The sequence below is a fragment of the Bos indicus genome, chromosome 17 (assembly GCF_029378745.1).
Source record: "Bos indicus isolate NIAB-ARS_2022 breed Sahiwal x Tharparkar chromosome 17, NIAB-ARS_B.indTharparkar_mat_pri_1.0, whole genome shotgun sequence".
In the NCBI taxonomy this organism is placed as follows: domain Eukaryota; kingdom Metazoa; phylum Chordata; class Mammalia; order Artiodactyla; family Bovidae; genus Bos; species Bos indicus.
In genome coordinates, this window is record NC_091776.1 from 52065017 (window position 1) to 52124851 (window position 59835).

General features: G+C 43.5%; 4 protein-coding genes across 13 annotated transcripts in view; 1 reads left to right on the forward strand and 3 right to left on the reverse strand.

Moving 5' to 3' along the window:
• The window catches only part of TCTN2 (tectonic family member 2), a 29267-nt gene extending 21051 nt beyond the window's left edge, over positions 1-8216 (reverse strand). Inside the window, exons 1-6 of one of the 6 annotated variants that reach the window (XM_070769400.1) lie at positions 7667-8216; positions 7383-7490; positions 6850-6938; positions 5382-5577; positions 4861-4929; positions 3319-3419 (exon numbers count right to left, since the gene is read on the reverse strand). In XM_070769400.1, the coding sequence (XP_070625501.1) occupies positions 3319-3419; positions 4861-4929; positions 5382-5577; positions 6850-6938; positions 7383-7490; positions 7667-7748 (645 nt within the window). In that variant the 5' untranslated portion in view covers positions 7749-8216. The remainder of the gene's footprint in view (positions 1-3318; positions 3420-4860; positions 4930-5381; positions 5578-6849; positions 6939-7382; positions 7491-7666) is intronic. The other 5 variants (XM_070769399.1, XM_070769395.1, XM_070769396.1 and 2 more) reach the window with 5 other exon arrangements.
• A 1105-nt stretch (positions 8217-9321) lies between these two features.
• Positions 9322-30620, reverse strand: GTF2H3 (general transcription factor IIH subunit 3). 5 transcript variants are annotated; one of them, XM_019977913.2, is made up of 13 exons: positions 30536-30620; positions 26918-26997; positions 22659-22765; positions 22061-22227; positions 18869-18931; positions 17597-17626; positions 17422-17450; positions 14975-15049; positions 13768-13821; positions 11789-11857; positions 11265-11400; positions 10948-10984; positions 9322-10854 (listed from the first exon to the last, which is right to left on the reverse strand). In XM_019977913.2, exons 1-13 carry the CDS (start codon positions 30546-30548, stop codon positions 10785-10787), a joined length of 930 nt encoding a protein of 309 aa, XP_019833472.1. In that variant the 5' UTR covers positions 30549-30620; the 3' UTR covers positions 9322-10784. The 5 variants fall into 5 exon arrangements, with proteins under 5 accessions (XP_019833472.1, XP_070625512.1, XP_070625508.1 ...); XM_070769411.1 differs by having other exon boundaries at positions 30599-30617; XM_070769407.1 differs by lacking the exon at positions 30536-30620 and adding an exon at positions 27872-27969.
• Positions 30621-30691: 71 nt separating this feature from the next.
• Positions 30692-41637, forward strand: EIF2B1 (eukaryotic translation initiation factor 2B subunit alpha). Its single transcript, XM_070769415.1, has 9 exons — positions 30692-30838; positions 31715-31816; positions 33449-33585; positions 33718-33834; positions 35853-35969; positions 36598-36662; positions 37935-38010; positions 39915-40040; positions 40722-41637. The coding sequence occupies exons 1-9, from the start codon at positions 30826-30828 to the stop codon at positions 40884-40886; spliced, it is 918 nt and encodes a 305-aa protein (XP_070625516.1). The 5' UTR covers positions 30692-30825; the 3' UTR covers positions 40887-41637.
• Positions 41638-41744: 107 nt separating this feature from the next.
• Positions 41745-59305, reverse strand: DDX55 (DEAD-box helicase 55). Its single transcript, XM_019977751.2, has 14 exons — positions 59146-59305; positions 55785-55835; positions 55606-55692; positions 54147-54238; positions 54004-54066; positions 51362-51511; positions 50617-50806; positions 47785-47867; positions 46448-46579; positions 45556-45648; positions 44749-44863; positions 44124-44292; positions 42882-43177; positions 41745-42486 (listed from the first exon to the last, which is right to left on the reverse strand). Exons 1-14 carry the CDS (start codon positions 59251-59253, stop codon positions 42310-42312), a joined length of 1806 nt encoding a protein of 601 aa, XP_019833310.2. The 5' UTR covers positions 59254-59305; the 3' UTR covers positions 41745-42309.
• Between the last annotated feature and the right edge of the window lie 530 nt (positions 59306-59835).

Here is a 59835-nt window from a genome sequence, read left to right on the forward strand (position 1 = left end):
AGGTGGACAGCCAAGGGGCTCAGCCATACATAAATATGTATCTGTTCTCCCCCAAATCCCCCTCCCATCCAGGCTGTCATATCACATTGAGCAGAGTTCCCTGTGCTGTGCAGTAGGTCTTTGTTGGTTATCCTTTTTAGATATAGCAGTGTGTATAGGCCACATTCCTCAAAATGGTAAATGAACTGGAAAACCATAGAGTTCAAGTAGTTCAAGGTTAAGAGAGAAAAAAATATGTTTTGTTTTCAGAAAACTAAATCCTCTCCAAATTGATTTAAAAATATTTTTAAGTTCTAGAAATCTATTTTAAACCATGCGTTCTGTAAACTGTAACACGAATGAAAGTTCCTCACCTACAACATAGGCATATATACACATATCTAAATGGGTCCGTACTGGATTCTAGAATGCATGTGAATGTGTACAGTCACTCAGTCATGCCTGACTCTTTGCGACCCCATGGACTGTAGGCTGCCAAGCTCCTCTGTCCATAGGATTTTCCCGGCAAGAATACTGGAGCCGGTTGCCACTTCCTCCTCCATCTATTTCTTTAATTTTGTGTCTATACGAGATGATGAATGTTCACCAAACTTATTGCGATACCACTTCATAATGTATGGAAGTCAAATAACCATACTTTAAACCTTAAACTCGTACAGTGACTGTGTCAATTATATCACAATAAAACTGCCAACAAAGGTCCATCTAGTCAAAGCTATGGTTTTTCCAATAGTCATGTATGGATGTGAGAGTTGGACTATAAAGAAAGCTGAGCACCGAAGAATTGATGCTTTTGAACTGTGGTGTTGGAGAACATTTGAGAGTCCCTTGGACTGCAAGGAGATCCAACAAGTCCATCCTAAAGGAAATCAGTCCTTAATAGTCATTGGAAGGACTGATGATGAAGCTGAAACTCTAATATTTTGGCCACCTGATGCGAAGAACTGACTTATTTGAAAAGACCCTGATGCTGGGAAAGACTGAAGGCAGGAGAAGGGAACAACAGAGGATGAGATCGTTGGATGGCATCACCGACTCAATGGACATGAGTTTGAATAAACTCCAGAAGTTGGCGATGGACAGGGAAGCCTGGCATGCTGCAGTCCATGGGGTCGCAAAGAGCCAGACACAACTGAGCAACTGAACTGAATTAAAAACTGGAAGAAAAAAATTGATAAACTGGACTTTATTGAATTAAAACTTTTGGGCTTCAAAGAACACCAACAGGAAAACGGACTTCCTAGACAAGTAGGAGAAGTTTTTGGCATATCATATATCTGATAAGTGACTAGAATCCAGAGTGCATAGTGAACTTTAAAAACAAAAAGACAATTTAATTTAACAACAAAATTAAACAACAAAAAGACAACCTAATTAAAAACTGGCCAAAGGGTCTCAACAGACATTTCTTCAAAGAAGACATATAAACATTCAATAAGCCTTTGAAAAGATGTTCAACATCATTTGCCACTAGAGAAATATGGATCAAAATCACAATGAAATGCCACTTCACACCCTCAAGGAAGGCTGTAATCAAGATTATTATAGCCATTGTTGGTGACATCATGGAAAATTACAACCCTTATACAGTGCTGATGGGAATGTGAAATGATGTAGCTACTTTGAAAAAACAGTTCCTCAAGGGAATTCCCTGGCAGTCCAGGGGTTAGGACTCATTTCCATTGCCAAGGACACAGGTTCAATCCCCAATCAGGGAACTAAGATCCTACAAGCTATGTGGCTCAGCCAAAAAGAAGAGAAACAGTTCCCTAAAAGGTTAAACATGCAGTTACCATGTGGCAAAGCAATTCCACTCCTAGGTAACATAACCAAAAGAAATGGAAACACACGTCCAAACAAAAACTTGTATACAGGTTTATATTCTTGTATCATAGAAGCATTCTTCATAGTAGCCAAAAAGTGAACACAATCTAAATGTCCGCACTTGATAAATGGTTAAGCGCTCTGTGATATATCCACACAACAGAAGATGATTCGGCCATAAAAAGGAATGGAACACTAACCCACGCCACAGCGCAGGTGACCCTTGAAAGCATGATGCTAGGCAAAAGACGCCAGACACAGGGCTTCCTTGGTGGTCCAGGGGCTAAGACGCCAGGCTCCCAGTGCAGAGGGCCCGGGCCAATCCCTGGTCAGGGAACTAGACCCCACGTGAGGCAACCAAGACCTGGCACAGGGGAATAAATATTAAAAAAAAAAAAAAAGAAGAAGCGAGACACAAATCCTACAGACTGACGGATTCCATTTACATGCAATGTCCAAAAGACGCAAATCCACAGACACAGAGAGTAGATTAATAGTGACCTGGGAAAACAAACTAGTGAAAATAACAGAAAAGAAGCAGACTCACAGATACAGAGAACAAACCAGTGGTCACCAGTGGGGAGGGGGATGGGGCAGGGGGCAACACAGGTGGAGGGGATGAAGAGGTACCAACTACTACGTATAAAATAAATAAGCTACAAGGGTGTATTATTGTACAGCACAAGGAATACAGCCAATATTTTATAATAATAACTATAAACGGAGTATAACGTTTAAAAAGTGTAACTATGTTATACACCTGAAATTTACATAATTTGCAAATCAACTACACCCAGATAAATAAATATACTTAATTTCTAGTGAAAACAAACAAACATAAAACAGTCTGGGGATGATGGGCATGAGTGAGAGTGACTGCAAATGGACACACGGCTTCTTTTCGGGGGTGTTGGAAACATCCTCAAATTAGATTACTGCGATAGTTGAATTTACTAAAAAAAAAAAAACACTTATAAATCACTTATTTTTCTCTCCTTTTTATATTTTCTTAAAGGCTTCCAAGTAAGACATTAAAATCATCCTCTCAGTATCATCACAATCAGGACTTTATCCAAACAGACATTTTTTTTGGCTATAATTGCTGCTTAGTCACTCGGTCATGTCCAACTCTGCAGCTCCATGAACTGTAGCCTACCAAGCTCCTCTGTCCATGGAACTTTCCAGGCAAGAATACTGGAGTGGGTTGCCATTTCCTATGCCAGAGGATCTTCCCGATCCAGGGACTGAACCAGTGTCCTTGTATCTCCTGCACTGGCAGGTGGATTCTCTACCACTACCATCACCTGGAAAGTCCTTTGTCCACAAACTAGGCTGAAAAGGCTAGATAAGAAAATACTCAACTGGAAAACAGGACATACAATCTCAGCTTTTGAAAGACCACGCACTACAAAGCTGTTGATGGGGAACTGCTGGTGCCCTCCGCATGCTATCAGGTACCACAGTTTTTGCACCCAATAATCAGAAAGACCATACCTGGTCACAGCAGCAGCGAATGTCACAGGCCCCCGCTGTCAAATTGCAAGGGCAAGGACCAAGGGGCTGATACACCTGGTTAGGAACGACAGTCACATTTTCTGAAAAGTACAAACAACAGAGAAGTTCAGCTGTGAAACACTGATGAGACATGGCCACATTTTCACTCAGAGAAAGCTGAGTTGTATTACAAATCACCGTTACCAGTATTCCACATGAAGGTATCCCTGAGATGGGCTATATCTACTGAGGCCTGTATCTACTCCTCCAACAAAAAGCCAAATAGAAGAGAATGTCCTAGTTATACAAACTGAAGAAGTCACAGTTGATCTTGAAGATGATCAAGTCACTAAGATTTGCAAGTTAAGCCAAATGCAATGCACTGATTTTTCAATACACTGCACAACTCCTTTCATAACACAGACTGATTGTAAGCATTTACTCCTCCAAATTCATTACCTCTTTCAACGGATAAACCTGAAGCCATGACCTAAATGTCCATTGACAGATGATGTGGTACGTATAGACAATGAAATATTACTCAAGACATAAAAAGAACAAAATGGGGTCATTTGCAGTAACGCGGGTAGACCAAGAGTCTGTCATACAGAGTGAAGTAAGTCATAAAGAGAGAAACAAATATTGTATATGAACGCATGTATGTAGAATCTAGAAAAATGATACAGATGAACCTATTTTCAGGGCAGAAACAGAGACGAAGACGAAGGGAACAAATGTGTGGACATGGAGGGTGGGGAAACCGGGAGACTGGGAGTGGGTATGCGCACTGCCACGTGTAAAACTGATAGCTAGTGGGAACCTGCTACAAAGCACAGGGAGCTCAGCTCGGCGCTCTGTGGCGACTAGATGAGTGGGAAGGGAGACCCAAGAGAAGGGGGTTGTATCTCTACACATAGCTAATGCACTTTGTTGTACAACCTTGTAAAGGAACTATACCACAACTAAAAAAAAAAAATCTGAAGCCACGGTGACACTGCAGTTTATCTGGAAGCCATCTGACCACAAGATCTCATTTAACTGAGCTACACACTCAACCTCAAGTCCCATCACACTGTGAATGCAAATTTTCACATCCTGATTCTGGTTCAAGTGTGGGGGAAATTAGTAATTTTCACACTGATTGGAAAAGGAATATGTTATATTACATTTTAGCCTCCTAATTCAGAATCCAGAGACTAATAGTTGGAAAGCTATGTACGTGACTATTTGTGTAAACTCTATTTATCAGTCAACTTCAATGAGAGGATAACTGAAGCTTCTAGAGAACAACTATTATATATTCTACGCTATAATATAGTAGAACCCTAGCATGTCAGTGGTATCAAGAACAAGAAAGTCCGAATAAGAGACCATGTCACAAGCGTAAGGGTTTGATCCTCAGTATAATCAAATCCATGAGACATAAGCAAGGCACTTTAGAATAGGGTTTTACTATGTGATATATAGATAGATATTTGTGAATCTATCTATATGCCTCCCACATTGTTGGCTAGCTTCCTTGTTACCAAGCATACCGCTTACCTCCTGGCTGTCCTTCCATCCTTTTTCTTGTTCTGATCTCTGTCTGACTGGGTGCAAAATTTTTCATACCTTCATGGGGTCAGAGTGGACATCTCATAATTACCAATATATACAGACTCTAATTTTCCTAAGTTTGGCTATTTGTACAAGGACATTCTGAAATATACCTAACTATATTTAAGCATATTTTTTAAAAGAAAAAAAAGTTGCTGCTCTGAGTGGTATAGCTACTATTAAGCCCTCCTCTCAGGTTTCTTTTTTGGCCATGCTGTGTGGCTGATGGGATCTTAATTCCCCAACCAGGGATCGAACCCATGCCCCTTGAGTTCAAAGTGAGGAGCCCTAAATCATTGGACCACCAGGGAATTCCCTGGAAACTTTTAAAATAAGAAAATTAAACAAAAGAAAAATAAGTTTAGGAAAGCAAGACAGACTCACAAGCGAAGCACACAAACTGCATGGCACACACTTACATTCAAACGTCTGCAGTAAACATTTTGATAGTCAGAGATTTCACTTGCCTGATGCATTTTGGCCCAGAGAGGAGTTGGCATAAATTTCCACATGAATGAGCAGATGTGCTGAACAGGATGTATTATGAAAGGCTGAAACAAGAAGAGCCTGGACAATACACGGGGCCTCCAGGAAGGGATCTGTCCCATTAGAGGAACATGACTGCAGATCCCTCTTCAACCTCACGGTCACTTCCAATGAATTCTGAAAGGAAAATATCACTGTACTTTATATGGTGACTCAAAACGGCATCTATAAGAACATATAAGATTAAGTAAGCTCAATCTGCCTCCATTCATCTTACAAAAGGCAAACTGGACCCAAGGATGACATCATTCTGCTCAATTTTACCCTGTAAACCTACTGCAGTACACAAGCCCTGATTCCTAATCCTCAGCTGAACATACAAGCAAGCAACTTGTGCCTGCTTGTTGTTTGGTCACCAAGTCGTGTCCAACTTGTGACTCCATGGACTGTAGCCTGGCAGGATTCTCTGTCCATGGGATTCTCCAGGCAAGAATACTGGAGTGGGTTGCCATTTCCTTCTCTAGGGGATCTTCCCGACCCCAGGACTGAGCCCAGGTCTCCTGCATTGGCAGGTGGATTCTTTACCACTGAGCCACCTGGAAAGCCCTTTTTCTGTTTAGAGAAAGCTGAACACAGGTCTGATAAAGGTATTTGTCTGGCACTTTTATTATCCTACCGGCAGATTAAATACACATAAATAAAAGTCCACGGAAACAGGCTCTGGTTCCTGGGGTGCAAGCAAAGTCTGTTTCGTCTTTTATGTTCGGAGTTGATGTTTTGCAGATACTAGACACTCAATGAAATATCTATTAAGTGGAAAACATTTCATCTCTCCAGGCTTGAGTGTCCTTACACATAAGCCCAGAGTTGGGTGAGACCAGCAATTCATGAAGCTCTTTTGAGTCACAGATTCATTTGATAATCTGACAGAAGCTGGCAAGCCTCTCATCAGAAAAAAATGCACACATACAAAACTTTATACACAATTTTAGAGAGTTCACAGCTTTTTTTTTTTTGGCTGTGCCATGCAGCTTGTGAGATCTTAGTTCCCCAACCTGGGAATGAACCTGGGCCCTTGGCAGTGACAGCATGTTGTTCTAACCATGGGACCACCAGGGAATTCCCTCACAAGCTTCTTGAAACTCGTCCAAGAACCTCTGGGCTGGATGAGTGCCTACAGGATCAGATAGCCCACAGTTTCATGGTGGTTCCAAGCACTAAGTTCTATCTTGTCTGATTAAAAGAACATCGCAGGGGAAGTTCCTTGGCGGTTCAGTGGTTAGGACTCAGCGCTTTCACTGCCTTGGTCCAAGTTCAATCAATCCCTGATCAGGGAACTAAGACCCGATAAGCTGCTGGGCACAGTCAAAAAGAGAGAGAGAGAGAGAAAACAACACTGCAGGAGCACCAGATGCAGGACTCCGCAGATGCTACTGAGAAGGTTCCCACCTCTGGCCTTACCACAGTGGGGGTGACAGTCAAACTCCAGTCTCCTGTCTCATTGTTCAGCTCGCCACAGGTGGGAACTGGCAATAAACCTACAGAAGAGATTGGAACACAAGAGAGTATTGCCCACCTACCAAGGTACTGCACTCTTGAGTCAGGTTTCCTAGGATGGAACACCTTTCCAAGCCTAGGATTGGACTCTTTACAAGCTGTGTGACTTTCGACCAGTGACAACCTCTGTGAACTTCAGTGTCTTCATTTGTTAAACAGAATTAAAAGACATTACTGTTCTTATCAGGAAAATGAGGTGATGTATTTAAGTACATGGGATAGCTCAGTGAATGCTAACTTGTAATTTCAAGCTTTCTTTTACTCACCCTGTCTGTTAGTTCTCTGGTCCACAGCAGCAGCCCCCATCCCGACTTTGCAGGGGACAGCGCCAAGGGACTCAGAGGATGCCACCTGGCCAGGCTTCTTGGGCGGCCTGAAGCTGGCCCAACCTCTTCCCTCCCCAAAGGAAAGGTCAGACTCTTTACCCATCTCGTCCCGCAGCTGTGTCAGGTACACGGTCACATCCTCGGTGCCTCCGACCAGGGACGCGCTGACCACAGGGCCGGACATGCGGATGACAGAAGGAATGAAAACTAGGCGGGAAGAAAGGGACAGAGAGGAGTTAATAGTTGCAGAACCCCTGCCTACACTGGGTGGTGGCTTTCTTTGGCGGTGTCTTCCGCAGCTCTGGCGGCAGTCCCAGATTTGGCCTCAAGACTCGTCCTCTCCCTCATCCCCGTCCTGCAGGCCCCTGCCCCGCCTTACATACCCAGATCTCCCCTCAGCGGCCTCAAGACGCCCTGCAGAAGGAGGAGTCCCAAAAGCAAAGGGACCGGCGGCGACAAATGCATGCCTGGGGGCTCGCCGGGCCTGCACAACAGGGCTGCACCCGCCTTAGAAGACTGGAAGCGCGGGGACTCGGAAGCTATGCCCGGGCGGCCTTGCCGCCACCATCTTGTCAAGCCAACGCCTGGAGCTATGGCAACCACCAATCGGCCGCCGGCCTGACGAAAGACGAGCCGTGATTGGACCAACAGCAGGGAGAGCCCGCCCTCAAACCCATCCGCAGCAGCCTAGCCCTGCCACAGGCCTTAGGTCCTTCTAGTTGCATCACTCCATGTAATGCTAAGTCACTTCAGTCGTTTCCGACTCTGTGCGACCCCATAGATGGCAGCCCACCAGGCTCCCCCATCCCTGGGATTCTCCAGGCAAGAACACTGGAGTGGGCTGCCATTTCCTTCTCCAATGCATGTAAGTGAAAAGTGAAAGTGAAGTCGCTCAGTCATGTCTGACTCTTCGCGACCCCGTGGACTGCAGCCTACCAGGCTCCTCCGTCCATGGGATTTTCCAGGCAAGAGTACTGGAGTGGGGTGCCATTGCCTTCTCCTTTACTCCATGTCAAGGATCACGAAAAAGTAGGAGTCCGCGTCTAGTTTAAAACCCCGAGTTTCTCCAACATGGAGTTAATTCAATCATTCTGGAGTTAATGCAAATGCGATGCCGCAGGCACTGGGTTCTAAACAAGCAACTTAATAAACTTGATTTTTATGAGAATTTGGGGGGAGGGACAAAAAGGGGGTGATGTTGCAGTGCTGTAAGTGTTTTGTTGGATTATTTTTATTATTCTCCTTTTTTCAGAGGTTTTGTTTGTTTCTAGACAGTGAAGGATAGGGAAGTCTGGCGTGCTGCAGTCCGCGGGGTTGCAGAGTGGGACCGGAGTTCGCGACTGAACCACCACCGCATAGAGCTCTCAGATCTCTGAAAGGAGGTCTTCTCAAACTACACACACGAAGTTTTAGCACCATTAGAACAGATGCAAAATTACCAAAATGCTGCCTGGGAAAAAAAAATTCATTTTTCTTATCTCAGTAGCCTCAAAGGATCGCAAGGGTTATCATAGCTCAGTGACTTACAGGTGCAGGGCCTGAGGTTGGACTTCGTGGTTTGAATTTCACCTTCCTTCTATGTCAAGTGATCTCGGGAAAATCACTTAACCTCTCTAAACTTAGGCTTCCTCAGCTTTATTTCCCCCACCTCATCTTTAAAGGAGGAAACAGTCTCTCCCAAACAGGGTTGTGTGAGAAGGAGGCAACACACCTAATGAGCTTAGCCTAATGCCTGATGTACAGTAAGTAAGTACTCAGTAACTGTTCACTCATTTTGTTAGCTATCAGATGAGCAGTAAACCAATTCACGGGCAGAATCCATGTACGGTGTGTAAAAAATCTTCTATTAAAAACTTCATACCAATCTCTAATTGTATTTGTAACAATATTTTTGTGTATAGTTTCAGCAAGATTGAAATTAAAGTTCTTCAGGGTTGAATAAAAAATTGACATGTGAACAAATCCAGTTAAAAAGTACACAGTTGAAGATGCATGAGCATGAAATAAACAACCAGTAAGAAGAAATAACTCAGGGAAATATGAAAATTTAAATTATTTTATTATAAAAATTTATACAAAATAAACCATAAACACAACAGTTAAAATTTAAACAGAATTAAGCCAGTTCATAACACATTTCAAATGAAAAAGTAATAACAAAAACCTTATAAGCTTGTTTGAATTTAGTCATCTTTAGATATATGATGCTTTATTTCCTAGACTTAAAAATAGTGATCTCCATTATACTTAGGCTGTAAAATATTAAATATTATTTTTAAAAGACATTCTTAAACTCAGAGATTAACAAATACTTGGAAAGTGACCACCAAAATCTTTGTATATTTGTTAACAAAATTGTAAATCCAGAATATAAAACCTACCTGAAATAATCTAACCAAATACCAAATTATTTAAATATTTGAGACAGTTTTTGAGATGGTATCAAAAGAAAATTAAAATCTTATTTATATATAATGTTGTATACACATATAGGTTTCTGTCAGTATACTTTCTAAAAACAAATCAAACTGGCCACCATTCTTGAAAACCCTTCCTATGCTATGCTGGAATTTAAAAGGACTTTTAGTAACTTCCAGGTTACACAGAAAAATAAGTTGTTTATTGTTGAAATTACAAATAATTTTTCTTTTGAATTGATACAAGTTTTCAGTATTAAGCCCAAAGTTTCCAGAGAACCATTCTCCAGTATTAATGCTTTCCCCCTCCTCTAAAAAAGGAATGAATTCTATGTGGGGCAACACTTAGCTGGAAAGAATCCATTCTCCCAGAGAAACTCCCCTCGTGAACCCAGACTTTGGCTTTCACAAATAAGCTCTTCACACAACTGTTTTTGAAGAAAAAGTTCCTTCCTGACTACTGCACTTGCTTTCCATACTCGTTTAAAATCAGATTTTAGAGATACTCAGTGATAAGCTCTCATTTGGGTAACTGTCCAGCATGTATTGTCAGACAAAAGAATAAATATCTGGTCATATATGGAGTTAAACCTCAACTGAGAAAATAAGGAGTTTATTTACATGAATACTGTCAAAGCTAAGTGTTGACTCAAGTAAGATGTTCTATCTTGATTAATGCCATTACTCCATAGTCACTTTTTTCCAGAACCGGGTCCAAATTTCATGTTGTACATTTCACAGTAAGGACCTAGACTTGGGTAGGTTCTGACACCTTCCATCAGTCAGGACAGACTTTGACAAATGATCATCTCATTAAAAAAAAAGTCTCAAATTTGTGCTTTCTTCCCCCATTTCTGGACAAAAACCAGCCAGAAAAGACTTTAGGGTATATTGCATAGAACGACTCCCTCAAATACATCAGGCCCTCAGAAGCACAGTATAAGGATGATGTTTCACAATATTTCCTGTAAGAAAGCTCATTATCTTACACACATCTCTTATTATTTTCAGAGCTTCCCTAACAAAGATTCTGCCATATAATTTATATAACCAGCTCTAAGTGATAGGGAAATTATTTTTATTATCATGAGGACATTTTTAGTTTCTTTTTCTTGGCCTTCAGTACAGGAGGCAGAGAAATCTTAAAGGCTGTCCTGAAATAATACACAGAAAAAAATAAAACACTTTTTAGTGCTCTAAATCTCTGTAAAGTGAGAGCTAGCCACACAACCCCAAAAGATACTTACTCGCATGTGGTACAGATTGGGCTGAAATTGCAGAATACTGTAAATTGAAACAAACAAAAAAAACACCAGGATGATTTAGAAGCAACACAGTTGAAGGTATCTTCTGCACACTCCCCTCCAACATAGAAAAACTGAGTATGGACTCAGTCCTCAGTAAGGACTTCCCTGGTGGTCCAACAGTTAAGACTCCACTTCCACTGCAGGGGGCATCTATTCAATCCCTGGTCAGTTAGCTAAGGTTCCACATACCACACAGTGCTCCCTGCCCCCCACCAAAAAAAAGACGTAAAAAAGAAAAACTCAGTACACCAACTTACTTGACAAGCACACAGAACAGACGTAGCCGATTTCAATGAGATTTCGATGACAGAAGCAAGCAGCCCGGTAGTCAACATGAACTGGGGGTGGGAGGATTAACTGAGACCTCTGATCTTGATCAGGAAGAAAAACCCACTACATGAAACAAACAAACAAACAAAAAATGACCACGAAATTTTTATTTAAAATATGGGGGAAAACAACCAGAAGCCAAGATACAGATATTAGACGTCAGCCAGTAAACACTGAGAATACTAAACTGGATTTCCCTTGAACGTCTGTTGAGAAATGTGTATTTTTCATTCCGCAATTACTGAGCACGTCCACACACAGGCACTGTGCTGTAAACAGTCTGCATAGGGCGACAGGGTCCAAAGACTATGGAAGCTGGAATTCCCTAGGTCACCCCTCCACTCCTTTCTTCCAGTTACTAGGCGTCAGCCGTCTTGTTCCCATTCATTCCCCAGGAAATAAGGGTCTCGCTTGACTCAAGGCATTAGGTTCACTGTTGACGTTTCCTTACCAGGAGATACTGCAGAAGGGAAGGCATCTGGGGCACCTTCAAGTACAGTCCCCCTGTGATGTCACAAGCCTGTAAGACACACAAAGGACTCACTGCCACGTGAGCACTAGCTTTTATAGACGGAGGTCATTCTCACCACCAACTCTTCAGGTCTACGACACAGCAAATTAAAAGGGCGTCTCTTCCCAGAGTGAAGGAAGACTGGAAACTTGCAGCCACCTCTCCAGATGTTCACATAGCTTGTGTTTTCCCCTTGGTCCACGCCCTTTCACCCTTTGAAGCCTGCAGTTATAAGACACTACAAGTCCTTTTTTTCTGTTTGTTTGCTGGTGGTAAATTTTTATTCTTGCCATCCTTATTCACTCTCATTGTATTTTAGAGTTAACAGTTTGAGATGTAATTCACACACTATAAAACCTATCCTTTTAACATGTATGATTTACTAATTTTTAGAACATTCACAGAGCTGTGCAACTGTCCCCGCTATCTGGCTGCAGAACATCTTATCACCCTACATCCCCATTAACAGTCACTCTTCATCCCTCCTCTCCCCTGGCAACCACCAATCTGCTTTCCGTCTCCACGGACTTGCCTATTCTGGACACTGTGCATCAATAGAATCAGACAAGCTATGCCCTTTTATAACTGGCTTCTTTCACTTAAGATAAGGTTTTCAAAGTACATTCATACTGTAGTCTTGTAGCATGTATCAGTACTTCAATTCCTTTTTATGACCAAATAATATTCCACCACATGGATAGACCACAGTTTGTTTTTCCATTTGTCCACTGATAGGCATTTGAGTTGTTTGCACTTCCGGGTTATTACGAATAGCACAACTGTGAATATTCATGGACAGTATTTTGTGTGGACACGTTTTCCCTGAATAAATATTTAAGAACGGAATTGCAGACTCAACTGGTAATTCCATGTTTAACTTTCTGAGGAAGTTTCAGATCATTTTCCAAAGAGGCTGTACCACTTCACATTCCAACAAACACCATGCAAGCTTAAGAAACAGGAACTTTTGAGGCTGGTGTACTTTCTGGTTGTACCCCCGCTTCCCCAGTCAATCCCCAGCAGTAACCTAAACTCAAAGTTTTCTGTAATTTTATGCTTTTAACTGATATTTTAGGAAATAATGTTCCTTGTGATCAAAAAACATTTATCAAAAGTTTAGTATTGTCTTCAGTCTTATTTCCAGTTTTTTGGTTTTCCTTTTCCTTTTTAGTTAAAGTAAAACTCATTTTCATGTTTTGATTGAAAGTAACATCTGACAGTGCTGTCCAAGAGAAACATAATATGAGCAACATATGTAATTTTTAATTTTCTAGCCACATAAAACAGGAACAATGAAGAGATAAAGTTTTAGTAGCATCTTTTATATAACTCAATATATTCAAAGCATTATCATTTTAACATGTAACCATTATAAGAATCATTAATGAGATATTATACATTGTTTTTCATCCTAAGTCTTTGAAATTCAGTCTGTATACTCACATACTTCTCAATTCAGATCAGACTCTTTTCAAGAGCTCAACAGTCATATGGCTACCATTAAGGACAGCACAGATCTGGATCCTATTCTTATAAAATTCTCTGCTTAGTGATCTACTCTTTCATCTGTATGTATAGAGCGATCATGCTGGTCACCTAACATTAACAATAACCTCGGGATGAAAGGATTTGAAGAGATTTTTCTTTTTTTTTACTCTTTTTTAAAAATACTTTTCTGTGCTGTTTGAATTCATTCTACTGTGTGAATTTTAATACTTTTACAAAGTCAATCAGATCATTATGTAGAATATAAATAAAAATTTCAAAAGAACCGGAGAGATGCTGGTGCTCTAATCTAACGCATCATAAGGGATAATCCCTAAAGCTGTGTGAAAACTGGTGGGTGAGAGACATTTACCACAGGTAACAGAACTCACCACGCTTTCAGAACCACCACCAAGCATTCATTTAAAATATACCTGTTGGAGGAGTCCTGAATCGGAGTCTAACACGCAGGCATCGATCAAAATATTCTGAAATGGACATTTCAAAAAATATTAACAGGAATAGTGAAGACTACCTTATAATGAGAACCTACTATATGCCAGACTCTATTCTTAAAAAGACTCATTTAACATGCATGGTTACACTGCAAGATAGATATCTGATGTGCATTTTACAGTGAAACACCCAGGCCTTGGCTGGAAGGTGGTCACAGAGCCAAGGGCCAACCGTGCTGTCATCCCCAATCTGCCTGTCCCCAAAGTCCATGGCCTTTCCACTCTATCATGCTGCCACTCCAAGACAGAAAACATTACAGGTGACTATAACAGCATTTTAGGTTAAAACGGAAGTTTGCTTTTAAAGTTTTTTGGCCATACCACCACAGCATGCAGGATCTTAGTCTCCTGACCAGGTATCAAAACCATACCTCACGCCATGGAAGCATGGAGCCCTATCCACTGGACCACCAGGGATATCCCAAAACTGAAGTGTTGTTTTTTTTTTTAAACTGAAGTTTTAAGAAAGTTTTTTTTAAACATGTCAAAGAAGAAAATGTATTAATGATAACTCATCTGAACACTTGAGTTATTTGCAAAGTAAAAATATCAAATATTTATTGTTGTTGTTTAGTTGCTAAGTTGTGTCCGACTCTTTTGCGACCCCATGGACTGCAGCCCACCAGGTTCCTCTGTCTGTAAGATTTCTCAGGCAAGAATACTGGAGTGGGTTGCCATTTCCTTCTGCGGATCTTCCTGACCCAGGGATTGAACCTGCATCTCTGCATTGACAGGAGGGTTCTTTACCACTGAGCTACCTAAAACCTCCCTAAAGCAGAAAGACAAAGAAATTGAGGCCATGCATGCAGCAAACTGTTATAAAACTCAGGATTCTTAGCCTGAAGTCTAAGGATGAGCTAAACAGGGTTGTAACTACACATGTAGTTAAACCATGTAACTATAAACAAAAGTGAGTTTGACTGCATATTCTTCTGGGGATCCACTAGATTCTCAAGGGTGAAGGACTCAAAATAGAAAAATGACTAGTACAAAACATGGATTCCAGATTCCCAATCCCTTAGTAAGTATTCAGTCAGACTATTTCTTTAAGCAGGCCATTCAAACAGTAAAATTAATTCCTTCATTATGAAAGCAATAATCTTTAAAAAGAAGGCTCTCAATTCACCTGCTTCTGTGCTGCAAAGATGACATTCATGAAGTTCATATACTGCAAGGCACTGTCTTCTGCAGCCTTAATCACCTAAAAATCATATGCATGTTAATACCTTTCGGCCACATTCTAGTGCTCTTACTCAAATGTCAACACAGTATACAACAAACTATAGTCAATATCATCTTTCTTATTTATCTTTGTAGTTATTAAAAATCTCCCCCAAATCCTATAATCCAAGAGATAATCCTTGTTAATGGTTTCTAAAGAGCGTCTATGTGCACATGTATATACATTCACATCCAACAGAGACACAGACACACACACCCAGGATGATACCCTAGTATTCTGCAACCTGATTTTGTAGTCCCCAATATCTGGGGGAAACAACCTTATGTCAATAAATATGAGTGTATATCATCCTTCATGCTGAGTTCCTAGATTTTGACTATTTAACCAATTACCTACAGAAGACATTTAAGCAGTTTCCACATCTCAGTTGTTTTTTTTCAAACCTCAATTTTAGACAATGCTCTGATGAATATGCCCATCTACCCTTTGCACAACTGATTAGCTCCTAAGATAACCAGTGGGATTACTAAAGTGTCTGCACATTTCATTTTGATACATATTACCGACCTGCCTTCCAGAAAAGCTGTACTAATTTATCCTCTCATGGGCGATGCAAGAGAAGAACCACTAGTAGGGCTGCCATATTTCCAAACGCTACCTGGTCATTTGCATTTCCTCTTCTGCAGACTGCTCATGTTTCCCACCTGTTCCTTTGGAGTCAACCCTGACTTTTAAAAATTAATTTAAAAGCTCTTCTTTATTTTAGAAACATTACATCAATCCTGTCATGTAGTTATGTTGAAAACACTTTTTCCTAATAGATTTTTTCTTTTCCCATCCTTGTTTTGGGGGTTTTATTTTTTTGAGGTCTTAAGCTTCCTTTTAAAGTTTCACATCATGCTTAGCAAGATACTCACCAACTGAAGATGATAAACACGTATCTTCTTCCAGCACTTTTACAACTCAAATTTTTACATTGACATGTTTGATCAATCATTACTAGAATCTGCTTAGGGGTAAGCAGTGACATTTAGCTTTGTGTTCCTCCTGACGGCCAACCAACTGGCCCAGTATCTTTTACTGAATAATCCATTTCGTTCCCACACATTTGAAGTGTTTCATTCATCTTGTGTCAAACCCCACTATGTACCCATTATCTGTCTGCATACTACTGTACCAGAACCACACTGTTACTGTGGCTTTATAATGTGTTTGAGTGCCTAAAGGAGTGTGAATAAAGAAAAACAAAGAGCACTGCTCCCCACCCAGTTCTACAAGGGTTAAATGGGAACCCACTGCAGCTGCCCACCGACCGAGCACCCTGAAAGGAGTCCAGGATGAAAGGCAGGATGAGGCACTCAGTGCTTTGGATAAACAGGCCCTTAGACAGTCAGACGGGTATCTCAGGAAGAATTCCAACAACCCCAGATTCTTGCCTCTTTGTAGGCAAGAGCTGAAAAAATAGAAAAGCACTAAAATCACTATCTTGAGATATCTGTTCTTTGTGATCAGCAGTCATCTCTTACCAAGATGTATGCTTGACTGTGTGAATTTCCTAGCCAAAAAAAAAAAAACCCACATAAACTGGTCTCTCCTCTACCTCTTTGGGATAGTTACTCCACAGCTGAGTGGCTGTCTCCTGAGCTATAATGCTCAGTAAAACCCTGAATAAAATTTAAACTTACAACAGTCATGTTGTATGTTTTTTTTTTAAGTTGATTGGAGCAAGTGCCTGCTTACTATTCTCTTTCAGAAAGCTCCTGGCTATTCCCACTGACTTATTCTTTTAGATAAATTCTTGACTTTCTTAAATCCCCCCACTCTGCCAGGAAAAAAAAATCTGATTAATATTCTGAGATTGCACTGAACTTATAGTTTAACCTTGGACAAACTGACATTCAAGAATAAAATATGGCTCTCCACAAACTAGGGGTTACCAGTGGGGAAGAAGGAAGAGGAGACGGGCAATACAGTGGTAGAGATTTAAGAGGTATAAACTATTACAGACAAAAAAAGCTACAAGGATATATTACACAACATGGGAAATATAGTCAATATTTTAATAACTATAAATGGAATATAACCTTTAAAAAACTGTGAATCACTACATTATATACCTGTAACTATATAATACTGTAGATCAACTATACATCAATAAAAATAACTGAAAAAAATTAAAAAAGAAAAAAATATGGCTCTGTTTATTCAATACTTCTATGTCTCTCAGAATTTCAGTTTTTCGTCATAATCAACTTTACACAGTACTTGTTAATTAACTCTGGACTCTTAATATTTATTGCTTCTATTATAAATGGGTCTTATTTCTCAGTCTGTTTTCTAACTGGCTCTGGCTGGTATAAAAACATAGTATAGATTTCTTTTAATCTTACCAATATCCTTGATTTCATTTCCTGGTTATCTATAAAGAGATAAAAACAGATTACATTACAACTGAATCTCACTGAACATATTATATAAAGTTTTCTTGCCAATTTTAAAACAGCCCCTCAAAGTTATAGTAGTAAAATAAGAATTACAGTCTCGTAGAAGATTGCAGGCTCTCACCTTTAACTTCCTTGTTCATTCTATGAATGTCTTATTTTCTTAGCATTAAGGAATTTAAAAATAGTGTTTCATAAATAATAACAGTAAACAGAACAAATAAATTCAAATCATAGTTAAATAAATTCAGCATCCACCTACCTGAAAAAAAGGAAAAGCTCCATGACTCACAATAAACACACAAAAGAGATTGGGAGTTTCCAATTACTGACTTTGCAATCAAGTGGGTTTTGCAACCTGACCAAAATATGATTGTTCTCCAAGAAAATTAAAATTAATAGATTTGATCGTTTTACGGCTATCTATCATGTCCTAGGTTTGAATACTGGCACAAGTAAATCAATATGCCAACCAAATGAGATGACGAATTTGTAAACCATACACAGACAATCAGACACCCCCAATCATAGTCTGGGATTGGAGGGATCACTCAATACTTTACAAAACAAACAAATTAAATTACATAAGACTGAAAAAAATGTCACACAGATTATCAACATGCTTCATAAAGGTGGGCAAAATAACTCATTCTCCTGGGGAGAACCAGCTACTCATTTAACAAGCCCCAGGGTCAGTAAAAGGCTTTTAAAATCAAACACTGTTCCTAACATGAGAGGAAAAAAAAAATTTTAATCTGTCTAATAATAAACAGAGAAACATCCTGAAGAATAATTCATTGTGAGCAAGACATACTGGAGAAAGTAGAGTTTTCTCATTCTTACAGCTTCTCCTAAAACCATGTTAAAGCTTTTTTATTATCTACTGCTTTAAAAAACTCATGCCTTCCAGTAATGTGGATCCATGGTTCTAAGAAATATCACAAGTTAAGGTATTTTTATTAAAGGAAAAAACAAAACAAACTTCTGAATGATTAAAACACCAAGGATACAGCAGGGGCTTCCCTGGTGGTCCAGTGGTTAAGAATCCACCTTGCGATGCAAGGGACACTGGTTCAATCCCTGGTCTGGGAAGATCCCACATGCTGCAGGGCACCTGAGCCCATGTGCCACATCTAATGAGCCTATACTCTGGAGCCCTTGAGCTGAAACTACTGAGCCCCGGTACTGCAACCACTGAAGCCTGTGCACCCTGGAGCCCACGCTCCACAACGAGAGAAGCCACGGCAATGAGAAGCCAGGGCACCGGAAGGACAGAGTAGCCCCCGCTCGCCACAGCTAGAGAAAGCCCGCAGGCAGCAACAAAGACCCAGCACAACCGAAGAGAAAATAAATAAATACATATTAAAAAAGAAAAAAAAAAAACCACCAAGGATACAGCAAAGAGCTTTGGCAAGGGATCCTGCCAGCAGAGTCTCTGTGTGTTGACCCTCTATGTCACCTGTAAATAACAAAAAGCATTAAAAAGAGAACTTTTAGGTACTTTATTGAACCAAAATCATTTTTAAACCAAAGCATTCATCTTCATGAAGGAAATCATATAACATTTCAAAACTGGGTTTATAAACACAGATAAGCAATTGTTAAACATTTTCTCAATTTAAAATATCCTGGTGGTTGGGGGCTGAATGGGGAGGAATGAGGGGTGGTTGTTTAATGGGTATAAGGTTTAAGTTTGGGATGATGAAAAAGTTCTTGAAATGGATAGTGGTGATTGCCCAACAATGTGAATGTACTTAATGCTACCAACCTGTACCCTGAAAAATAGTTAAAACGGTAAATTTTATGTTATAAAAATAAATACTAAAAAGTATCCTGGTATTACTGGGGAAGGTTCTGGTTTCTCAATGATCTGAGTGGTACAAAAGTCTGTGTGTGACCGAGGGCAGCCTGCACAGAGGTCCCTGGCTAGGCTCTGAGCCTTTCCTATCACCTCTTCCTTCCCACTGCCCCGGGGAAAGCTGGACCAGTGAAAAGAGGACTGGAGAAATTCCCCTGGCTGTGGGAGGTAGGGACAAAGTTCACAGCTTACCTGCAGACTTGAGTGAAAACAACAACAACAAAAAATCACTCATAAAAATCAAAATTCTAAACATCCAGTTCAACAAGGTGGGCGTCCAGATTAATACCCTGTAGGAATGGGGCTTGCAACTGGTCCGGGAGTGCTGATGCCCCACGGGAAAGGTCTGGACCACTGTACTGAGAAGCTGGGCCTTTACGCTGGAGGCCAGTGGTTTCCAAAATGTGATTCTAGAACCCATTGGAGGAACATCACCCGGGAACTCAAGAAAAATACAAATTCTTGGGTCTTCCCTGGTGCGTGCTATGCTATGCTCAGTCATGTCTGACCCTTTGAGACCCTATGCAGTGTAGCCCCACAGGCTCCTCTACCAGGGAATTCTTCAGGCAAGAAGACTGGAGTGAGTTCCCATTTCGTACTTCAGGGGACCTTCCCGGCCCAGGGATTGCACCCGGGTCCCGGCCTCCTGCACTGGCAGACAGTTTCTTTACCATGTGAGCCACCGTCCAAAGCACTGGGCCCGCCCTAGGCCCACTGAATCGGAAACAATGAAGTGGGGCCAGTATTTCATGTTATTCGGGTGTAACTTACAGATCTCAAAATTCACTCTTTTAAAGTGCACAAGTCAATGATTTCCAGTAAATTTCTAGAGTTGAAATCATCACCATGATGCAACTATAGAACATTTCCATCACTCCAAAAGATCACTTAGGCCCATTCCCAGTCCCTTCCTGCTCACCCCCAGTCCCAAGAGAAATCATTGATCCACTGTCTCTAGAGTTGCCTTTTCCCCACCAGTGATTTGGACAGAGGAGACAGTTTAAAACCACTGCCTGCAGGCAATAGGGAATTAGCAAAAGTGTTTGAGGCAGGGAATACTAACTCTGATTTTTAGAATAACTCTAGAGGGCTGAGTGGAAGGACTTGAATGGGGAGAGACAGGAGAAAGAAGCTGTTATAATGATCCAGAGCAAAGGCTCTCAACCGGGGCAACTGTGCCCCAAGAGGGTCATTTGGTTTGTACCTGCAAGTGTGCTCAGTCATGTCCAACTCTTTGTGACCCCATGGACCACAGCCCACCGGATCCTCTGTCCATGGGATCTCCCAGGCAAGAATACTGGAGCGGTTGCCATCTCCTTCTCCAGGGGATCTTCCTGACCCGGGTTTTGAACCCGTGTCTCTTTCATCTCTTGCATTACAAGGCAGATTCTTTAACAACTGCGCCACCTGGGAAGTCCCAACTGGGGGATATCTTAGTATCCAATTGGTTGAGGCCAGGGATGCTACTAAGTAAGTATCCGCCAAAAGGCTTCCCTGGTGGCTAAGATGGTAAAGAATCCACCTGCAATGCAGAAGACCTGTGTTTGATCTGTGGGTTGGGAAGATCCCCTGGAGAAGGGAATGGCAACCTGCTTCAGTATTCTTGTTTGGAGAATTCCATGAACAAGAGGAGCCTGGGGGGCTACAGTCCATGGAAGCACGAAGAGTGGGATATGACTGAGCAACTAACCCTTATCCTCCAAAGCACAGGAAACCCCCCACAACAAAGAATTCCCCCGCCCAAGATGTCAGCCGTCCCAAGGTTGAGCTAGATGGCAGGTAATAAGGGGTCAGACTTTGGAGGTACTTCTGAGACTAAATTAATAGGATTTCATAGATGATTAGATGTTGGTTTAGAAGGAAACAGTCAAAATGAAAGCCTTTGGAAAAGCAGGAGGATAGGGGTGACAGAAATGGAAGTAGTGGTGTAACTGAGGGGAAAGAAAATGAAACTGGTCTGGGGCTTATTAATGAGGCTGAGGGACACTTAAGGGGAGACATCTGCAGTTTGAAAGAAAGGATGGAGTAGAAACAAAGACTGGGAAGTGTTCATACACAAATGATAATTAACGGGAAGGTTGGACGAGAACATACAGAGAAAGAAAAACACCACACAGAATAAAAAATATATATATTTTTTTAAGGAAATAAAATGATAGACTTCCCTGATAGGAATCTGCCTGTCAATGCAGGGGACACTGGTTCAATCCCTGGTCTGGGAAGATTCCACATGCCTCAGGGCAACCAAGCCCGTGCGCCACAAGTACTGAAGCCCACGGGCCCTAGACCCTGTGTTCCGCAATGGGAGGAGCCACCACAACAGAAGCCTACTCGCTGCAACTGGAGAAAGGCCTGAGTGCAGTGACAGAGACCCAGCTCGGCTGAAAATAAATAAAGTCAACATTTTTAAAAAATGAAGAAACAAGATGAAGGAAAAGTCAAAAATGGAAGGAAGAATGGTCTGAGAAAGAGGAAAAATGGGTCAAAACAGGCTATCCTCAGACACTAGAGTGTTTCAAGTGGAGGCTGGTGAACAGTGTCCATGCTGCAGAGGTCAGGCAAGTATCACACAGGCTTTTGTGGGTGTGATTTTAAAAGAGAGAGAGAAAAAAAATTAAGTAGATAATATCAAGAATCTCAAACTTTTGGACTCGAAACCTCAAGGACTTGCACATTCAACTCCATCTGCAAATAGCACTAATGGGAGGAAGAAAAGCTGAAAGCAATTACTTTTGGTCATTAGATCTTTGATCTCTTCAGCGATAACTTCATTTGCTGCTGTCAACAACTCGTATTTTCCATCTTTACTTCCTGAGGGAGTAAATTCAGAAGAAGGGTTTCCTGGGTCTCCAAAGAAGTCTCCAAGTCTGCCGTTCTTTCCAGGGTATAAGAATCGACTGAAACAGAAAAACAGACAAAAAACTCCCTAGTTACACCGGGACTCAGGGACCTCACTAAACATCAAAATAGAATTCAGCAGAGATAACAAAGACCACACCAATTCCAGAATCTCAAGAGTCCATCATAAACTTCAGTTTTACAAAATGTATGAAACAGGCAAATTGGCAAACATGAGTCTTCCACCATGGAATGTTTTGATGATTCCACTGTTTTCTTAAAAAATGAGAGAAATAAAGAACGTACTCAGTTACAGCCTCTTGAAACGCTTTACGGTGGTTCTCACTCTTCAGATGACAACCGAAGAGAATTCCTACCAAATTCTAATTTATGACCAGTTTATTATTTGAGGTATATTCATCTACCCCAGTAATATCTCATCCCAGGGTCCTTACGCACTGAGCAGGAAGAGTAATCACAATGGTCATACCTTTCCTGAATGTGACTTGCTATCACTGCGAGTTTGTTGGAACGATTCATGAACAAATGAGAATTTCCCAGCACCATCACAGCATCAATGCATTTTGACAGGGTAAACTGTTGAAACACAGAAGACAAAAGAATCTAAAACAGCTACCCAAAACCACTATGTCAGATAATTATTCACGCTAAAAATTTGCTCTGGAGTTCCCTTCTCCAAGGTCATAAGCAAAAACATCAGGAAGGTATAGTTTTCTGATTCTGAACAGCACAGACTTGCCCATTTCTGACTTGCTTAGAAGAACAACACATTAGCTGGTCAGGTCTCATGGAAGAGAGCAAAAGGAAGGAGGAGCTACTCCTGGGGGATGGGATGGAACTGGGGAAGCAGGAGGAGATACGGTCATTTTTTATAAACATGATGATTGATTTGTGCTCCAGTTGACCTAGATAAAATTTAGTCAGTAGAATCAATCTTTACTAATACTAGTTATCAAGACTCATCCTTTCTTTCTCCTCCCATACAGAACTGTCCACCAGGTACAATTTCATCCTCCCTGATAATCAAAACTGTCCAATTTGAAATAGAAACTCAAGAAAGACTAAAATTCCAACTGAGACTAGAAATCACATGCAAAGACATTCATTTTCACTGTTATTTTTCCAGCTGTTATTCTGTTAATCAATACAACTTATTTGTTCATAAATAAATGTATTCATAGCAAAAATATGGATCATCAAATCTGAAAAAGAAACTATAGTTCTCTAATTTTACTTATGAGACCGCTTTCTCATCAGTATAATATTCCACACATGTTTTTTGTATAACACTCAAGGAATAGTAAACGTGTCACATCTTCTGTGATAAAATTACTAGCAAACTGTTGCTGCACATAGAATAGATAATACATATTGATTAAATTGGTAATTGTAAAGTCTTTCAATTAATTCATTCTCTAAATATGCTGAGAACCTATTATGTGCCATGTGAAGACCCTTTTTTTCATGGAATTTACATTCTGACAAGTATTAATATTACTAAAGAAAGAACTATGTTAAGCAGAAAACAAAACCGATAAATTTCACTTACTCTATTTCTTAACATGTAAAACAAACCTATTAAAATTTCTACACAACAAAAAACAACTAAACCAAAGTGAAAGGCAAAGTACAAACTGGAAAAAAAAAAAACCTCAACACATGAAAGACAATGAGTTAACCTTTTAACATAAAGAGTGTTCACAAACCAGTTAAAATAAAAAGGAACACCCAAAGAGGAAAATGGGAAACTCCCCCAAAGAAAAATATAAAGGAGAAATACAAAGGGCCATTAGATATACCAAAAGAAGACTGAGAGAATTTTTGGTACATCATACTGGCAAAAGATAAAATAAGGAAACAGAGCATCTTGTGTTAGTACAAAAAAAAAGGAATCTTCATATACCACTGATGAGAGTTCAAAGTAAGACAGTCTTCCTGGAGAGTATGATAATATGTAGTGATATGCTGGTCCAGCCACACAATGGAATTCTACTCAGCAATAACAAGAAATGAACTACTGATCCATGTAGCAACATGGACAAATGTCAAAGTAACTATGCTGAGTGAAAACAACAGACCAATAGACCAAACAAGAAAAAACCCAATAACAAAAAACCAACTATATACTGTTTGATTCCAGGTACGCTGCTGCTGCTAAGTCACTTCAGTCGTGTGCGACCCCACAGATGGCAGCCCACCAGGCTCCCCCCTCCCTGGGATTCTCCAGGCAAGAACACTGGAGTGGGCTGCCATTTCCTTCTCCAATGCATGAAAGTGAAAAGTGAAAGTGAAGTCGCTCAGTCATGTCCGATTCTTAGAGACCCCATGGACTGCAGCCTACCAGGCTCCTCCGCCCATGGGATTTTCCAGGCAAGAGTACTGGAGTGCGGTGCCATTGCCTTCTCCGTGATTCCACGTATATACATACCTTAAAAATGCAAACCAATCTATAGTGATATTAGGCAGATAAGTGGCTACCTCCAGGAGGGAACAGGGAGAGATGGGTGAGAGAAATTCAAAGGAATATGAAGAAACTCTGCGAGTGATGGATTTGTGTGTTTTTGTTTTGTTATGTTCTTTTGGATACGTCGATCAGCTTACAGGATCTTAGTTCTCCAAACAGGGACGAAAGCCAGGCCACAGCAGTGAAAGCACTGAGTCCTAAGCACTGGACTGCCAGGGAACCCCCATAGATCTGTATTTCATCATTTTGACTGAGGTGACAATTTCATGAATGCATACATATGTGAAGACATAACACTTTCAATGTGTGCAGCTCATCGTACAGCAACTTGGTAAAGTTACGATCAAGTACATAACTTGTTCTTAATTGTGAGAACATGTCTAATTTAAGAATTTAAATAAGAACGTGTCCAATTTAAGAATTTAAAAATTGGATGTGACACTTTTATATGAATTTCATCAAAGAAAATATACAGATAGCTAATAAGTTTATGAACAAAAGCTTAGTCATTAGGGAAATGCAAATTAAAACCACAATGAGGTACTACCACTTACCCTAGAATGACTATAATCAAAATGACACATGACACTTTCCTGGTGGTCCAGTGGTTAAGAATCCACCTGCCAATGCAGGGGACATGCGTTCAGTCCCTGGTCCAGGAAGATTCCACCCGCCATAGAGCAACTAAGCAAGTGTGCCAGGACTACTGCGCCTGCGGGCTGCAACCACTGAAGCCTGTGCCCCCTAACGCTGGCATTCCACAATAAGACAAGCCCACACACTGCAACTAGAGAGGAGGCCCCGCTCACCAAAACTAGAGAAAGCTGCACGCAACCACAAGGCCCAGCAGAGCCAAAAATAAAGGAAATTAATTAATTTTTAAAAAAAGGATAGGAATTTCCCTAGCAGCCCAGTAGTTAAAGACTCCACACTGCCACTGCAGGGGGCATGGGTTTGATCCCTGGCTGGGGAACTGAGATCCCACATGCTCTGGGTCATGGCCAAAATAAATTAATTAAGTAAGTAAAACAGCCTAGTCCCAAGTTCTCTTAAAAAATAATAAAAGATAAAAGCTACACTCGAAAGCTACATACTATAGGATCTATTTATGGAACAAAATTATAGATCTGGAGAACATATTATTAGACTAGTACCAGGGACTAGAAAGTTGCACCAACCATGGAGGGAGCACCGGGGAGCTCCTTGGGATAGAACAGCTGTGTCTTGATTGTGGCGGCAGTTACACAAATCTTACATGTGCTAAGACTGCAAGAACCAAACATACACACACAGGTGCACGCAAAACTGTTATTATCTGAATAAGGTCTGGAGATTGTACTGATGTCAGTGTTCTGGTTTTGCCCTTTGTACTGCAGTTACAGAAGATGCTACTACTGGGGGAAGCTGGAGCCAGAGTGCACAGACCTCTCTGTACCAGTTTTTATAATTTCCTGTGATTCCATAACTATTTTAAAATAGAAAGTATTAAAAAAAAAAAAAAGACTACATATTATATGGAATCAATATATGAAATGTCCAGAAAAGGCAACACAGAGACAGAATCCAGACGAGTGTTTGCCTACAACAGGGGGGAGGGCTTCCCAGGTGGCTCAGTGGTAAAGAATCCACCTGCCAATGCAGGAGATGTGGGTTCAATCCCTGGGTCATGAAGATCCTCTGAAGAAAGAAATGGCAGCCCACTCCAGCATTCTTGCCTGAGAAATCCCACAGACAGAGGAGCCTGGTGGGCTATAGTCCATGGGGTCGCAAAGAGTTGGGCATGACTTAGTGACTAAACAACAATAACAGCTAGGGCGTAGAAGCAGTGACTGACTGCAAACAAGCACCAGGGAACCTTCTGGAAATAGTTTTCTAAAATGGAATTGTGGTAGTGGTGGTTATACAACTTTACTGTGATTTTTACTAAAAAACACTGAATTATACATTATAATGGGTGAATTTTATGGTATGAAATTATACCTTAATAAAAAAGCAATATACACATGAAAGAAAATGAAGTCACTCAGTCGTGTCTGACTCTTTGTGACCCCATGAGCAGTGGCCTGCACCAGGCTCCTCCATTCGTGGGATTTTCTAAGCAAGAGTTCTGGAGTGGGTTGCCATTTCCTTCTCCAGGGAATCTTCCCCACCCAGGAATCGAACCCACGTCTCCCGCATTGTAGACAGATGCTTTACCATCTGAGCCACCAGGGAAGTACTAAGTCAAATCAGAACTATCCAAAAGCCTTCCCAAGCAGCCTTACCTGAGACTCCTTTAATGCTTGCTTTCCCCACCAAATAGGGTTGGTATCAACTATGATAACTAGAAGATTCAATTCATCCTCTGCAATTAACCAAAAAAACAAAAAAAATTAGCCTCATAAAAGTGAAACAAAGCTAACATTTCCAATTTGTAAATTAAATCCAAAGCAAGCACCACTGCATGCCTTTCTATGTACATAAGCTACAATTGTGAAAGGAACACAGATCAAGTTCTTTTAAAGACTTACAGCTCTGGAGGCCCTTAGTGAGCTCTTGCTTGCCTTCTGTACATTTACACCTCTCATGCACTGCAATAGTAGCCTCCAGCTTTTTTGGCACCAGGGACAGGTTTCATGGAAGACAATTTTTTCCACAGGTTGTGTGTGTGGGGGGGTGATGGTTCATTCCAGGATGACGCAAGAGCACTACATCTACTGTTCAGTTTATTTCTATTATTGTTACATTAGCTACGCCTCAGATCATCAGGCATTAGGTCCCAGAGGTCGGGGACCCCTGCGGTAGACTATGAACTTTGTGCGGTGGGATTTTTGTCTCTTTTATCACTGCTTGTCCTCTGCTCTGAACACAATGCCTAGCACAGGGTGGATGCCCAGTAAACATTTTATGACCCCAAAGATACATGCATCACGGATGTCTGGTCAAGGACAGAGAGCACTGATGGACCAGTACCAAGAATCACTAGCAGAATTTCAGGCTTGGGGTAGGGCTGAGTGGGGAGAAATTTAAAGGGAGACACAGAAGCAGTCTGGCTCCAGGTCCATCAAATCACCTTCTAGCAAGGCCAATTATAATTAGTAACCAATCTTTAAAAGGTAAAAACCAGTGTGAAAAGCAATGGCTGTGTAAAGACTTTATTGTGAAAATAATTAGGCTACTCTCTACAAAGTGAAAGACACAACGAAACAGGCTAACACATTAATTCAACAAACACTTACACTGAAGTACCGGTGTTAGGTGTTGGGGATACTGGATCCAAGCCCTCAGGGAGACTATATTCTGAGGTGACAGAATGTGAACCAGTCAGCATACGTTGCTATGAAAAACCCAGGATGCTCATTTAATAGCAGAAAGCAGCAATGCCTTGCTTACATACCCGTATCCTATTTACTCTCCAAGGTCCCAAACCTGGCTACCTCCTTATTCAAAAGTCTTCCCCAGGTCTTCCAACAGGTCCTGGCTCCCCCATCTCAGAAGAGAGGAAATGTCAGCCTTTCTGTGTCAGACCTAGCACATGTAATCCTATCTTCCTGTCCCATTGCTGACAGCTCAGAAAGGGACTTAATGCCGTCTTTCGCTTGTTGTTGTTCTTGCGTCTGACTAAGTTGTGTCCGACTCTTGTGTGACCCCCATGGACTGTAGGCTGCTAGGCTCCTCTGTCCATGGGATACTCCAGGCAAGAGCACTGGAATGGGTAGCCATTCCCTTCTCCAGGGAATCTTCCTGACCCAGAGATTGAACCCATGTCTCCTGCATTGGCAGGTGGGTTCTTTACCAGTGAGACACTAGGGAAGCTATCTTTCACCAATTTTAAGATGTACTCCCTCCTTTTTTCTTACATTTGACAGTTGCTGAACTCAGGAAGGTATCTTACCATTATGACGGATCACATTTTTTCTCTTAATGTTATATTAAATAAAAGCACGTTTCATAATCATATTATCTTAGATTAGATGAAATATGGTATTCCTATTTCGCAAGTGAAAGTAACTTGCTCTAAGTCACATGGCCTGCTAACAAGTAGCAAAGCTAACACCCAGCTCTGAAGACAGATCTGCTTGACTCTAAAGACTGTGGCTAAAAATTACACAAATGAACCTACTTGCAGGACAGGAACGGAGACACAGACACAGAGAAGGGACATGTGGACACAGTTGGCGGGGGGACGAATTGGGAGATTAGGACTGACATGTATTCGCCACCACGTGTAAAACAGACAGCTAGTGGGAAGCTGCTGTGTAGCACAGGGAGCTCAGCTCAGTGCTCTGTGATGACCTAGATGGGGGCTAGAGGTGGAAGGGAGGGAGATCCACGAAGGAGGAGATACATGTATACATATAGCTGATTCACTTTATACTATTGTACACCAGAAACTAACACAACATTGTAAAGCAATTATACTCCAACAAAAAAATGGAAATAAACACTGTGGCTTTTCAATGCCCTATTGTCTCCTTCTGACCACCCACAGGGCTGTCCCTCTTCTGATGACAGTACTCACGACCTCATTTTACACTTAGCTGTGCTTCTGATCTCTCTTCCCCACTCAGCCCTCTAAATCGTGGACTTTTCAGAGAATGAGGAATGTTGTGTAAATCACAGAACAAAGTGTTTAGCACAGAAGAGTCACTTAATAACTGTCTCTACACAGGCCCTCACTCTTCTGCCCAAAAGCCTCTGGCCTTATATCTCCATCAGGTCCCACTCCCCAATTCTCAGAACCATACATTCCTTGCTATCATCAAGCCTGAGAAAAACAAAGTGTCGCCTGTCAGGAGAGGTGTGAATCCATACACATGGATTGTCCCTGTGGATTTCTTTCTTTGGGTCTCTACCTTCTCATTTGTAGACACGGGCCATACCAGATCTGCCTCCCTCACAGAGTTGTGATATTATAACAGATAAATGATGCATGAACAATTGTTACTGCCCCTGAAAGGATCTATTTCTATTCTTGCTCTCCACAGTCCATTTCCCACACAGCAGTCAAAGTAATCCTTTAAGATAGTAAATCAGGGAATTCCCTGGCAGTCCAGTGGTTAGGATTCAATGCTTCCATTGCAAGAGGCCATGGGTTGGATCCCTGGTCAGGGAACTAAGATCTCGCAAAAAAAAAAAAAAAAAAAATATATATATATATATATATATATATATCGTAAATCAGTAATACTTTCTTGCTAGGAGCCCTAAAACGGCTTGTATTACACTTAAAATAGAAATCTGGTCCCACAAGGGACCTGCACCTGGCTAGCTGGCTCTCTGATCTCATCCCTCTATCCCACCCTGCTCCCACCACCCTGGCCTCTTTTTTCTCCCTTTAAGACATCAAGCTTCGTAACTGGTAGTTTTATGTATGAACGAAAGTCTCCACCCTCCTCAACCCGCAGGTGTCCCCTTTCCGTCTTCCCATTGCAATGTATTGGCTCAATCTGTCACAAGGCCTTCACAGAGCCTTTATAAAATCACTCAAGTCTTAGTCTGAGTATCACTAGTCTTCCCTGGACCCATATCGAAAGCAGCTCCTCCTGGATCATCCCCGAATCGCGATCGACACCATCATCACTTTATACTGTCGTCACAGCTCTGTCACCCTTCGAAACTATTTTTATTTACTTGCCTACTGTCTGTCTCGCTCACTAGAGTGTAATCTCCGCTAGTCCGTCATGTTCTCTATGTATCTCCCAGGGCATGAAATAACGCCTGGCACACAACAGGCGCTCCAAAAATATTTACTGAATGAATGAACGAATGAATACATTTGCTACTCCTTTAAAGAACAGACAGGCTCCACCCAGCCCCCAAAATACAGTCCATTTGGTAGGTCATCGCTGAGCAAAGTCTGCTTAGTCCCGGGGTCCGGCTCCCGCCGGCGCGGCCCTCACCGTCTGAGACCATGGCGACCAGAGTCCCTCGGCGAACAGCCACTTGCAAGCAAGCAGACCTACCGAAGTGTAGGAACTCCGACTTCCGGCGCCGCCGAGTGACGTAAGAGACGGCGTGGTTCAGGCCGCGCGCCGTACCCACAGCCCCGCCCCCAAGGCGCCGGAAGTGGAGTGTAGAGCGTGGCTGCGCGCTGTCAGTCAGTGTGGTGCTGAGTCCGCGCGGCGGCGGGACCGGTCCAGGCGTCTTGTGCGGCTCTGGGCCTCTCAGGCTCCGCGGTCCAGAGTGCACCATGGACAACACGGGTAAATCGGGACGTGTTGGGCCTGCTGGGCCTAGGGCGGAGCCGCGCAGGGGTCCCTCCACCTCACATGCCCAGACTGGGCTCCGGGCGCGGTCAGTTTTCAAGCTCAGGCTGTTTGGTCGGATGTGGTCCCTCTAGTCACAACTAAAACCCTCTCGCTGCTCATGTATCCAGGGAATGGGTCTTGGGTGTATCCCAGACATACCTTCTGCCCACGCTTTCCAGTGCCCTCCAAAAACGTGAGATTTCGGACGAATGTGCGGGTCTTCGAAGTCTTGATTTCTTCATATGTGAAGTATGAGTAAGACTCCCTGAACCTGCCCTGTTGAATATGGTACCAGAATCAAAAGAAAGGCGTATTTGATGTGCCTGTCTTGAGTGGTTATCAAGGTGTTTTATTAAGTGAAGAACAAGGGCAAACTAATATGTATATAGTACTTTTCATGTAAAAAAGCAGAGTAGACTTCTACATCACATACATATGTAGGTGTATGTAGGTAGGTGAATAGGCTTGACTTGGCATAGACTGTCTGGAGGGGTGCAGGAGAAATCAGTAGGCAGGTTGGCTCTGGGATTTTTTGCAGACTTGCGGTCAAGAATAAGGGTGAGAATGACCTTTCACTATCATTTGGTGGGGCTTAAATTTTATTTCATATTACATGGGCTAGATTTTTCAAAATGAGAAAGAGCTTGCAAATAGTAAAGTGATGTCATCTCTATTCCCATCAACATTTTCTGTGTCCCTGAAGCCAAACACCCTGCAAAGGAACTATTTTTTAAATTAGTTTGCTTTTTAAAGTGAGCAGTCATTGATAAGCTCTGTGGTTGTCTCTCCTGCTAAGTGAATTCGCTGAATCAATTTTTTCTCCCTTCCCAGAGTTAATCGAATACTTTAAGTCTCAGATAAAAGAAGATCCTGACATGGCCTCAGCAGTAGCTGCCATCCGGACTTTACTGGAGTACTTGAGAAGAGATACAGGTAAAAGGGGTCCGCCTCCATCGCTCCAGGTGTTAGGAAAGTCTGCTTGTAACTGTTAAAATTGTAGAAAGTGAGAGATGGATGTGTGCTGATATAAGGTAATACAGCCTCAAGCTCAGTTTCTCCCTTCATTTCAGTCCTTTAAACGTGGAGAGAGCCCTCAAGTTAGGATCCAATGGGTCTCTTCTCACAAATGAAATATATTTTGTTTTTTTCTTAAGTTTTTTTTTTTTTTTAATGTGAACCATTTTTTAAAAAGTCTTTATTTGTTATCATGTTGCTTCTGTTTTATGTGTTGGTTTTTTGGCTGTGTGGCATATGGGATCTTTGCTTCCCAACCAGGGAGCTGTTTGATAACCAGCACCCCCTGCATTGGAAGGTGAAGTCTTTAACCACTGGACTGCCAGGGAAGCCCCTGAAATGTACTTTGAATCAAGAAGGACCATATTATGCCAGGTTAACTGTGAAGCTTAAATTACAGCCATCGTTCAGCTTTACAAGTGTTTATTGAGCTTCTGTCTTGTGACAGATTCTTTGCAGTTGCTATAGAGAATGTTCTAGTATAAATTCTAGCTTTAATATCATCATTGTGAGCATTGCGAATTCAGTCATCCCAAATGTAAACTTCTGGGTATAAACAAAATAATAATAAAAATAATATTCTTTAATTTAAAGGGCTGACCTAGAGATGCATGTCTCTAAGACGACCTCCAGCATCTTCCCATTATACTTATACTAATATCCAAACATCTAAGCCTTATCTGCAGCAGCCTGCAGACCTCTTCTGTCACTACTTAATTTCCTTCCATGCTGTCCCTCGCTGAACTGTGCATCACTCTGGCCTTTCTCATACCAATTTTATTCCCATCTTGAGGCCTTTGCGTTGGTATAGTCTGCATCTGAGACTTTGCCCACTGCATCTTTACTCAGCTGGATACTTTCTTACTCGGGTCTCTGTTTAAAAGGCCCAGATTCCAAGAGACCATTCCCTGCTAACTCTGTCTGAAGTAGTCCCACCTTTTTCATCATTCTGCTTTTTTCTGTCCTCAATTCAGTCTGAATAACTTGTTTATTTCTTTGTGTGCTTATTTACTGTCTACCTCTCCCAGTAGAAAGAGAGTCCTGGAAATTCCCTGGCAGTCCAGTGATCAGGACTCTGCACTTCACTGCCGAGGGAATCAGGGGAACTGAGATCCGCAAGCCAGGCAGCACAAGCAAGAAGAAAAAGAGAAAAGGGAAAGAAAGGCAGTTCCATCAGAACAGGGGCTGGGCATGTTCACTGATGTTATCTCTGGCATCTAGGAAGTGTGTGTGCTCAGTAGCTTCAGTCGTGTCCTACTCTTTGTGACCCCATGGACCATAGCCCACCAGGCTCCTCTGTCCATGGAATTTCCCAGGCAAGAGTACTCGAGTGAGTTGCCATTTCCTTCTCCAGGGGATCTTCCTGACCCAGGGATCAAACCCACATCTCCTGCATTGCAGGCGGATTCTTTATCTGCTGAGCCATCAGGCAGCCTGGCTACAGCCTACACCCAGTCCACACTGGCTGAATGAATGAATGAATGAATCGCAGACCCATCAAGGGGCTGTGATACTGAAATGAACATCATGTTGCTCATGTGATCATTCCAGGGGAGACAATCCAGGGCCTGAGGGCGAATCTCACCAGTGCCATAGAAACCCTGTGTGGCGTGGACTCTTCTGTGGCCGTGTCGTCGGGCGGGGAGCTCTTCCTGCGTTTCATCAGCCTGACCTCCCTGGAATACTCTGTAAGCCCTGCCCTCCCCCGGTCACCACTCTGCTTCTGTGTTTGGCCACAAGTATTCTCAGCTTGACCTGGATCCTCCCCTTCCCCTGGATCCTCCCTTTCCCCTCATGTTGCTCTTTTTTTTTCCCCCTAGGATTACTCCAAATGTAAAAAGATCATGATTGAGCGGGGAGAGATTTTCCTCAGGAGAATATCACTGTCAAGAAATAAAATTGCAGATCTGTGCCATACTTTCATCAAAGATGGGGCGGTGAGTACGTCATGATTGTGGGTGGTGATCGGGAGCAAGGACTTTGGCATCAGACTCCTGGGTAAAATCCCGCCTCTGCCACTTACTTGCTGTGTGATCTTGGACAAGTTACTTAAGCTCTCTGTGCTGTACTTTTCTCATCTTTTCAAATAAGGGTAATTATAGTACTTACCTCATAGGGCTGCTGTAAGGATTAATGAGATGGTGTGTGTAAGGACTCTGCACTATGCCTGGCACACACTAAGCAGTGTCTAAAAGTAGATGTTATATCATAGGTGGTTGTCGTTTTAAAGAGGCAGAGGAAAACCCTGGGACAGCATGGATGATTCTCGATTTGAAAAGCTGTCTTACTAAAGAAGTGCTTTTTCTTACTGGATATGTACTAAACTGATCTGAATTAAGTCAGCACAGCTCTTGTCACTGGTTTATCCTGACTCTCTTCCTGCTGAAGGTTAGCACTGGACTGAGATTTTTTCATCTTCATTCCAAATGCTGTCACGGAGATGCAAAGCTGCCAGGTGTTGATAACCTAAGTGAGGAAAGACAGGAGCAGCACATTAAGTCAGTCTTCCAGCAAAGGGGTCATAAAACTTTTATGACATCTCTTCGCCAGCACACATCCTTTCTGCCAACTAGGCCTCCACCGACTGTAAAAGTATTTACTTGCATCTGGACTCTGAAATCTTGTCCTCTGTTTTATTACTCCCTTCCCAGCCTCTGAATTATGTTATTAAATAAATGACGTAATAGATGCAGCTGGCACTGGTACAAAAGCCAGCTTCAAACAAAGCCGTTCTGAGACCAGGTGGAGGCAAGCTGGTGACTGCTTCTCGCCGAGGCCTCCTCCTTCCCAGCAGTTGCACGAAAGGGTTCGTTCACCTCGTGGAGTTTAATGTGTAGTAACCACCTGCATCAGTGCTCTTTAGGGTAAATTATGAGCAGAGTGGCTTAAATTCAAGCATGCAGGTGACCCACCTGGAGATATTTTAAAGTGCATATTCTGGGACTTCTTTGGCAGTCCAGGGGTGAAAACTTTGCACTTCCAATGCAGGGGGCATGGTTTCGATCCCTGGTCAGAGAACTAGGATGCTCCCTTGCCATGCAGCATGGCCAAAAAAATTTTTTTAATATTAATATAAATATGTAAATATAAATTAAAATGCACATTCTGGTTCAGTGAGATGGGTGGGGCCTGAGAACCTGTATTTCTAATAAGCTCTCAGGCAAGACCCAGAAAGGAGCCAGGGAGCTGGTCCCTCCACCTTGCTTTACTCTGTCCTCTGCACTCTATTCCTTAGAACATCTTGATTCCATCTAAGTATCTACAAATTGTGTCCAGTCCACAGTTGGGTTTTACCCCAAACTGTATAAAAGTTTTAAAAAATGAGTCAACATTGAAATACCGGATTTTAGCTCCTCTAGAAAAATCAGATGATCCAGCAGCAGTGGGCCCCATGTGACAACAGCCGGAAGTCAGCCATCGTGCTCCGCTGCTGGCCCCACCAGCCCTTTATGCCAGCTGCCCGGTGTTTGAAGGCCCAGGTGTGCAGACTAGGTCTTGGAATTAGGGAAACCAACCCAAAGGAACCTAACAGCCTTCAGACAGAAAGGCTTTTGTATCTGAGTAACACCACATGGAGATGCCACTTCTGTGCTTGCTATGAAAAGAGGAGACCCATGATATATTCCTCTGGCAGAAAACTTTTTCAGATTGTATCAATAGGGACTTCCCTGACCATCCAGTGGTTAAGACTGCAGGCTTCCTTGCAAGGGGCAAGGGTTTGATCCCTGGTTGGGGAACTATGATCTCGCATGCAGCACTGTGTGGCAAAAACAAAAAGTATCAATATATGAGCTTAAACTCACTGTATTGTCAGGGATCTGCTTTCTGATTACAGTTGATTTGTGCGAAAGCATACAGAGAAGCTTTAGGGTATCAGGAACACACACTGGAGTGGCAGAGAGTCTGAGTGGTCGTTGGAAGCTTGCACTTTTGACAGCGCTTTCTCTACCCACAGAGAATATTAACACACGCCTACTCCAGAGTGGTCCTGAGAGTCTTGGAAGCTGCCGTGGCAGCCAAGAAGCGTTTCAGTGTGTACATTACGGAGTCACAGCCTGACTTATCAGGGCAAGTATCTTTCCCTGTGGTCATGTGCCCAGCAGTCCCTTTAATGAGCAAACTGAGGATGAGACTCCATTGTAAAAGCAGCCAGACGAAGTCCCCAATTTTCTGTCAATCAGCATCGCCTTTCACACTGCCCATCCCTGCTCCTGGAAGAAAAATCACCATGAATTTGGAGTAGGTCACAGTATAGCGTCTAGGGGTTTTATTTAGTACTTAAATCAGATATAAACTGAAAGGTTTATATCAAGGAATAGATAGTTACATTTCTTACGTATCCAGAACATAATAAAACCCTTTTTTTCCCTGAATTTACATATCCCTGCACAGCCCCAAGAGCACAGTTTTCCTAAAATACATACTTTTAAAGAACCCAAATGCTTCCTTAGTCCAGAATCTTGGGATCATCCCCTTAGTCCATTAACTGAGGGGACTTCCCTGGCGGTCCAGTAGTTAAGACCCCATGCTTCCAATGCAGGGAGAATGGGTAAAATATGGTCCTCATTAAAAAAAAAAAAATTAACTGAGTTTCTAGCTAATGTGATTTATCATTGTCCAAATTAAGTGACTCACCAGTCTCTATGATAGGGATTTTCTTGAACTTTTTCTAACATTCTCAAAATGTCACTTTCAGTAAGAAGATGGCCAAAGCCCTCTGCCACCTCAACGTCCCTGTCACTGTGGTCCTTGATGCTGCAGTTGGGTAAGCGCCCGGCTCCCCCATCACAATTACGTTTCCTCACCCGCCCACTCCCAGGGTTGGCTTGGAGCAGGGTTTCTAGATGGAGGGTTCCAGTCTCATTCATAAAACAAGAGTGGGCAGCGTCCTGCCTTCTAATTGACAGCAGCACTAAACCAGCAAGTGTTCATGATAAGAACTGGATGGTGTACACACGAGACAGGGCTGTAAGATGCTGGGGAGAGCTGGATACATGGCATCATGGTGCGTTTAAAAAAAAATATTTATTTGGCTATGTCAGGTCTAAGTTATGGCATGCAGGATCTTTAATTGCAGCATGTGGGATCTAGTTCCCCAACCAGCGATGGAACCCAGACCCCCTGCATTGGGAATGCAGAATCTTAGCCACAGGACCACCAGGGAAGCCCCTCATGGTGCATTTTAAGAGCAAGGTGCAGTGACTGGGTTAGCATTCGTAATCAGTGCTCTCTCTTCATCTAAAGACACGGGTTGTCGTCAGTGGCACTCCAGAATTTTTCATCTCCTGTGTACAACTTCACTCCTAAAGCTGAGGTGACATGCTCCATGGATTGGCAGTGTGGCTCATAAGAGAAAACAGGAATAACAATCCCTTGGGAAGAAAACACACAGAAGGATGATTAAGGAAATTAAGATGTGTTTAAGAGTAAATATTTTGGGGACTTTGCTGGCAGTCCAGTGGTTAAAATTCTGTGATTTCACTGCATGAGTATGGGTTCAGTCCCTGGTCTGGGAACTGAGATCCTGCATGCTGCGCACTGTGGCCAAAAAATATGGGTGGGGGGGGGAGTAAACATTTTGAAGGATTCTAGTAATTGCTTGTTTTAAAAGGTAAATTGGCCCCCACCCTACCTGTAAAATTCTTGAATGGCGTAACATTTTTTTCCGACTTCAGATCACATCAGGTTTTTAAATTTTTGTTTTGTTCGTGTTGATGTAGAACAAAAAATAGTGTGCCACATGTAGTAAAGATAAATGCTGGGTCATGAAATCCTTGCTTCAGCTACACATGTAAGCATGTGCCTACTGGGTGGCAGCATGAGTTCTACACCTTATCGCAGTGTCATCAAAATGGGTCTTGGTGCCCCTGTAGCAGAACCAGTAACAGTGCCAGGGGCTGTCTCGGGTGTTCAGTGCTCTTTGGAAGAAAGTTATGAGAGGAACATACTTTGCTGAAAATGGGAGTATTAATCTTTGCAGGTGATGTTGCAAGACCAAAGAAAAGGAGCATTAAAAATTTGTTTTTCATTTCTATAGCTACATCATGGAGAAAGTGGATCTTGTCATAGTTGGTGCTGAAGGAGTTGTTGAAAACGGAGGAATCATTAACAAGGTAGGAGCATCAGTTCTCCACAGGTCCTTGCTCAGGGCATGGAGCTGCACTAATAATCTCAGGCACCCAACCGCATTGTGTATCATGGTTCATTCCTCTAACCCTGCTTAGCTTCAGGATTCCACCATTGCAACCAGTGGTTTCCCAGTTCCTGAGCCACTGCAGTGGGGTCAGTCAGATTCTGGTCAGATTTCTTTCTGCTTTGGAGATTGATCTGTGTAGATCAGGAGAACATATTTATACTTATTCAAAACATGCTTTACTTGGAATTGTTTTTTTCTTTTTAATGGAGCATATTTGACATCAATATATTTAAAATTTATCTGTTGCTTCACATGGAAAGACTTCCTGATAGTCTGTTGTGTATTGCCATCATAATCATTTTTAAGTGTACAGTTCGGTGTCATGAATTACATCCCACATTATGGTGCAGCCATAACCACTGTCTTCAAAACTTTTCCATCACCCAAAAGAACTGTCACAAAACTCTTTTTCTCTCTCCCATCCCCTAAGCTATTTTCTGTCTCCATGATTTTTCCCCATTCTAGGTACCTTATGTAAGTGGAATCACACAGTATCTGTCTCTTTTTTGAGTTTATTTCAAAAACTCAAAACTTGGCATGTTTTCAAAGCTCACCTTACTGTACAGGTGTCCGTGCTTCATTCCTTTTTATGGCTGCATGATGTACCAATGAATGGTTGGACCAGAGGTGTCTATCCATTCAGCTGTTGATGAATACCTTTTGACTGTTGTGACTAATGCTGCTGACAACATAGGTGTACAATTACTTATTTGAGTTTCTGTTTTCAATTCTTTGGCGTATATACTTAAGAGTGGAATTGCTGGGTCACATGGTATTTCTGTGTTTAGCTTTTTGATGAACTGCCAAACTGTTTTCCCCAGCAGCTGCATCATGTTACATTCCCATCAGAAACACATAAGGATTCCAAGTTTCTCTATATCCTTGCCAATACTTGTTTTTGGGTTTGTTTTTTTTTTTTAATTATAATCATCCTAGCTTGAAACTCAGCATTCAAAAAATTAAGATCATGGCATCTGGTCTCATCACTTCATGGCAAATAGATTGGGAAAAAGTGGAAACAGTGACAGATTTTATTTTCTTGGGCTCCAAAATCACTGCAGATGGTGACTTGTAGCCACAAAATTAAAAGACACTTGCTCTTGGAAGAAAAGCTATGACAAACGTAGACAGCATATTAAAAAGCAGAGACATCCCTTTGCTGACAAAGGTCCATATAGTCAAAGCTGTGGTTTTTCCAGTAGTCATGTACAGATGTGAGTTGGGACCACAAAGGAGGTTGAGTACCAAAGAACTGATGCTTTCAAACTGTGGTGCTGGAGAATACTCGAGAGTCCCTTGGACAGCAAGATCAAACCAGTCAATCCTAAAGGAAATCAACTCTGAATATTAATTGGAAGGATTGATGCCGAAGCTCCAATACTTTGGCCACCTGATGGGTAGAGCCCACTCATTGGAAAAGCCCCTGATGTTGGGAAAGATTGAGGGCAGGAGGAGAAGGGGAGAGCGGAGGATGAGATGGTTGGATGGCATCACCAACTCAATGGACATGAGTTTGAGCAAACTAGGAGACAGAGCGGACAGGACTAAGCGACTGAACAATCCTAGTGGGTGTGACGCAATATCTAATTGTGGTTTTGACTTGTGTTTCTGTAATGACTAAGACTCTTGAGCATCTTTTCATGTGTTTATTGGCCATTTGTAGATCTTTGGAGAAATAGCTATTGCTTTCTTTTTTTAAAGATCCTCTTTAATTCCAAAGCCAGAAGTACATATATTACGTTCACTCATAGACTTTCTGTTGCTTCCACTACAGGTGTGCTATAAGATCTCACCTTTCTCCACTGTTCTCTGACTTCCCAGATTGGAACTAACCAGATGGCCGTGTGCGCCAAAGCACAGAACAAGCCATTTTATGTTGTTGCAGAAAGTTTCAAGTTTGTACGACTCTTCCCACTAAATCAGCAAGATGTCCCAGATAAGTTTAAGGCAAGAGTTTTACATATTATAAGGGGTATTTGAGTCTAAACTGAAACCTTTGGAAAAATGCAGTGCTAAGAATGTTCCAGTAAGTTTTTCATTTCACATTGCTATTTTTTCTCATATACAGGATACACAGATAAATTGGTGGTTGTTGAACAGTCTAACTTGTCCCCAGAATTTCAATCTTTTGTCTCTCACTTAAGCACTAGATACAGGCCAAGCAGGCAGGGAAAGTTGGTAGGTAATGAAGCTTTGGGTCAGCTCTCTGGGCTCACCTGCCATCTCCATCACATGTTAACCATGTGATCTTAGGCAGGTCCTCTCACCGTAAAGTTTTATGAACTTCACTTATCTGTACAGGGCTTGTGATGCTCCAGAGATAATCTGTGGAATGTAGCACAGCGCCTGGCACTTAGCTTTCTATAAATGCTCTAAACAGTTGTCTTGAGAGGTCTCGAGGGGTTACCCCAACTCACTCATGAGGGGACACATGGCTTAAGGTTTTCTCTAATGACCTGGCTGACCCAAGCCACACTTGGTCCCCTGGGCAGTGTGCAACACAGTCGGCCTCCCCGTTTCCAGAGGGCACTTTCAGGCAGGAGCACCTCAGTTGCTCAGGCCAAGGCCTCACCAGTTCAGAGCCCTCAGTCTATGGGGCAGACTAACGTTGGCTTCCTGTCTCCTCAGTACAAGGCGGATACTCTGAAGTCTGTACAGACTGGACAGGACCTCAGAGAGGAGCACCCGTGGGTCGACTACACCTCCCCTTCCTTAATCACGCTGCTGTTTACAGACCTGGGGGTGCTGACGCCCTCAGCCGTCAGCGACGAACTCATCAAGCTCTACCTGTAAACACCGGGTCCTTTCCTGCTGGTGGACGTCGGATATGGGGAGAAGTCTCTTGGCCCCTTAGTGAGCCAGGCCAAAACCAAATTGTTTTTTCTGAAGTTTTATGGACTAAGGACTTAAAATCCTAACTCTTGGGAAATTTTTTATTCATTTCAGTCCCATCTAAAATGCATTCATGGTTCCCCTAAAGCCCAACCTAAATTGTGCTCTTATGGTGTTTGCAGACAGTTCCAATAAGATTATTGGCTGTTTGACTGATGGATGAAGATGTACCCACTCTCCCTCCCTTCACCTCCGCCACATTCCAGACTGATTTGCCAAATGCATCCATGAAAGACAAGCAGGCCCAAGAGGGCAGTGGTCCAAACTACAGCCAGGTGCCCATCCAGTAACCAGCAGCTGCCCAAGACCAGGCTGCACGCAGTGCTGGATGAAAAAGGCAGGCAACGCTCACTGAATCAGGCTCCCAGCAGTGAATACGAGCTGAGGGCTGTCATCTCCACAAAAGAATCAAGGCAAAGAGAGTGGAAACTATTTCAAGAACCCAAGAACAGGTATTAATGGCCTCTTTGGCCAGAGTATCCTGCACGGCTCATCAGTTACGAAGATGCCTTCCAGAATATTTGCAAACTTAAAATTCTATATCTGGGAAAAGATGTGACTTGAAACATATTTGGGTCCTGAACAGCTTTTTAAAATCGTTCTTGGGAACAAACTCAGCATCTTTTCAAATAAATTACATGAAAGATTTTGATACGGCGTCGCACTGCACTTCAAGCTGACCCTGGCCCAGCCAGAGGGCTCTGACACTAGATGTGCTGTCCACCTTGGTAAAGACACTAGGCAGCCACCTTCATGTACTTACGGCAGTGGATTAGAACTACAGTTTATTCAACAGGAGGTGTAATCATTTTCTTTCCCAGAATGACTTGCTACTGCTTTTTCATATACTCACCAATAAAACGGTACTACGGGCTGTGTGGGTGTTCAGTGCAGTACATCAAAGAGAAAACCGCGAGTCCAGAGGTGAAGACACCCAGGGAAGGGAGATCAGGTGCCGGAAAACACTGAGTAACTGTTAAAGGCTCTCAAATCTACTTCAGTAGCTTTATATTAAATAAGTTTAATAAGTATAAAATAGCCACTGAAATATGAGCTCTTTAAGTAACCCATCAAAATAAATATTGACATCTATTATTTACAGTTACGTAAATTTACGTTTTCTTCTCTTAGACTTCAAGGCTGGTATGTTTTTAGTAAAATGCTCACAAGCGTGAAACCCCTCACATTTGCCGTTTCTGCAACAGCAGCTCCCGACAGCTGCTGAAGTTCTGATGTTCAGTAGAAGGAAGCTCGAGCTGTCTGCCGAGTGGGGGCCAGCTCCCCGCATTCCGCACTCCTGTGCATTTCACCTGAGGGGCGGGAATCAGCAGGCATCTTCCAAATCTGAGATCTCCAAATCTGCTTTGTTCGTTGATCTTTTGCCACTTGTCAACAGCCCCTTCTCAAATTCTTCTTCAGTAATTTTGCCTTTTTTAAACTTTTTCAAGAGCCTTGTGTCATTCAGAAGTTCCTCCATGTCTTCATCTTCCATATCAGAACCCTGAGGGCAGAAGAGACCAACAAGCTACTGAATTTCTCAGCAACAGTGTTCTAAGTGAAACCAGCAAAATTTGGGGGATTTTTTGGCCGCTCTAGGAGGCTTGTGGAATTCTAGTTCCCCAACCAGAGACTGAATCTGGGCCCCTCGGCAGTGAAAGTGCAGAGTCCTAACCGCTGGACTGCCAGAGAAGCCCCAAACCAGCACTTTTTAATCAATCAGGAACTACATGCTCTTAGATCAGCTTTCACGAACAGCACATTCCCCAACCCAAGCCACCTAGAGAGAACAAAAATCTAAGAGTCTATGCAGTTCCTATTAGAAGGCACTATACACTACACTTCTGTGAGATTTGTTCAGAATTCTAAGTATTTAAGTTTAAAAATTGCCAGTTTTACCTCTTCCCTTTTCCTTTTTTCAGTCAGTTTCTTCTTCTTTTCCTTTTTGGCCTTCTGCTTTGACCAAGCTTTATTTTTTATGAATTTTCTTCTCCCATCATTTTCTGTTTTCTCTTTTCTTTGCTGCTCCAATAATTGCTTCTGCCTCTGCTTTTCTCTGATTTTGTCTTTAAATGGAATGGTGTCTGTGTTGACATCCACAGGCACGAAATCTGGAAACTGCTTTCCTCTCAGCTCTGGCATCTTGGGCATCCTCAGCAGGGCAAAACCTCGAGCAAGACTAGCAAAATCAAGGTCTGATTAAACCAAAACATCAAGAGTTAGCACACCCGAAACAGGACTGTAAGCATCAACCAACAGAATATTCATAGCAATGGAATTTTTTCTATGTGATCCAGTGGACTCATTTTAATTAGAATTAATTACATTTTTACTAAAAGAAAACTCAGCAGGCAGTACCTAGTCAAACCCAAGGAGGACTTTTATTTTTATTTTTGGGGAGGCTATGCCACACAGCATGCAGGATCTTAGTTCCCTGACCAGGGCTCGAACCCCTACCCCCTGCAGTGGAAGCTCAGAGTCCAGGCCAGGTAAGTCTCAGAAAGACTTTTTTTTAAATGCTTGGAAAACATTAACCCTGACATGGACCTAAGACAAAGCAGTTTCATATTTGTGCTCAACACACGTGCTCAGCTGCTAAGTGGTATCCAACTCTATGACTCCATGGACTGTAGCCCACCAGGCTCCTCTGTCCATGTGATTCTCCAGGCAAGAATACTGGAGTAGGTTGCAATTTCCTCATCCAGGGGATCTTCCCAACCCAGCGATCCAACCCACGTCTCTCATGTCTCCAGCATTGGCAGGCAGGTTCTTTACCACCAGCGCCACCTGGAAAGCCCTTCATATTTGTAATACTTGTGCTGTTGCTATTGCTAAGTCACTTCAGTCATGTCCGACTCTGTGCAACCCCATAGACAGCAGCCCACCAGGCTCCCCCGTCCCTGGGATTCTCCAGGCAAGAACACTGGAGTGGGTTGCCATTTCCTTCTCCAACGCATGAAAATGAAAAGTGAAAGTGAAGTTGCTGAGTCGCGCCCGACCCTCAGCGACCCCATGGACTGCAGCCTACCAGGCTCCTCCATCCATGGGACCTTCCAGGCAAGAGTACTGGAGTGGGGTGCCATTGCCTTAATACTTGGAAAAACCGTCAAATGTTTCAGATGGTGAGCAGATCAAACTTACCCTTTAATCTGAAGATGAGGTTGCACTCGTGCTTGGCATAAGCCTGGACGTATGACACAAAAGCTTTCATGCCCTTCTCAAACACAGCTCTGTCACCCAGGGCCATGGCCTTGAGCTTTGGAAGGAGGTCAGCTGTGTTCTTCTGGAGTTTCATCTCCTGCAGGGGGCACTGCACAGGGACCACATTGTCACTTCTGGCTGGGACCACCTCCCCTAAGGCTATCCCAACAGAGCCAGTGCCAGTAAAATCAAAGGCAAAACCACTCATTTTAATCTTATCCAGTGGAGGCTTTGAAGCCCAAATCCAACCCAAGTATTTTACTTGGTCCAGAAAGTATTTTAAATTTTTTAAAGCAAAGTTTAAAATCAGATTTTACGTAACAATCCTGATTTCCGGTTGGAAAATATGGTAACATAGGTCTGTGTTCCTGAGTAATGACGCTCAGCTGGGGCCAGCAATGGACCCCCCCCGGAGCCTCTCCACAGCCTTTTATAAAGCTGTAGACAGGTTCCCGCACTGACACCGCCAGCCCAGCCCCTAATCTACATTCTGGACCACTTTCTGGAAAAGAACTTTTCCAACTACCCTGGCTTTGGGAATTCCACAGAAAAAAAGACAGCTTACTTTTTGGTTAATTGCAAGGAAGCTGATGTATGACTCTTCCATGGGAAGGAGAAACACGAGCGCACTGCCGCCATGGCCGATGCGGGCTGTGCGGCCACAGCGATGCACGAAGGCACTGGAACAACACGGGGCGGGGACACTCACCACCTGACAGCTCAGCAGAGCACTGGCCTGTGGCCACGCAGCTGATGCGCCTAAAGTGACACCAGGAGCCGCCCAACTCCACGCCTCATCCCAACCCTGCCACTTACTAGTTAGAGAAGAGCTGGCGATTAAATATACACACTGCAGACCAGAGAGCAATCTCTTAGACATTTAATGTCAACTATAAAACCTGTAAATGTATGCCCATCTGATGATACAGGTAGGAAGACGTGGTCCCAGCGGAAAATTTGGGAAACAATGAAAAGTAATATAAAAGAGAAAATGTAAGTGATTTTTGAGTCTGACCCCTAACTCCACCCAGAATTAACAAGTATTGCTTAAGAGTTCGTATTTACAGGCATTTTCCTATGTTTGGAGGCATTTCCTAGAAATATATGCTTGCTCTCAGAATAACTGAAATCTCCGTATGTAGTATATATATTGTTTTCCTTTAAACACTCTATTCATGTGCCTTTCTGCAAGAACTTTAAAAAGTATCTGAAAATACAATACAGCATCACTACTAACCTACCGGTGATAACGCAGCAGTTCCCTGACTTTTGCTATTTCATAACGTTTTGACAACCATCATCTTTACCTTCCTCACGATTCCTATTTCATTAAGACTAGATTCCTAGACAGAGCAAGGAACGTTCTCTGTACCTGGCATTACTGGGAGGATCATACTGCAAAACCCAGTTTACTTCAGGAATATCTATTCCTCGGGCCATCACGTCAGTGCACACTAAAATCCCACTAGAAAATAAGAAAACACCAGCTGAGTAGGGAGACCACCATTTCCCCACCATCAAGCAGTTGTTACTAATTTGAAGATGACAGTAAAAACAGATTGCAGAATCTCACGGAAGCAAGTATATAGTAATAACATTTTGATTTTTCCTCCTCCCAAGAATCTCTAGGACTTCACAAGTTCTCAGTGAAATTTGTAAAGAGATGGGGAGATAATGAAAAGATGAATGAAAAATAATGAAAAGATTTTTTAACTAGCATATTTCGACTGGGGAAGAAAAAAAATTCAAAAACACTGTATTTGGTCTAATCCTTCGCAGCCATTTAAAAAAAAAAATGAAATTTTCCCTCTCATACTGAGGTGTAATCATCAAGTCTATCATTTTGCCTAAAAGATTGTTTTTAATATAGCCAGAATGTTTGGTGGTCAAGAAAAACAGAAAAGTATTATTTCTATGCACAAAGTCAAGTTACAGTGTCCAGAGACACAGCTTTCCTATAGTGTAGTCAACCTGGAACCTTCAATGGGTTTCTCCCATCCTGGGCCGGATAGTGGGGAATCCAAGAATGAACATAACACACAGGTTCCGGTTCTCATGGAGCTTACAATTGAGCAGGGAAGTTGACAAAGAAGGCAGTCAGCGCAGCCAAGTGTAATGGGCTCAGGACAGAGGGTGGGGGGAGAAGACATGATAACCAGGTTATAGAGGAAGAGGGTTCCCACACACAAGAAGGTCTAGAGGCAGAGCAACTGCAGAAGAGCAGAGAGGCTGGAGATCTGCCATGGCCAGGGAAGCCAACCCACCTCTGCAATTTGCGGAACTCCATGAAGATCTTATTTCGCTTGTATTTCATCTTTCCGTGAATGCACATTATCTTCACACCCTTCACCAGGGTCTCCAGAGCCTTTCCGTAGTATTCCACACAGGCGCAGGTGCTAGGAGAGGAGACAGGACGTTTGATCCCTGGTCGGAGAACTAAGATTCCACATGCTGTGGGGCAACTGAGCCCTCACGCCACAATAAGAGAACCCTGCCCACCACAACTAGAGAAAGGCCATGTGTTGCAACAAAGACCCAACACAGCCAAAATAAAAAATTTTTAAAGATCTGTGCCAAGTGACCGCTGCCGGATTCCCCACCGTTTTCCACAAGTCACATCATATATAAGGATGCAGTTTTACACACGAAGGGCCACAACCCACAGATCCTGAAAGTAATCTAATGGGTCCTAAAATCAATTAGTGAGTCTGGACCAGCATTTTTTAAAAATCAGAGCAGAACAGAAAAGAAAGCATCAGAATGCCTCCCACCTAGCCGAGTGCAGTCCTGTGAAATCTTTGTTTCAGCTGCGTGTGTGTGTGAGAGAGAGAGAGAGAGAGAGAATCAGGTTGTATTTCTATGGGTCAATATAGTTACTGCATTTTATTGGTGAAATGATGGGTGGAAAAGAAACATGAAATTCTTTGGGTATGCCAAAGAACACCACTGTAGGTATATATGGAGGAAAGAACAGCCCAAGAATGCACGCACTCTGACAACAGGACATACCCCAGCGTGGCAGACACTAGGCTGGCTGATTAAACAGCATCCCAACCACTTCCTCCCTCACCTCCCGCTACTGCAGAGGCTGGGACAGCTGCCCACTCATTATCCACCTCTCACAGTGAGGGGCGGCCAGGTGACCCATCTTTGGCCCATGCAATGAAAGCAGAAGTCAGCCAGGGTCAGGGGCAGGTGTTGTCTGGGAAAGCCTTTCCTTTTTCTGATTAAGAATCAAATATAGCAAGTACTGCCCTTCCCCCTGCCTTTCCTCTTTTATCTGCTTCCAGTGAAGATGTGACAGGGGTTGTCACAGTGGTCATCTCAAAACTAGAGCTGACCTACAGGAAGGAAAGGCCAAGACACAGAAACACTGGCCTTGATGTTGCTGAAACAGAAACCAATGTTAGGAACTGCCTACCTCTGGACTTCTTTTTACAGGAGAAAAATAAACCCCTCCTGCTTGAGCTGCAGAAGTTGGGTTTTCAGTCACTTGCAGTTAAACACACTTCTAACAGAGGACCAACCTAAAAGGAATTCCAAAACTGAAGGCTGCACGCTCATGCACATTCCAGGTGTAGTTAAACCCCAGAAGGATTACCTGAAGAAGACCAGATGTTTCTCCTGCTTATGATTTCGAAGAAAATGTACCAGTTGATTAAATTTCTCATCTGCCTTACAGACCTGCAAAATAAAAAGGAAAACCGATCAAGACAATTTGCTGACAATAAAAACAACCCCACAACTATTTTCAGTTTGGGCCTTAAATTTTAAGGACTCTAACTGCCTCCATGAAGAGGAAGACTTTCACCAGGATGTTACTCAGTCCACTGAGCTCAGAATTAACATCAGCCCCTGCTGCTGTCACATATTAAATCACATAATCATGTAACTGAGGATAGCAAGTCACTCAGTGCAGTAAGTACCTCCCAAACCCCAACATGCCAACAGCACCATGCTGGCCGTAACACCACCCCCAGGGGAGGGCTTTACAATACAGGTCCTCAGATACAGCCTAAAGACCACAGATCGCAGCTCTGGAATTGGACCCAAGGGTCAGTATTATTTAACAGCACCCGTGAGATTCTCAGGCATGGCCATGTTCAGAAATCACTGCTCTGAGGTTAACAAAGATTTCCAGAATGGACTGCACAGAATTACTTCACAGACCTCCATGGAGACAGACCGGAGCTCCTTTCAGGCTCCCGAATTAAATACATGTAAATCCACCTGAATGCATTCCCCCTATTTTTATTAATACTAAAACCAAATCCTCAATTTGGAATTTCTTTCTCACACACTCAGACATTTCTAAATGCAGTTGCTTAAATGAATGCAAAAGAGCAGAATGCAACAGCAGCCACAGTGGGTTCCAAAGCTAATCTATTAGTACGTACTACATACTAAGCACTGGCCTAAAACCTTCATGTGTTTTAATAAACCAACCCTCACAGCAACCCTATGAAGTGGGTGCTCCCCGAGCCCCCATTTCACTGGTGATGAACTGTAAGTCCACCTGGTTCGGTTAGGAAGGAACAAAGCCGAGCTGCACGCCTGGGCGGCCTTGCCCTTGCGCCCCTGCTCTTAACCACCTCACCGTCCACGGCCTCCTCTCTCCCCTAGGAAGAGCCGGCCGCCCAACTTTACCAGCCTGGCTGCAAGCGGAAACAGCAGCACCAAGTATAACACCTCCAGTCTGATTTCAAAAACATCCTCCCGACAGCTGCACCAGAGGCAGTTTTCTGATTTGCAAACTCTTCTGCCTTGACCCGCCTACCCCCAGACCCTCCAAGAACTGACACAAAGAACGGCAACCTCATCGCCCTTACAGTCCCCAGCACTAGGGACACTGGTTTGGAAACGGCCCACTTTCTCTGCAAACACGTCACCGTGCTCAGGAGCTAGGGAGCCCCTCTCGGCCAAAAGAAAAACCCTGTTCCCTGGCTGACAATATAGATGTGCCCTGTCAAGCAGGGACACTGGCCTGGCCACCCTGGCTGACCATCCTCTCTAGATGCCTCCTGGCTTGAGCCAGTGACCAGAGAGGACAGAAGGAGGGGACTCACTACTAAAAATCACATTCCGAAAAGCCCTCCCGCTGCCTGGTGAGGAAGGGCAGCAGCAGCTACGATTTACTGCTGCAAATTGAAAGAAAGTGAAAGTGAAGTTGCTCAGTCGTGTCTGACTCTTTGCGACCCCATGGACTGCAGCCTGCCGGGCTCCTCCATCCATGAGATTTTCCAGGAAAGTACTGGAGTGGGTTGCCATTTCCTTCTCCAGGGGATCTTCCCAACCCAGGGATTAAACCTGGGTCTCCCACATTGCAGGCAGACGCTTTACCATCTGAGCCACCAGGGAAGCTAAACTGAGCAACTCCTAGCTGCAAAATGAACACACCAAACATTTAGGTTCCAGAGCAGAATAGTCACCCAAAAAGGCTCCTTCAGAGAGTCCATCATTAGGTTTTGTGTTTGAGCTGCTCGTCGGGCTGTGCCCTTCTCTAACTCAGGCTCATACTGACGGGCCGGGAACCCAGTGTGTCCCACACCTGTACCCAGCACACGCTATGCACATGTCAAAAAGTTTGATCACTTGGGGGTAGGAGGCCCAAGGACACCATCCCTGGAGAGTATGCTTAAAACACAGTTATGCCCATGTTAACTTACTTATTCATTTACTTGCTGAATGACAAGTATCATCACATATACCACGTATCCCAGCCCTGCCCCAAGTACTGCACTTCCAAATGTGCCTCAGGGTATCATTTTACAGACTTAGTTACCTAGAAAACTGAAAGCTAATCCATAGAGCACTCATCATTATTAATTTTTGCTTGCTTTTTGTTTTAACTGCTAAGAGTTAACATATATTAGTGGGAACATGGTATATCATATTATAAAACATACAAACAGTGAAAGTTAAGAAAAAAGTACTTGAAAATCATTTTTCAAATAAGTAAAAACTTACTTACTTGAAAATCTAACAAGCTGTTCAAACAATTCTTATTGCTGATCATTTCAAAGGAAAAATGGAACTAAGCTTATTGAAAGTAGTACGAATCAAAAAAACTGGTAATTTTTTCAGTAAACTGCTTTGACTAACAATACTGGTTCTACTTTTTTCCAGCTTTACTGAGGTACAACTGGCAAATAAAAATTGTATATATTTAAGCACATTTATATAGTAAAAATACATACATGTAGTAATATATGTTTAAGGTGTACAATGTGATGACTTAACGTACATACACACAGTGAAATGACTGTCATAATCAAGTTAATACACCTATCACTTCACTTCATCTTTTCAGTTTTTTGTGAGAACACTTCAGAACCACTGTTGAAAAAATTTCAATCTCAGGTAAACAACACTGTGAACCGCAGCCCTCGTCGTCACTGGCCGGCAGGGGTCAGTGCGGACACCCGGCGCTCACCATGTAGTGGTTCTCCAGGCGGGAAGGGGTCTTCTGGGTGCTGCTGGCCGCCACGCCCTTCTCCTTCACCGAGATGCGCACGGGGTTCCGCAGGCCAGCTCTCACCAGGTTCTCCACCTCCTGGGTCTGAGTGGCCGAGAAAAGGCCCGTTCTCCTCTGCTTCGGCAAAAACTCCAGGATGGTGTTTATGCTAAAAACAGAAGGGCTCATCTTAACCCCTTACTTGTCAGCATAAGGAACAAAGGGTGTTTTATGATACTAAACAGGTATTGTAGAAGACTGGAAAGCATAACAATATTTACAGTAGCTATTACTGGGAGATGAGATTATGGGTGATCTTTATTTCTTTTTTATACTCTTATTTTCCCAACGTTTCTTCAATATAAACATATAAGTGAACTCTTATAATGGGACAATTAAAAGAGTTAAATTAAAACAAAACTTTTTGAGACTAAAAACTATCGAGCTGCACACTATTTAATTGAGCAAACTGTGTAACATGAATTGGATCCCAATAAAGCTATTTAATTCTTTAAAACACACAAAAACTTTTAAAGAGCCATGAAGGAAAATGCATCAAAGAACAACTGAAATTTAAACAGTGTGGGAGAATTTGATGGATCAAACAATCTAATGAAATTCCAGTGCAGCTAACAGATATAGTCACCAAGTGATAAAGGAATTCCACCTTGGGGTCCTTTCCACCCTGTGTCACCCAACACCCATTAAGTCCAAACTTCAGTACCTTGTCTCGAAACCCATGTCCAGAAGCCTGTCTGCTTCATCCAATACCAGGACCTCCAGGGACCTCACGCAGCCGGCCAGATCGAGGCCCTCAGCCTTCCTTCGGAACATGTCCTCCAGGCGGCCTGGGGTTGCCACGATGATGTTCCCACTAGGAAAAGAAAGTTAACATTTATTGCACTCAGTGAATCTCAGGGACCTTTGTGATTCCAAACACAATTGCTGTATCCCCCTGTGCATGAGGGCTCAGTCATGTCCCACTCTTTTACGACCCCATGAACTATAGCCCACCAGGCTCCTCTGTCCATGGGATTTCCCAGGCAAGAATACTGTAGTGGGTTGCCATTCCCTTCTCCAGGGGATCTTCCCCATCCAGGGATCGAACCCCAGTCTCCTGCATCTCCTGCATTGGCAGGTGGATTCTTTAACACTGCCTCACCTGGGAAGCCCTATCCCTCCAAAAATGTCATCTAAAATCCCACAGACGAGAAGGGAGACCACCAGAGTGGGAGGAGAAGGCTGCGCCATGAGGGGACAGGTCTGACTTACAGGCTGAGATTGAGGGCTGCTGCTGTTGCTGCTAAGTCGCTTCAGTCGTGTCCGACTCTGTGCGACCCCATAGATGGCAGCCCACAAGGCTTCTCCGTCCCTGGGACTCTCCAGGCAAGAACACTGGAGTGGGTTGCCATTTCCTTCCCCAATGCATGAAAGTGAAAAGTGAAAGTGAAGTCGCTCAGTCATGTCTGACTCTTAGTGACCCCATGGACTGCAGCCTACCAGGCTCCTCCATCCATGGGGTTTTCCAGGCAAGAGTACTGGAGTGGGGTGCCATTGCCTTCTCCGGAGATTGAGGGCAGGGCTCAGCAAACACCATTCGGCCAAATCTGGCCTCCACTGTTTCTGTGACTCTGCATCCTCCTTCATTCATGGGTTGCCTCTGGAGGCTTTCACACACTAACAGCAGAGGGGAGCTGTAATGACCCCGACTGTGTGACTGACGAAGCTAAAATAATTACTATCCGGGCCTTTACTGAAAGGACCCTGGATTTATTCGACTTCTTTAGGCCCCAGGTCACTCACCTATAAAATGTGAATGTCAACAGAACTAGAGACAATTTTATGTAAAGATCACAAACTGGCAGACTTAGGGCCAAATGCAGCCTCCCCACAGACTGGGTCCCTGCAGGAAAGTTATTATTTTTTTAATGTGAATTACACGCAAAAGTTAAAAAAAAATCTGGACTACAAAAAATTAAAAACCTGGCAATACAGAGTCCTGCAGCAACATGTCAGCTGGAGATGAGTATTCGGGCATAAACTAGCCAGTTTCTCCCAATCCCCACCCAGCCGTACTTCAGATGTTTATATTTTCCTCCGACTCCTGTAGGAACTCAAGTCTGTTCCCCGCCACTGCAAAGCATCTCCCATTGTAGCTGGACACAGTGAGCGCTATAGAAAAGGAGTTTTCTTTATCAAGAATTCACTGACAATCTGGGCACAAAATCTATTGCTGCTCATTACAAACTATTAGTCATAGTGGGACAATACAATGCCACAGGCTGACTGCCATCGTGTATTCAAACATTTATTCTAAATGTTTAGTAAACACTTGCTGTATGCTCCGCTCCTTGTTAGGCCCTGAAGGTAAAATGCTGCGAGACTACCACCACCCCGACTTTCATGAGCCGCCTGGGGATGCAAAGGAGCCGGGCACGTACAATACCTGGGAGAAAGCCAGCTCAAGCAGGGCAGACTGGGAGAGCGCGGCAGCACAGGGTACCCACACCAACATCAGGACCCATCCTAAGGGCCAGCAGGGGCCACTGAAGCGCTTTCAGTGAGGGACACGACCTGACTGGCACTCTGGTGGCTATGTGGAGAGTGGATAACCAGGGGCTAACAGTAGAGACAGAGCAGAGGGACTTCCCTGGGGGTCCTTGGTTAAGAATCCACTGTGCAATCCAGGGAACATGGGTTCGATTCCTGGTTGGGGAACTAAGATCCCACATGCCAGCAGGACAACTGAGCCCTCGAACCACAACTAGAGAGCCTGTGTGCTACAACTAAGATCCCAAGCAGCCAAAAATAAATAATAAACAAATTAATTTTTTAAAAAGGTAAAGAAACACACAGGAGAGAAAGAAAGAGCAGTTCCTAGAGTTCAGGGGCGAAACGAGCAGAAGAGGTGGTGATGGAAAAGTTGACCAGTTAAGAGATGTGCTTCAGAGAGAAAATGCCAAGGATCTGGTGACGGTTAACTGAGAGGGGGGATGTGGGGACGGTAAGGAGTCAAGGCTGACTCCCTGACCTCAGGAGGCATACAGGGGAAAGGTGAATAGGAAATGCCACATGAGGTACAAGTTTAGGGATGAAAATTCCAAGCTCTTGTTTTAGAGGTTTCCGCAAAAGCTGTGAGATGCCAGTCAGATGCCAGGGAGACAAGTGGATTATCTGGGGCTCAAGGCGAGGTCAGGGACCACCTCGGGAGAGACAAGACCATTAACCAGTGAGCAAAATGGGAGGTTGGCAGGAAGAAAAAACTTTTTATAGGGAGGGGGGTGACTGAAGGGGGCATTTCCAGTTAGGTCTTGATCATGCATCAAGTTCAATGTCAAGAGCAAGCAAAGCAGCAAGGCAACTCACCCAAGCTCCTTAAATCTGGTGACATCTTCTCCAGGATTCCTGCCTCCAATCCAGAGAATCTGGCTGAAATGAGAGAAGGGTCTCTGAGGTCAGGAGGAATTGTAGCCCATGGCTGAAAGTTTGGGACTCTGCCCCCAACTTACCTAAACTGTGGGAAGGGCTTCGTGAAATGAGACAGGACCTCCTCTATCTGAACAGCCAGCTCTCGCGTGGGTGTGATGATTATGGCGCCCACCTAACCACGTGGCAGGAAGGGACATGATTAGCAGAGCCTGCAGCTTACAGAGCTGAAACTCCACAACCGGCACCCTCCACCTCACGGAGGAAGGTTTCCAGAGAAACAGTACTTCCTGGGCTTTTCCAGCAGTGCGTGGCCATAGTGCATATCAACTAGAGTTGAATCTTGAATGAAGGGCGTGGCAGAGGGTAGTTAGGGGCACCAACTCTTTGCACAGTCAAAAAAGTACTTGTGTTCAGTCGTGTCCAACTCTTTTGTGACCCCATGGACAGGAGCCCATCAGGCTCCTCGGTCCATCGGATTTTCTAGGCAAGAATACTGGAGTGGGTTGCCATTTCCTCCTCCAGGGGATCTTCCTGACCCCAGGATTGAACCTAAACATCCTGCATCTTCTACATTGGCAGGCAGATCCTTTACCACTGTCACCTGGGAAGCACAGTTGAAAATCCACCTGTAATTTAAAGTCGGCCCTCCATGTAACAGGGTATAACTGGTTTGATTCCTCTGTAACCCCATTCCACATGGAGGGATTAAACTACCAGTTGGCAGAGACCTATAGTTATTCACTGCTGATAAAACCTGTACTTAAGTGGACCCACACCACTCAAACCCGTTGTTCAAGGGTCAGCTGTAGTCTGAATTAGAGTCAGTTCTCTACAAAGCAGCTAGACACCATGGTTACAAATATTGGACCATGCCTCCCAGGGAAGTGGGGTTAGGTTCCTGCGAGCCTCTGGTCATGTTTTTGTCAACCTAACAGTACATAAGCTTATTTTACACACATGTCTGTTTAAAGACACCTTACTTTTTAAGTCAAGTATACTTCAATTAAATAAAGGTGTCTCATTGAATATACATTGTTGATTCATTAATGCTGACCTCAAAGCCACAGCACTATCATGCATGCCTGAATGATGCTTATGTAACATGTATTTTCTCCGTAAGGTTCATCACAGCCTCCTTGCACTCAGGAATGCTCAGCAGTGCTTCGGCACTACGTTTGGGGGTCATCTTAAGCAGTGAAGTCACCACATACACACACACACGAAAAGACATCACAGCAGTACGTAGACCAGGAAAAGGACCCGTGTTTACAGTCTGAGAGCAGGAACGAGAAGGCAGCTGGGAACGTGCCATCAGTGTCGCTGCCCCAGGCAAGGCCACGCATGAGCACGGAAGCATTGTGACTGCTGCCTGGGGAGCTACAGATACGTGCTAAGGAGCAGCCAAATTCATAAACACAGGATCTGCAAGTCATTAGCACACACTGTACTTTTCTTCTTTTTTCAAGCTTTTGACTAGCTTTTTCCTCAACTGTGGACTCTCTGATGACTAGGGGAAAATAAAACGCTTGGTCTCCTCACCTGACTCTTCTTTAACTTCTCCTCCCTCCTCAGGAGAATTTCCACGATGGGGATGACGAAAGCGAGGGTTTTGCCACTACCTGTGACCTGAAAGGGGAGGAAGCTATGGTTTGCTTTTCCTCCAAGTTCGTTCTGGAGGGCAAACGGGAGGACAGGCTAAACTGCCATAACGTACTCACCGCTTCTGCAGCAATGTCTTTGTTTTTCATGAACAGAGGGATAGTTGCAGACTGAAAAGAGAGACAGCAAATTACCAGTTATGGGATGCCGTGACACCACAGACGAGGCCCAAAGCCCAAGGAACACAGCACTGGCCTTGGTCACACTGGATCCCACCGCAAAGGGGATTCTGATCAGTCACCACCAGGGACCTCAGTGTGGTAAGGTCACAGGTAACATGGCGTGGTGTCTACACAGATGGCGTGTGGGGGAAGCAAGTCGAGCTGGGAGTTGGGAGTCCTGAGTTCTAGCCCTGCCTCACCTACTCTTCCTTTCTAGACCAGGAAGGGGCTAAAGACAGTGGTTTTAAGGTTCCTTCCTGTCCTCATAGCACAAAATAACAACTCAAATGGGCTCTTTCATTATAAACACCACCGAGAACCCGCAGGTTTACCAGGGGCCTGGCCCTTTGATTGCAGCAACGAGCAGCTGAACCTGAAGCACACTCAGATCTTGGCTTCAAAGATTCCCCCTGCCCACCGCCCAGGATTCCACTCCTGGTCCTCAGAGCCTGAGCTCACCCACTGCAGCACATGCAGGACTTTCCTAACTGCGTCGGCACAAGTAAGTCTCAGGGAACATGTGGCAGTTATCGTAAGATAACTGGAGATGCTGTAAGTAGTCAGAACAGGGCAGGGGAAGCAGGGGGTGGTTTGTTTCTAGCACCCAGTAAGTAGAGCCCAGAGATGCTGTTAAACAGCCCACAATACCCAGAGCCATTTCATATAACAAAGAATTATCCAGTCCAAAATATCAAGAACGCAGAGACTGAGAACTCTGCTATGGACCACTGCTGCCCAACAGAAATAAATATGGTAAGAGATCAGACTCGTGGTTGCCAAGGAAAAGTGGGGGAGGGAGGGGACGGACTGGGAATTTGGGATTGATAGATGCAACCTATCACATTTAAAAATGGAGAAACAACAAGGTCCTACTGTATGGCACAGGGAACTATATCCAATCTCCTGGGATAAAACATAATGGAAAAGAATGTTTAAAAAAGAATGTATCTATGTATAAAACTGAGTCACTTTGCTATATAGCAGAGATTGACACAACACTGTAAATCAGTTATAAAAAAAAAGAAATATAATGTGAGCCACATACTCATCTAGTAGCCACATTAAGAAAAGTAAAAAGAGGGACTCCCCTGGTGGTCCAGTGGTTAAAATTCGCCTTGCAATGCAGGGGCCTGGGTTTGATTCCTGGTCAGGGAACTAAGATTCCACATGCTGTGGAGCAACTAAGGCTGCACACCACAGCTACTGAAGCCCACACAGTCTGGAGTCTGTGTGCCACAACTAGAGAGTCTGTGCCCACAATGAAGGATCCTGCATAATGCAACTAAGAGCTGATGCAGCCAAATGAATAAATAAATATATATATATATTTTTTTAAGCAAAAATAGACAAAATGAATTTTTATTTATATTTTATTTAACCTAATATCATCCAAAATCGGAGAAGGCAATGGCACTCCACTCCAGTACTCTTGCCTGGAAAATCCCATGGATGGAGGAGCCTGGAAGGCTGCAGTCCATGGGGTCGCTGAGGGTCAGACACAACTGAGCAACTTCACTTTCACTTTCATGCATTGGAGAAAGAAATGGCAACCCACTCCAGTGTTCTTGCCTGGAGAATCCCAGGGACGGGGGAGCCTGGTGGGCTGCCGTCTATGGGGTCACACAGAGTCGGACACGACTGAAGTGACTTAGTAGCAGCAGTAGCAGCAGCATCCAAAATATTGTCGGCTTGATGTGTAGGCGATATTTTTTAAATGAATGAGACATTTTTCATTTGTCTTTCATGCTAAGTCCTCAAAATCCATTATAGATTTTTATATTTAGAGTTTATCTCAATTTGGACTCACCATGTTTCAAGTGTTCTTAATAGTCATAAGTGAGTGGCAACCATAGTGGACAGCACTTAGACCACAGACTCTATGGCAAATACTGGGTCCTCTCTGCCCAACAGTCCCAAGGCATGACACACAGCACTGCCTGCTTCCTCCACACCTTTCCTGAGGAGCCTATGCACACCTCAACATTTCAAAACAGGACTCTAGATTTTTCCTTTGAAGACTGTTACCCCTGCTAGCTTTCCTCATCTTAGTAAATGATACCACCAATCACCCAGTCACTAAAGACAGAAACCTCACGGTCCCTCTAGATTCCTCTTCCCTGACCCCCACATCTGGTCCGTCAGCAACCCTAAAGCTTTCTCAAAAGCGACTCTTCAATATCCACAACTTCCCCTCTACTCCAAGCCACCATCACCTCTCACTTGACAACGGCCTCCTAGTGGATGGCCTCGCTTCTTCTCTTACTGCCCTAAAGTCCACTCTACACAGCAGTCACAGCCCTTCTCTTCCTGCAGCCTCCCACGTAAGACGGCTTCTCACTACATTCCGAATAAAATACAAGATCCCACAAGTAAGATCCTGCATGGCCAGCACTCAATTTGCTCATCTCTTACACTACTCATGATGCCCCAGCCACAAAGGCCTTCTTTCTGTTCCTCCAAGCTCATTCCACTTGTACTGGCATTTCTCTTTGCTGGAATATCCTGCCTCCAGTCATCCCTTGGCCGGCTCCTTCTCATTCAGGCATCAGCTTAATGACACCTCCTCCAAGAGGCCTCCTCTATCTTACCTTCTGCCCTGTACTTTTTTGTCACTGTCTCCTCCACAACACTGATCACCAGCTGAAATTACCTTATTTCTTTACTCCCTCCTCTCTCTCCTGCATTAAAAAGCAAGGGCCATGAGTGAGGACCAACACTGCAAAATCCCCAGAGCCTAAAAGAGTACCTGACAGTTTGTCCTGGAGAAACTGCTGAATAAATGAGTGAGCTGGACCAAGACACTTCACTTAGCCCACAAAACAAGACAACAGGTTACATTTACTGAGTGTCCGTAACATCGTCTTAGGTAATCCTCACAACAACTCTTAGGTAATACTATTTTCGTCATTTCACACGGAAAGGAAATGAAGCACAGAGAGGTTAAGTCATTTGCTCAAGGTCTCACAGATCTACAGAGGGCAGGGCTAGGATAGGAACCAGGCACTTAGGAGCAGGATTCGAGCCAGGCACTTAAGTCTCAGCACCTAAGAGCGGATGCAGGAGCAGTGTTATGAAAACCCTAGTACAGGCGCGCTGCCACCTGCCGCCTCTGCCTGGCGATCATTAACCAGCTAGGCATCACCCAAGTCGGGGAAGAAGAAAGACGACATGACAAAAAAGTCCCAGCTCTGAGTCTCCCTTTCCCAACCTGCCCCCTTCGCACCGAGAGCCCTCCTCCCCCAGGGCCTATGCCGAGTACCTGCACCGGTGTCATGTACGGAAAACCGAGCTCCCGCAAGACACTCAGCACCTGCGGATGCAGCGGCACCGGTAGCGACTCCCAGGAACCCTCCGTTACGTGCTCCATGGTGCGCTCAGCTACCGAGCTACTACCCGGACGCCTCCCGGGAGCACTTCCTCTTCCGGTCGCCAAGCCAGCCGCCCGGAAACCGCACTCCCTTCGCAAAGATCCGGAAGGCGGGAAAGGCGCCTTTGCAACAGAAGAGTGGAAAGCCGACTTCTGGTGAATAAAAGCGGGCGGCGGGAACCCGGCTGGAGTAGTGCCATTCTTCCAGTGCAACCACCTAGGCTCCGGGCGCCTTTCACACCGAGGAGGCATTTAGGCGGGAGGGATTTTGTCCCGGCTCTCACACTCTCCCCGCCGGTCGGAGGCAGATGGCAGCACAACACCGCGTCCTGGCCAAACGACAGTAGGTCCGGAGGGAGTGGACAGAAATATACCCCAATCCCAGAGCCCTGGATATGCAAAATAGACTGATGTTGCGGATCCACTGCTTGGGACAAAATAAATATTTACTTCCGATGAAGTTAGGTCAGATACCTAAATAAGAACACTGTATCTTATTCCTGTGTTCACCACTGGATTGTTGTATGCACGTGTAAAATTCATTCAGGAAGCTTTTACCGACCAGCTATTACGCGGTGGGCT

Excerpts from the sequence above, each read along its gene's own strand:
- EIF2B1 (XM_070769415.1), top strand. Across the intron at positions 31,817-33,448 it reads GTACTTGAGAAGAGATACAG|GGGAGACAATCCAGGGCCTG; the intron begins GTAAAAGGGGTC and ends TGATCATTCCAG. Across the intron at positions 33,835-35,852 it reads CTTTCATCAAAGATGGGGCG|AGAATATTAACACACGCCTA; the intron begins GTGAGTACGTCA and ends CTCTACCCACAG.
- GTF2H3 (XM_019977913.2), bottom strand. Across the intron at positions 13,822-14,974 it reads TCTTTGCAGCACAGAAGCAG|AATATTTTGATCGATGCCTG; the intron begins GTGAATTGAGAG and ends TGTCCATTTCAG. Across the intron at positions 11,858-13,767 it reads ATTCAGGACTCCTCCAACAG|GCTTGTGACATCACAGGGGG; the intron begins GTATATTTTAAA and ends TGTGTCTTACAG.
- DDX55 (XM_019977751.2), bottom strand. The coding sequence starts at position 59,253 with ATGGAGCACGTAACGGAGGGTTCCTGGGAGTCGCTACCGGTGCCGCTG. Across the intron at positions 50,807-51,361 it reads GACATGGGTTTCGAGACAAG|CATAAACACCATCCTGGAGT; the intron begins GTACTGAAGTTT and ends TTCTGTTTTTAG. Across the intron at positions 44,864-45,555 it reads GATCCTCCCAGTAATGCCAG|TGCCTTCGTGCATCGCTGTG; the intron begins GTACAGAGAACG and ends GTGTTGTTCCAG.